Source organism: Triticum aestivum, chromosome 4D (genome assembly GCF_018294505.1).
Source record: "Triticum aestivum cultivar Chinese Spring chromosome 4D, IWGSC CS RefSeq v2.1, whole genome shotgun sequence".
Classification (NCBI taxonomy): Eukaryota; Viridiplantae; Streptophyta; class Magnoliopsida; order Poales; family Poaceae; genus Triticum; species Triticum aestivum.
The window spans coordinates 85,695,149-85,767,237 of record NC_057805.1 but is presented as its reverse complement, the minus strand read 5'-3'; the positions used below and the strand labels follow the sequence as shown (position 1 = coordinate 85,767,237).

General features: G+C 44.5%; 1 protein-coding gene across 1 annotated transcript; it reads right to left on the bottom strand.

Moving 5' to 3' along the window:
• Positions 1-42,805: 42,805 nt before the first annotated feature.
• LOC123096381 (uncharacterized) lies at positions 42,806-49,596 on the bottom strand. Its single transcript, XM_044518117.1, has 7 exons — positions 49,141-49,596; positions 48,600-48,796; positions 48,453-48,512; positions 44,570-46,825; positions 44,219-44,369; positions 43,393-43,817; positions 42,806-43,271 (listed from the first exon to the last, which is right to left on the bottom strand). Exons 1-7 carry the CDS (start codon positions 49,439-49,441, stop codon positions 43,005-43,007), a joined length of 3,657 nt encoding a protein of 1,218 aa, XP_044374052.1. The 5' UTR covers positions 49,442-49,596; the 3' UTR covers positions 42,806-43,004.
• Between the last annotated feature and the right edge of the window lie 22,493 nt (positions 49,597-72,089).

Sequence of the window (72,089 nt, the reverse complement as noted above, 5' to 3'; positions counted from 1 at the left end):
ATTTGGACCAGCTCTCCTTGCCGAGAAAGTTCAATTTTGACATCATCCCCTACCGCAAGATATGATTTAGATTTGAACCTTGACCATCCGTTAGCATCAATCATCATGCGACCATCCTTTATAATTACGGTATATTGAGCAGGTTCATTCACACCAAGGCTGCGCATGATAAGAGAAACTTGGCCACGGTCGCCCGGATTGTTGAATGACTCCCTCGTTGCTCTAGGAATTCTCTGTTTGCAAACAAGAAGACATACACAAACAGTTAGATCAACACAGTGAATCATGTGAAACAACATGGAAAGAAAAAAGAACGAAGCACTTGGGCGGCCAATGCTTACCAAGAAGGTGGACATGTCGGTTTTTGTAAGGACTTTGGTATATGAAGTGCGAACTGCAGCCCGGTCTGTTGCCGGTGCAACTGCTGGTTCCGTTGCCGCTGCATGGGCCGGAGCAGATGCAAGTGCAAGTGTTGGTGCAGGTGCCGAAGCCGTTGCTGGTGCCCGTGCCAGTGCGACTTGTAGTGCCATTGCTCCTGCCGGAGATGGTGCTCCTTGTAGAGCAGGTGTCGTTGCCCGATCCTCCAGTAGATCAGCCTGATCCGCTGACGCGGTCAGTTCCCAATCCTCAGCTGGATCACACTGAGCTGCTGCCGCTATTAGTGCTGGAGCAACTGCCGGTGCTCGATCCGTTGCTGAAGGTGGTACCGATGTGCGAGACAGTGGCGATCGTGTCTGGTCTGCTATGATCAGCTTTATAACTTGACTAGGCTCTGTGACCGTGATCCAGTCTTTTTCTTCATTTATTTTAAACGCGAGAAGGACTAATTGTGGCATGTTTGTTAAACCAAACTGCAGCTCATCATAGGGATCCAGCTTGTACTCAGACAACAGACCGATCCAATTTTTTCCACTAATATAAGTGATGGACAGTGCCTTCGTTACTGACACGACATAAGAAGTGAAACCTGCAAAAATAGCCATCGTAGAGCAAACCAAACGGTTTATTCTGTGATGAATGTCACATGAAAAAACATGCATCGTAAAATTGCAGCAAAAGAAAGAAAACATGACATTAAATCAATAAGATTTAGACAGTAAATCAATAAGATTTACTTGATGTGACACGAGTGAATCCTTACCAGGAAATCACTATGTTGAAGTACTAAACAGAAGATTGATCGTCCAACTACGCGTGGCATGCAGGGCCCCCGCCTACTCCCACAAGCAGGACAGTCCAAAGGTCGTGACAAATCGTATGGACCGAACATCCATGGGACTGGAAATCCTGGTGGGTGCGATAAACCCTGCAATGCATACAGATATTGGAGTGTAACCATAATTGATAAACTGTCCTCACAAAAAAGATGATCTGGATTATTCAAAATATACAGACTAAATTGAGTGGACAAACATTAACATAGACTGTTCTCAAGACTCACCACAAACCAAAAGCGGCAGTACTAAACAATACAGGGTTAACAAACACAAATCAAGTACTGAACAATAGTACTTACTACAGACAAGCAAAGTTGCACTAATTAAACTCCGCAGACTATTTCTTGCCACCAACCTATGGGATGAACCCCGCATAACTGACTAGACCATGGACTTCGTGCGAGATGTCTACCGGCACCATCACCATCTCGTCAACCTTGGAGAACCTAACAGAGTGGTCTTTCCACTCATAAACATGACGATGAAGACAGGCCGCAACAGATTTGTCGGGAAGCTTTACAAGAACCACACCCTTCGTAATCGAAGGCACAACCAGGAAATTGTTGTGGTCAAGTACAGCCTCGAGAACATGCCTAACAACAATGTTGCAGGAAAACACTAGTTCAGGACACGTGGCGACAAGGACACAGTAGCTGGATAGTTTAGTAGTAGAACTCATCCTCAGGTCTTCCAGTTCACACGGCATGACTTTGAGAACTTCATCTCCACCGCGGACCTGGTTCTAATTCAAACAGAACCCAAATATTTTATTACTACCTCCGTTCAGAAATATAAGATGATTTTTGATATTTTACTCCATATATGACTACATATACGCACAGAAATGAGTGAACAAAGACACTAGAACATGTCTTCAAAGGCATGAGAGCAGAGGGGTTACTTGCAATATCCATAACACAAGTTACTGAGGCAGATATACCCTCTTCAAAGGTAGCATTGATGTTCATAAAGTAGTTGAAAGTAATCTATAAGAAATCAGTGTCAACCTCTCGCAAGTTTTGGTCAAAAGAGGAATTTAGAACTGTCATTTGGAACACAAAAACCACATGCAAGATCACCCAGAAAGTTGTACTACTAGTACTAGTACTGTGTTTTCGATGAAAAACACGATCAAGATCGAGAAAAAGATCGTAAAGAAGAGATATTACCTGGACTTGCTTAATGAGGGATCCCTGAGAGGGGGGCTTGGACAGGGCAATGGATTTGAGTTTGTCTGCGGTAGTCTCGGCGAGGTGCTTGTGCTTCTTCGTACCATGAGCCTCGACGGTTTTGGCCAGAGCCATAGACATCACTTCGGCCGGTGCTCCAGTGTCCATCAAGAAACTGTCAAATAGAAATAAAAGAAAAGAAACCATAATCACAAACCCAAAAGAAGAACAGAGAGGGAGTTATAGGATCAGTCTCGGGGTTGCAAGACCGGGCCTTGGCCAGAATCAACACCATTGATGTGCTCGCCTTTCCTTCTTTCGGAGAGAAGAACAATGGCAGAAGCAGGTCGGGGTTTTCTTGAAGAAATGAGGAACAAGGTGAGGGAGAAGCGAGTGGGGGTTTTCTTCAAGAGAGGAAGCTGAGAGAGAAGAGTAAAATGATGGTTGCTTCATCCGTCCAACTTACTGCTGGAAAGGAGGGGATTTTGTGATTTGACGGCTCATTTGGCATTACTGCGGCGCTTCGATCGGGGTAGTCTACCGTGCAGTTCGGCACTCTACTATGGAGTAATTTAGTGCATGGCTGGTGGACCCCGATGCTGGCTGTCCCACACGTTGGAGAAAGTGAGTAGCAAGGTTCCCGATGACCGTCGAGGAGGATCCACACAGTAGAGCGTGTCCACTATTTTTCTGGAAAAAAATGATCACAACAAGCGTTTCCACTCTTACGACGGAGCAGTGCGAAACACGACAACCACTTGAACATACACAGTGCTCCTACTACTAGGCATGTGCCGCACAATAGATGTAGTGGTTCATACGTTGGTACTACATAATCTTGTTGCTAGTGTAGTAAGATATGACGATAACAAATGATGTTGTGCGCATGTCAACTATATGAACAGTAATGTAACATAGTACCACTTTTTCAACTGTCCGGTCGAGAATGAATGGTGAGATCAATGTTAACAGAACCAGGTCTACAGAGCACGGAGAGTACGGTGCTACAGTACTCCACGAAACATGAACCATATGAAGCACGAATCAGTGTTAGGCAGGGTGTATGAAGGGTGCACGGGATGGGAGCAGAAGTTCCCTTCTCGAACCACTTTTGGGTGTTTGGCAGAGTGCATGAAGGGTGCATGAGTCCACACTAGTAGGTTAACACAAATACATGAAGAGGGAACAACTATATTGAGATGAAAATGCAACCAAACACACCCACACGCTTTGTGGTACAGTGACTGATCTGCACCGTCTGAGTTTGATCCAATGGTCATGTTGCGCCGAGACATGGACATGCTGCTACCTCTTGAGCACTGCGTTGGTTTTCCCTTGAAGAGGAAAGGGTGATGCAGCAAAGTAGTGTAAGCATTTCCCTTAGTTTTTTAGAACCAAGGTATCAATCCAGTAGGAGGCCACGCACGAGTCCCTCGCACCTACACAAACAAATAAATCCTCGCAACCAACGCGATAAGGGGTTGTCAATCCCTACACGGTCACTTACGAGAGTGAGATCTGATAGATATGATAAGATAATATTTTTGATATTTTTATGATAAAGATGCAAAGTAAAGAAAGTAAAATAAAAACGGCGTCAGAAATAACTTGTTGTCGGGAAATTAATATGATGGAAAATAGACCCGGGGGCCATAGGTTTCACTAGTGGCTTCTCTCATGAGCATAAATATTACGGTGGGTGAACAAATTACTGTTGAGCAATTGACAGAATTAAGCATAGTTATGAGAATATCTAGGTATGATCATGTATATAGGCATCACGTCCGAGACAAGTAGACCGACTCCTGCCTGCATCTACTACTATTACTCCACACATCGGCCGCTATCCAACATGCATCTAGAGTATTAAGTTCATAAGAACAGAGTAACGCCTTAAGCAAGATGACATGATCTAGAGGGATAAACTCATGCAATATGATATAAACCCCATCTTGTTATCCTCGATGGCAACAATACAATACGTGCCTTGCTGCCCCTACTGTCACTGGGAAAGGACACCGCAAGATTGAACCCAAAGCTAAGCACTTCTCCCATTGCAAGAAAGATCAATCTAGTAGGCCAAACCAAACTGATAATTCGAAGAGACTTGCAAAGATAACCAATCATACATAAAAGAATTCAGAAGATTCAAATATTGTTCATAGATAAACTTGATCATAAACATACAATTCATCAGTCTCAACAAACACACCGCAAAAGAAGATTACATCGAATAGATCTCCATGAGAGAGGGGGAGAACATTGTATTGAGATCCAAAAAGAGAGAATAAGCCATCTAGCTAATAACTATGGACCCGAAGGTCTGAGGTAAACTACTCACACATCATCGGAGAGGCTATGGTGTTGATGTAGAAGCCCTCCGTGATCGATGCCCCCTCCGGCGGAGCTCCGGAACAGGCCCCAAGATGGGATCTCACGGGTACATAAGGTTGCGGCGGTGGAATTAGGTTTTTGGCTCCGTATCTACAAGAAGTTTGGGGGTACGTAGGTATATATAGGAGGAAGGAGTACGTCGGTGGAGCAACAGGGGGCCCACGAGGGTGGAGGGCGCGCCCTGGGGGGGTAGGCGTGCCCCTACCTCGTGCCCTCCTGGTTGATGTCTTGACGTAGGGTCCAAGTCCTCTGGATCACGTTCGTTCCGAAAATCACGTTCCCGAAGGTTTCATTCCGTTTGGACTCCATTTGATATTCTTTTTCTGCGAAACTCTGAAATAGGCAAAAAAACAGCAATTCTGGGCTGGGCCTCCGGTTAATAGGTTAGTCCCAAAAATAATATAAAAGTGTATAATAAATCCCAATAATGTCCAAAACAGAATATAATATAGCATGGAACAATCAAAAATTATAGATACGTTGGAGACGTATCAAGCATCCCCAAGCTTAATTCCTGCTCGTCCTCGAGTAGGTAAATGATAAAAACAGAATTTTTGATGTGGAATGCTACTTGGCATAATTTCAATGTAATTCTTCTTAATTGTGGTATGAATATTCAGATCCGAAAGATTCAAGACAAAAAGTTTAATATTGACATAAAAATAATAATACTTCAAGCATACTAACTAAGCAATTATGTCTTCTCAAAATAACATGGCCAAAGAAAGTTATCCCTACAAAATCATATAGTCTGGCTATGCTCTATCTTCACCACACAAAATATTTAAATCATGCACAACCCCGATGACAAGCCAAGCAATTGTTTCATACTTTTGACGTTCTCAAACTTTTTCAATCTTCACGCAATACATGAGCGTGAGCCATGGACATAGCACTATATGTGGAATAGAATGGTGGTTGTGGAGAAGACAAAAAGGAGAAGATAGTCTCACATCAACTAGGCGTATCAAAGGGCTATGGAGATGCCCATCAATAGATATCAATGTGAGTGAGTAGGGATTGCCATGCAACGGATGCACTAGAGCTATAAATATATGAAAGCTCGATAAAAGAAACAAAGTGGGTGTGCATCCAACTCGCTTGCTCACGAAGACCTAGGGCATTTTGAGGAAGCCCATCATTGGAATATACAAGCCAATTTCTATAATGAAAAATTCCCACTATTATATGAAAGTGATATCATAGGAGACTCTCTATCATGAAGATCATGGTGCTACTTGAAGCACAAGTGTGGTAAAAGGATAGTAACATTGTCCCTTCTCTCTTTTTCTCTCATTTTTTATTTGGGCCTTTTTTTATGGCCTATTTTTTTTAGATTCATCCGGAGTCTCATCCCGACTTGTGGGGGAATCATAGTCTCCATCATCCTTTCCTCACTTGGGACAATGCTCTAAAAATGATGATCCTCACACATTTATTTACTTACAACTCAACAATTACAACTCAATACTTAGAACAAAATATGACTCTATGTGAATGCCTCCGGCGGTGTACCGGGATATGCAATGAATCAAGAGTGACATGTATGAAAGAATTATGAACGGTGGCTTTGCCACAAATACAATGTCAACTACATGATCATGCGAAGCAATATGACAATGATGGAGCGTGTCATAGTAAACGAAACGGTGGTAAGTTGCATGGCAATATATCTCGGAATGGCTATGGAAATGCCATGATAGGTAGGTATGGTGGCTGTTTTGAGGAAGGTATATGGTCGGTATATGATACCGGCGAAAAGTGCGCGGTATTAGAGAGGCTAGCAATGGTGAAAGGAAGAAAAGTGCATATAATCCATGGAATCAACATTAGTCATAAAGAACTCATATACTTATTGCAAAAATCTACAAGTTATCAAAGCAAAGTATTACGCGCATGCTCCTAGGGGGATAGATTGGTAGGAAAAGACCATCGCTCATCCCCGACCGCCACTCATAAGGAAGACAGTCAATAAATAAATCATGCTCCGACTTCATCACATAACAGTTCACCATACGTGCATGCTACGGGAATCACAAACTTTAACACAAGTATTTCTCAAATTCATAACTACTCAACTAGCATGACTCTAATATCACCATCTTCATATCTCAAAACAATTATCAAGCATCAAACTTCTCATAGTATTCAACACACTCATAAGAATTTTTCCTTTTTTCTTTACTAATCTTGAATGCCTATTATTGTTAAAGCAAACTACCATGATGTTTTGTAGGATCTCAAAATAATCTAAGTGAAGCATGAGAGAACAATAGTTTCTATAAAACAAATCCACCACCGTGCTCTAAAAGATATAAGTGAAGCACTAGAGCAAAAACTATATAACTCAAAAGATATAAGTGAAGCACATAGAGTATTCTAACAATTTCCGAATCAAGTGTGTCTCTCTCAAAAGGTGTGTACAGCAAAGATGATTGTGGTAAACTAAAAAGCAAAGACTCAAATCATACAAGACGCTCCAAGCAAAACACATATCATGTGGTGAATAAAAATATAGCTCCAAGTAAAGTTACCGATGGAAGTAGACGAAAGAGGGGATGCCTTCCGGGGCATCCCCAAGCTTTGGCCTCTAGGTGTCCTTAGATTATCTTGGGGTGCCATGGGCATCCCCAAGCTTAGGCTCTTTCCACTCCTTGTTCCATAATCCATCAAATCTTTTACCCAAAACTTGAAAACTTCACAACACAAAACTTAACAGAAAATCTCGTGAGCTCCGTTAGCGAAAGAAGACAAAAGACCACTTCAAGGTACTGTAATGAACTCATTATTTATTTATATTGGTGTTAAACCTACTGTATTCCAACTTCTCTATGGTTTATAAACTCTTTTACTAGCCATAGATTCATCAAAATAAGCAAACAACACACGAAAAACAGAATCTGTCAAAAACAGAACAGTCTGTAGTAATCTGTAACTAACGCAAACTTCTGGGACTCCAAAATTAAGCCAAAATAGGACGACCTAGAAAATTTGTTTATTGATCAGAAGCAATTGGAATCAATATTTTATCACGTTCTGGTGATTTTTAACAATTATTTTCGTGAACAGAAAGTTTCTGGAATATTCAGCAAGATCAAATAACTATCATCCAAGAAGATCCTATAGGTTTAACTTGGCACAAACACTAATTAAAACATAAAAAGACATCTAACCAGAGGCTAGATCAAATATTTATTCCTAAACAGAAGCAAAAAGCAAAAAAACTAAAAATAAAATTGGGTTGCCTCCCAACAAGCGCTATCGTTTAACGCCCCTAGCTAGGCATTGAGATTTCAATGATGCTCACACGAAAGACAAGAATTGAAGCACAAAGAAAGGATCATAAAACACGTGACAAACACATCTAAGTATAACATACTTCCTATGCATAGGCATCTTATAGGCAAACAAATTATCATAGCAAGCAAAACTAGCTTATGCAAGGAAGCGGAAAGAAACAATAGCAATCTCAACATAACGAGAGGTAGTTTATTATCATGAAAATTTCTACAACCATATTTTCCTATCTCATAATAATTATATGTGGGATCATAAGAAAATTCAACAAAATAGCTATCACATAAAATATTTTCAACACGATCCACATGCATGTAAAGTTGACACTCTTCCAAAATAGTGGGATTAATATTAACTAAGGTCATGACCTCTCCAAACCCACTTTTATCAAAAATACCATAAGATTGAACATTCTCCAAATATGTGGGATCTAAAGTTGACACTCCAAACCCACTTTCAATATTATTGCAAACACTATTATCAATCTCATATTCATCATGGGGCTTAAATAAATTTTCAAGATCATAAGAAGAATCACCCCAATCATGATCATTGCAACAAGTAGTAGACATAGAAAAACTAGCATCCCCAAGCTTAGGGTTTTGCATATTATTAGCATAATTGACATCAAGCGAGTTTATAGTAAAATCATTGCAGTCATGCTTTTCATCGAAGGAACTATCAAGTATGGGTGCAATAGCAAGGATCTCATGTTTAACATAAGGAACTATAGCAAATTCATCTTCATAAATATTGGCATCATGGCCACAAGAATAGCAAGCATCATGTTCATCAAGGGATATTTCAATCAAATCATCGGAATCATAATTATCTATAGATTCATGCATATCATTATTTTCTTCCTCCATAGACTCCTGCGAAATATTAGCTTCTTCTTGGACAGCGGAGGAGTCCTCAATATATGGTTTAACATAGGCATTGGAAGCATAATTATCATAACAATATTTAAGTATGGCAAAAAAATTCAGATTTGTAAAGAGTAGCACCATACGTTTCAATCAAAGAAGCAATTTCATAAGCACCCTTAAAAGCAACAAATTCTTCAATTTGTTGGACATCATAGTAATTATAAACACCCCTAGCATAAGAAGATACGATTCCATTATCACTAAACTCACATTGGTAGGGAAGGTGTTTCTTAATGTTTTCACAGCAACAAGTAAAATCATAAATTTCACAAAGATTCCAGGCATAACACATCAATTTGTTTATTTGATTCCATAAGAGTCTCCCTTTTTCAGACAAACGGTGACGCACAAAATGAGCATGCTCATATAAAGATTTCCCATCAACTAGGCTAGTTGGGGTTTCAGCACGAGCGCATAAGGATCAAAGATGATCCAAGTAGAACACTTTAAGTGGATCCATATCAATAGATATTTAGCAAGCAAAGATGCAAGCAAATAAAAGGCACAAGGAAACACAAACAAAGATACATACGGGAAGAAGGCGAACGAAAAAGGGCGAATAAAACGGCAAGGGTGAAGTGGGGGAGAGGAAAACGAGAGGCAAATGGCAAATAGTGTAATGCGGGAGATAAGGGTTTGTGATGGGTACTTGGTATGTTGACTTTTGCGTAGACTCCCCGGCAACACCGCCAGAAATCCTTCTTGCTACCTCTTGAGCACTGCGTTGGTTTTCCCTTGAAGAGGAAAGGGTGATGCAGCAAAGTAGCGTAAGTATTTCCCTCAGTTTTTGAGAACCAAGGTATCAATCCAGTAGGAGGCCACGCACGAGTCCCTCGCACCTACACAAACAAATAAATCCTCGCAACCAACGGGATAAGGGGTTGTCAATCCCTACACGGTCACTTACGAGAGTGAGATTTGATAGATATGATAAGATAATATTTTTGGTATTTTATGATAAAGATGCAAAGTAAAGAAAGTAAAATAAAAATAGCGTCAGAAATAGCTTGTTGTCGGGAAATTAATATGATGGAAAATAGACCCGGGGGCCATAGGTTTCACTAGTGGCTTCTCTCATGAGCATAAATATTACGGTGGGTGAACAAATTACTGTTGAGCAATTGACAGAATTAAGCATAGTTATGAGAATATCTAGGTATGATCATGTATATAGGCATCACGTCCGAGACAAGTAGACCGACTCCTGCCTGCATCTACTACTATTACTCCACACATCGACCGCTATCCAGCATGCATCTAGAGTATTAAGTTCATAAGAACAGAGTAACGCCTTAAGCAAGATGACATGATGTAGAGGGATAAACTCATGCAATATGATATAAACCACATCTTGTTATCCTCGATGGCAACAATACAATACGTGCCTTGCTGCCCCTACTGTCACTGGGAAAGGACACCGCAAGATTGAACCCAAAGCTAAGCACTTCTCCCATTGCAAGAAAGATCAATCTAGTAGGCCAAACCAAACTGATAATTCAAAGAGACTTGCAAAGATAACCAATCATACATAAAAGAATTTAGAAGATTCAAATATTGTTCATAGATAAACTTGATCATAAACCCACAATTCATCGTTCTCAACAAACACACCGCAAAATAAGATTACATCGAATAGATCTCCACGAGAGAGGGGGAGAACATTGTATTGAGATCCAAAAAGAGAGAAGAAGCCATCTAGCTAATAACTATGGACCCGAAGGTCTGAGGTAAACTACTCACACATCATCGGAGAGGCTATGGTGTTGATGTAGAAGCCCTCCGTGATCGATGCCCCCTCCGGCGGAGCTCCGGAACAGGCCCCAAGATGGGATCTCACGGGTACAGAAGGTTGCGGCGGTGGAATTAGGTTTTTGGCTCCGTATCTGGTAGTTTGGGGGTACGTAGGTATATATAGGAGGAAGGAGTACGTCGGTGGAGCAACAGGGGGCCCACGAGGGTGGAGGGCGCGCCCTGGGGGGTAGGCGCGCCCCCTACCTCGTGCCCTCCTGGTTGATGCCTTGATGTAGGGTCCAAGTCCTCTGGATCACGTTCGTTCCGAAAATCACTCTCCCGAAGGTTTCGTTCCGTTTGGACTCCGTTTGATATTCTTTTTCTGCGAAACTCTGAAATAGGCAAAAAAACAGCAATTCTGGGCTGGGCCTCCGATTAATAGGTTAGTCCCAAAAATAATATAAAAGTGTATAATAAAGCCCAATAATGTCCAAAACAGAATATAATATAGCAGGGAACAATCAAATATTATAGATACGTTGGAGACGTATCACATGCCCATGCAGAGGAAGCCTAAACACCACCGAAGTCCCTCTGCTTCTCGAGGCGCACGACATTGGTGATGCAGGGTGCAAGCGCCCACAGAGCCCGCTCCCGGTCGACGGGAGCCAGCTCGTCAAATACGGCATCCAATGGCACGAATGGATACCGGTGACGGAGACCTGAGAGGATTCGCCCGACAACGGCGACGGCAGCTCGTAGCCCCTCCTTGTCCAGCTCCGCCCCCACCATTGCATGGAGACGGCGCAGCTCCTCGAAGATATAGGTGAAGAAGGAGACCAGGTCAGGAAGCCGCAGCTCGTTGAAGCCGACAGGGTGGTCAAACGGGTTTAGCCCAATGGCCGGCATGGTCGCGCTAGCACGATAGTAGGCATCGCGCAATTGCAACACGTGTGGCAACTTGGTCCACCAAGTGGCTGAGGCGATCCTAGACCTCGTCACGATCGGCCCGCTCGCGCTCCAGCCGGCTCCCCAGACGGCCTATCGTATCTCCCACTTTCTGCAGCAACTCCGCCGACGCCTCGAGCATCTTTGTGGTTGATGCCAGCCGCTTTTGAGGCTCCGTGAACTCCCACACATAACGGAGGAGCATGGCACTCCTCTCCTCCTTGAGCTCACGGAGCTCCACGTCCTTGGCCCTGAGCTCCGCATCCTTGGCTTGGAGCTCCTGTGTCAGGCGCCTCACCTCAAACTCCATGATCTGCTGCGCCACCATGGCACCAGGTAGAAGCAATGGGGAGAGGAAGCAAAGGGGGCGAAACGGCTGAAAGGCAATGCAATCTACGGGAAGGCAGAGGGAGCCAGCCGAGGAGCAGGGAATCTTTTGGTTTTCACCATGGGAAAACACCAGTCGACGACTTCTTACATCAGGGAGCAGTGGGTTTTACAGGCGGAGTCATCGTGACTAATTGCTGCCGCGCCTGCTCCCGTCAATCAAAAAATAAAAAATCCTGCCGCGCCTGCTCCCGTCAATCAAAAAATTAAAAATCCTGCTGCACCCAAATACCAGAGCAATGTAGCGGTGGATATTTAAATTTACCTACCGGCAAGGAGATAAAAAAAACAGGTGAAAAAATAAATGTGGCGGCGGCCTAGCTAATTGGTCGCACTAGCCCAACTAGCTAGCCACCGTGCTTCACTGATGTACTCGGCGGGAAAGGTGGTCTTTCGTGATTTGACAACTCATTTACTTGCTTCGGCGCTACGACCGAGGAGGACCCAGAAAATGCATAGTAGGGCGTCTCACGTCTCGACAAGGAAGAATATATGCATGCACCACCCTGGAGGACCCCGAAACCGCGCGATAGGGTGTGCCATGTCTCGGCACGGAGGAAAAATGTGCATGTAAAAATATACTGTATCAGACATAGTACCTATGGTTCGACCTCGGGACCCAGCCAGTTGGTCGAAAACACCCCACTAGCCACACAGCTTCATCATGCTAACGTGGCACGAAGGATAGGTGTGGTTAGCTCCGTCTCGACCAGCCACAACATCTCTTGTTCTAGGCGATTCTTCTATTCTCTAAGCTTTTTTTAGTTATAATAACACCACGGCAAGCTAGTGCTGCTCTTCATGTGTGCCCGTGCGTCTAAAGGTTAGAAGATGGAGAGGAGAGAGAGATCGCAGACCTGGGACCCACCAGTAAGTGAGTCAACGGTCATGCACGTGTTAACGAGGCACTCCCTCTACTCTACTCAACATAATACTGTATAAAATCAAGTTATGGGACAAAGCCAACAACCGTTGTTGTTTCAGACTATCGACTTATGCTTTGTAGTCCAAGTTGCCAGTTCGAATCTCGTCTTTCAGATTTGTTAGTTTTAGGTCCAAATTTGATCAATGACAAGTGGGACCCCCGTGTGTTGTTCCGATATTTCAGTGTAGGATGGTTTTTTTTGAACAAACAGTTTGCGCGGTTAGACAAGTAACGACATGAGTTACACGTATTTTGCAAGTTTAGGAACAAAAATGACAGCGGCATAGAATATCACATCCACCCCACAGCTTAGATGCTATGGTGATACGAGTTTTTACATCGTTGGAACTGAGATCCAATGGCTTGGGAGTACTCTTTGTAATTATGCGTAATTTCCAAACTCTCCAAGGTTTTTTTTGCAAATAAAACATTCAGGCCTCATGTGTGCCGCTGCATCTTCGATCCAACGGCTCCCTGTTGCTCATATTAGGTGCTCCCCGTAGCTTAATTAGCCGCTATGATGATACGAGCATCTAGGTCGTATGATCTGTGATCAGATGCCACATGCATAGTACTTGTACTTCCTGCGCAATTCCCAAACTCTCTCAGGCGTATATTGCAAAAACATTCAAACCTCCTACTGTGAGCCGTTTGATCTCCGTGAACTCGTATCACCATAGAATCTATGGTGCGGGAGCACCTCATATTCTCCCGTGCGAGAAAACACCAAGTGCTCTCGCAGCTTGGATGGTACGGTGATACGAGCTTCGAGGTCGTTTGATCTGAGATCCAATGGCATCTGAGCAGTCTTTGTGCTTGTAAGCAGTGGACGAACTCTTTGGGGGCTTTTCTGCAAAAAAAACATTCGAACCACCGAGGAGTTGTTGGGTCACAAATCCAACGGCTCCGAAGAGCTTGTATCACCAAAGCATCTAAGGTGTGGTAGCACATGATATTCTTACATACAGGAGAATATGATGTCCTCCTTCATCTTAGATGCTATGGTGATACGAGCTTCGAGGTCGTTGGATATGGGATCCAAGGGCATCTGAGTAGTTTTTGTACAAATTGTGTGCAATTCTCAAACTCGTTAAGGTTTCCTGTAAAAATATTAAGACATCCTGTGAGCTGCTATATCTCAGATCTACAAGCTCCAAGCAACTCGTATCAGCATATAGCATCTAAGGTGTGGGGGCACATGATATTCTCCCGGGGAGGAGGGGGGTGCACAACCAATCGGTGTTTGGGAGGGTGGGGACAAATATAATCTAAACAATCCTAAACAGAGCTTCACAATTTTATCTAGGGTCGAGGGGTTAACCCCGACAATCTACATAGCTCCGCCTAAACACAACATTTGCATGTATTGTCATACTAGACTTAATATTCATGTTTTAGTTTCCTGTTCATTTTAAATATTGAATTGAGGACCATGCATGTCTTACATTTTACTCCCATTGTTCCTAAATATTAGTATTTTTACAGATTTCAAATGAACTGCCACATACGGATGTATATAGACATATTTTAGAGTGTAGATTCACTCATTTTGCTCCGTATGTAGTCACTTGTTGAAATCTCTAAAAGACTAATATTTAGGAACAAAAGGAGTATTTTTTAATTCGTGTCATACATGCATGGTTTGGAAAAATAGATGCACTATACTTATTGGATTGTTGTTGTGTTCGTGTGTGTGTGTGTGTGTGTGTGTGTGGTCATATGCTTGATACATACAAAGTTTTCTCACCACCATACCGTTCATCTTTTAAATTTGAATTTGCAATGAAAAACTTACTAGGGATACCATGAAATGTGAAATCCACGTTAAGATCACTATATCACAATCTCACTCTAATTCAAGAACTCGTCATAAATCAATTACCACGTTGAGATTACTATTTGCAAGGAAAATACGGGCATTGTAATACACATAGATTCGTTCCGTAATTTAAAAGATTCCTTTCATATTCTCGAATGGTAGGAGCCAACGGCGTACCAGCCAGACCTTGGCTCGTGCTGATCCTAAAAAAAAACAGGCTCATGCCCTTCTGGTGGCGTGCGTGGTACGCACATTAGCCAACCCCAACCAGTCGAGCCTCCGCGTGTCGAGTCGAAATATCTGGCGGCCAGAATTCCAGCCCTAGGAAATTCCCCTCATGTCCCCGATCCATAATGACTACCGATGAACAATAGAGGGATGCTTTAGTAACTAGACAATGTTACCTACCGTGCCGAGCACGGTTCAATCCCTCGGTCGCCCCTACCCAAGCTCACCCGTCAACTGCATTGCCTAGTACTACTACTACACCACGATGAGCACGGAATTGAGCCCGTTTGTTCGTGCCTAGTACTTGAGTTAATATATCAGGAAATGCACTGGTACGGAGGGATTATCCTTTTACTCTGCATATATAACTTGTCTGAAGTCTAACTAAGCAAAATGTTTGACCAAATCCTTTCTTAAGAAATACAACAGGAAAGATGTATCGCTTGAAAATTTATTGCATGATGTAGGTTATGATATTGTTTCGAATCCTGGATTTTAAATTTTAGAAAATCCAAAAGTGACCAGAAATTCATGAAACTGAGCATGGTCACTTGATATGGCACAAATATTTCTACGTAATTTGAGACAAGCTGCTTATGAGAAGTTGCACAAATGAAGAGGCAAGGTATTTTGGAACAAAGACCTGTCATGTTGAGGTGAACGCTTTCTCTATTGAAACCGTGGGCGTTTACGTGCCGTCACGAGTCCCGCTTCTCATCAGCAGGTGCCGTCCGAGCAAGCATGTGAGTCGACGGGAGGCGTGTGAGCAGACCGCTGCACTGGCTGACAGGGAGGCGTGCGAGCAGACCGCTGCGCAGGCTCACCGGGAGGCGAGCCCTTTGGCCAGGCTCCGCCGCCCACCTTCGTCCCAACTACTCGAACTTTTAATGTCGTCGGCGCCGCAGTTTAAAATCAACCCCGCACTACCCGGTATCGCCACAATCTTCTCTCTTCCCCTCTGATTCTCCTGTCGTCTACCTCCAACCAACCTGACCTAGTCGTACGCCATGCCGCATCACGATGGTCTCTGCCCTTAGTCTTCCAGTTTCCTGAGGAAGACACCTAGCCGGAGTCTCAAGAACATAAGGCCCTTTGGGATGAGCTTGAACCGGCCTTGCGGGAAGACGCGGCGCCTGTCCCCGCTACCATTCTGGCTCCCGTCGCCTTGACTGCGCTAGCGCCCATCCCCGTGGCATTGATGGGCCGGGAGCCACACATTGTCGCCGAGCTTGATGCCACGGGGTTCCACGAGATCCCCGCCAACTTTCACGCGCCCGTGCACCTGCCAGCGCATGCGCCTGCGCGTGCACTGACGCGCACGCCCGTGCCGGTGCCCGTGCACCTACCAGCGCATGCGCCTGCGCGTGCACTGACGTGTGCACCCGTGCCAGTGCCCACGCACACGAATGTCTCTGCGCGCCGTTGCCAGCGCCTGTCCCCGCGCGGGTGCCAGTGCCCCCCTCAGCGGCATGGATGGCCGCCGTCAACCACTTCCTTGCACCAACACTAGTCGCCTCCTCCCACTAGTTGACTCGCTCCTGGAGACCAAAGTCCAGAACATTGTGGCCTTCCTTGAAGCTAGGGCCAACGTCCAGGAGTATGCCAACAATGGCGCAAGACGCCGCCGTCGGTCAGTGGGCCGACGACACACAGAGCACGGCAGAGGAGCCGCTTCCCACCGCAAGATGCCCCCACCGCCGCCGCGTAATCTAAATTTGCCATGAAAAACATTCGGATTGCCATGCTTAAAATCCGAACGTTTATCATTTCCGTTTATTTTAGATCGATCGTCGTATGAATGTAAAGTTGGAGTCAGACTGAATGAAGTCTATGGTTTGATCGATTGAATGTTCTGCTAGAGCCATATCAAATTAAATATAAAATGTCATCAAGCCACATGTATTCCTTCTCATCCAACGACCTAGACTGCTTCAATGTCTAGCGTTCAACACGTTTAGCGTGCAGTTAATTTCATGCCAAAATAGTGCTAATCACATAATAACACGCAAATAATATCCTACTTAATATCTGCATGCACTTAATATACTTCCAAATTAACGTGCATTGCGCGCACACATTGACTAGTACTACTAGTACGTGAAACTGGTGTTGTAACTTGTGAACGCGTCCAGGTATGGTCAAGGACAACATCGTCCGCGAGTTCTTCGTGTTTGCCCGTGCGTCTAAACGCAGAAGGGGAGGAGAGAGAGAGCACACATGGAACCCACCAGTAAGTGAAGGCGAATAGTACGTGCTAACGAGCCGGTCCCAGTAATGTACTAAAAATAATATTACATGTTATCCATTAAATAGGTTGTGGTAATATAAAGACATTATATGAACAAAGGGGGGTACAACAAACATTGTTGTTCTATGTATGTTGCCTGTTGACGTGCGGCTTGAAGGCCCTGGTCGCATGTTCGATCCTCGTCCTTTATTTTTTAATTTGTATATGGGTCCAAATTTGTTTCATGATAGGTGGCCCCCTCGGTGTGTAGTTTGTAGCACTTTAATTTGTGGGTCAAAATTTGTTCCATTCCAGGTGGACTATCGGTGTGTAGTTTTGTAGCTTATTTGTAATAATTAAAGAGAACAACAGAGTTTTTTGCAATAATACCATGGTGCGACGTTGAAGGCGAGAAAGGACGTGCGAGAGAGCGATGACCGAGCCAGAGGGAAATCAATTGGGGGAGGTGCGGGGGTTGCAACGGTGTTTGGAGTAGTTGTGGGCCGAATGCTATGAAAATATAATCTAGACCCACCGGAATAAATGCCTACACAAATTAATCCAAGGTTGGAGTCCCCCTCACAATGTAAATAGCTCCAGCTTTGCGAGGGATGGAGAGGTAGCTTCAATGTGTGGGAGATACGACGTGAGAAAGCGAGGTCAATCGAGAGACATAGATAGAGAGACAAAGTGAGTGTGGTCTGACATTCATTGAAAAGATATATATGCACTGGAGAGATATTGTCCGATTGAGCTTTTGGGAAGGGTGAGGGCTGTAAGATAGAGCTTGAGAGATGATCCAGTCACAGACATGTAGCTATATTTTGTGCGTGGGAGGAAGCAAGGTCAATCGTTTACATATATAAAGGGATAGAGATTGAGCGAGTGTGGGTCGTCGTGCGATCGAAAGAGTGGGATGGGTTGGAGAGAGTGACCTAGATAGACAATGTGCGTGAGAGAGTATACAATATGAATATGAAAAATTGGGCTCAAACATCGAGATATACCGTTTGTGTCCGAGAAAGAGCAAGCTCAATCGAGACATACAGAGAGAGAGAGAGAGAGAGAGAGGGAGAGAGAGATTGAGCGAGCGTGGCCCGCCATGAGGTCGAAAGAGTGGGGGCGGCTTGGATGGACTGACCTAGATAGACAATCTGCGTGAGAGAGTATAGAGTGTGTCAATCGAGGCCCGAACAGGGAGATATATCATTTGTGTGTGAAAGAAAACGAGGTTAATCGAGACTCAGATAAAGAGAGCGAGATTGAGCGAGTGTGGCCCGCTGTGCGGAAGAAAGAGTGAGACAGTCTCGAGGGAGTGACCTAGATAGACAACGTGCGTGCGTGTGCACGAGAGATTGGGGGGCTAGATAGGCAATACATGTATCTAGCGAGAGAGGGTGGGAGGGAGGGAGAGAGAGAGAGCTCGGCATGGGGTGCAATGGCGGGTGTGTGAGGTAAATACATTTGGTAACAGAGTGGGAAAAGGGGGGTGTGTAGTAGAGAGAGTTAGAGATCGAAACATGGAGAGAAAGAATGAACGTGTGTCAGAAACCGATAGCTTCCTAAGGTGGTTAGGAGAGGAAGATTGACTGATACAGGAAGTATGTAGCGTGTGTGCCGAGGGAGGGGTGGTGCTAAAAACAACATTTGAATGTAGATAGTACGAGACTTAATATCGATGTTCCAATTCGATGTACATTGTAAGATTTGAACTGAGGACCATGCATATGGGTAATTATTTCGAATTCGTGCCATACTAGGTTTGGAAAAGTTGACATTGACTTAATTGTTGTGCTATTTTGTAGGTCATATGTTTGAATCCATCCAAAGTTTTCTCACTACCATGGTGTTCATCATATATATATGAATTTTATTAAAAAAGTAGCGTGGATACCGTGAAATGCGAAATCCACGTTAGAATTGGCGATCGCTATGTGACGCACACTCTAATTCAAATAACTAATTATGTGACACACACTCTAATCCACGTTAGCGTGGATACCGTTTTGATTTATTTTTTCAAATAACTCCTGATTAATTAATTTATAGTATCTCGATTCAAATGACTAATTATTTGCAAGGAAAACACGGGCATGGTAATACATACAAATTCGTTTGCAAATGAAAGAAGATTCATTTGCATTCTCAAATGTAGGCGCACCAGGCAGACCGGGGTCATGTCATGGTGGTCGCGTGTGTCGTACGGACGCTTAGCACCCAGCCACCCACCCCCTCCCTCCCCCTCCCCTCCCCCCCAAAAAAGCGACGACAAAAAAAGTTTGCGCTTCCATGTTTCGTATTGAAATATCTGGCGGCCCCAATTCCAGCCCTGCAAAATCTCCCTTCTCCAGCGTCCCCTTCCGCGCCCAGATTGCTCAAATCCCTAATTCGCCGTCAACCCAAGCAAAGTTCGAATCACACCTCGTCTCGTCTCTTTCCCCACCTCTGTGCTGGACAACGACGACGAAGACGACGGTCGCGCTTCACCACCGCACCGGAGCTACCTCATCTATGCCCTCGTCCACCGCACCTGGTGGTCCATCGACAACGTCGGCCGCCGCAACCGATGTGCATCACAGACACCGACTTCCACTGCATCAGGTGCGCTTCACCGATGCCGTCTCCCACCTCACCGGGGCTACTTCACCGAGCACATCGTCGCACCTCCGCCCCCCGAGGCCGTTGGGGCTTCACCAACGGTCTTGTCCACCGCATCGTAGCACTCCGCTGCCACTCAAGATCTGCATCCGTGCGCGGCCAGCCAGTGCCAGCACATCACCCTCAACGGCTCTGAAGTGACCCGCACTCTAGCTAGGAGAGCATGCCCAAACGCCGGCCCGAACTAGGTATCCACACATCACTCCCGTGTGCACTGTTCCGATGATGTTTGGATATCCTTTCACTGCTCTCTTAGCTTACACGCCTATGCAACTCTGACTTTAACTCTTATTTCTTCTGGAGATATCATCTGAAACAAGCAAAACATTTTTTAGTGAAGCATGACGGCGCTACGGGATCTGGTACACATCATGCACACCCGTATAACCTTGTCAGTATATGTCCTCTGGTACAACAGCAAGGTAGATTCCTCTTATTTGATCAACCATTCGCCGTGTCAAAAGTGCAGAGGGGGGTGCAAGGAGCACAAGGCCTGCACATCCAAGCAAGTGGTAACATGGACTTGTAGATGGAACATCCCAAGCGCAAGCAGAGCTGCAGTGAGCCTGTACAACGAGCTAGCGTAAGTCCCTGCATTTCATTTAATTCGTACTGGCATGTGTGTATGATTTGTGTGCAGTGGCGGATCCACGAATTCAAGTTACCAGGGGCGAACATTTAACTTAAAAAATACTAAGGCACTTGCACTCCGGAAATCAACATAACTTGAGAAATGTGAAGCTACATGCACTTTGAAAACCAGCTAATGATCCAAAGTAGTTCAGATTATAAAACACTAAATGATGTAAGCACCAAAAAACACAAAATGCAACATGGTGTACAGGGACTACTAACATGGCATGTACCTGCTTGAATTATTCGTTCTCTGGCTGAAAATATCGAAGTGTAATTGCACCTATAACCAGTGCGCAAACTGCATATCAATATATCTATCCTGCACAAGTATGCCAATAGTTTCAAACAACAGATTAGAAAAGTATTTATGCTACGTTGTCATGATACGGGGACTTTCTGGTAGATGGCCTCGACGTTTCCTCAAGCCATGAAAATGTACTATAATTTGCTTGTCATCAATGCCTGCAAATCTCTATGTCTCTCTCAGCATAGTAGATCATCATTAGACACTAAATCCTTCAATGGGAGCTTGCAAAATGCTTGCATTAGATCCCTCATTAGACACTATATGTTCATCACCAGGAGCATGTAAAATGTTTGCATCAAATCCTTCATTAGCAGTCTGTTCATTAGACACTTCAGGCTCAAGAACAACATAAGCTTGTATGTTTGCACCGGAAACTTGATTAGATACATCAGATTCAGTCAGTTCAGTATTGATTGGGGGAGTTATAAAATAAGCAGAAATTGGTTTCATTTTCTCATAGATTCCCTACATACAAGCAGTTTTACAACACCGTCAGGTTTAACTATGTGCCAGAAATTGAACAGTTGAATTAGATATAATCAGGGATGTGATGTACCTGCTCGTTGCGCATGCTGCTCTTGCAAGCTGCGACTGTCCGTTTGCGCAAGCTCGATGCCATGCCCGTGCTGCCGCCGCTGCCTCCCACGCAGGCTACACCCAGGGTTGGATCTTCATATTCTTGTCCTTCCATTCGCTTGAAGCCCGGCGATCGCCCTCCAGCGAGGGCGCGAGGAAGTGTTGTGTCGGCCTGTCCAGCGGCGGCTAGGTTAGGAGCGAACCAGACTGGAGGCTGGAGTGAACGAATTGGGATTTTTCCTGCTGTCAATCGATATGGGAGGCACTCGTTTGGGCCGCGAGCCTGCTATAGGGCCTGCCTTGCACTTACGTTATTGGCCCATCCAAATTGAATGTTTTTCTTCATTTTTTACATTGCCTGCTCGTGCGTTGGGACGAACAAAACTAGCCTGGGCCAACCTGGACGACTCAAACTAGGTGCACACTTTCCAGCCACCCGAGGCGGCCACCCATACCAGCCCCTATGGTGGCGTCGCCCCTTTTTGCGTGCATGATTGGGGTAGTGAAAAATATTCCAGTGGCGCTTTTGATTTACCCACAGAATGGTTGAATTGCTTGTTTCTATGAACTGAGTTCGCCAATAGTGTGAAGGATGCCAGTCTTTTCATCCTATTGTGGATTGCTTAGATCTCGATATGCCAAATGTAATCGCATGAAATATACAGTAAAAGCTAGTGTGATGTGTGTGGCTACAACTAGTCTGACTACACGTCCTCATATAACATATCAAGCACGCACCATCTTACCAGATTAACCATTCGACTTACCAATGTAGTGTGGGAAGAAAGAAGTATTGGGACTGCGTATCCAAGCAATTGATGCCATGGACTCCTTCGTAGAACCTTGTAAGCAAAAAAGAAGTTGCAGTGTGCCTGTACAAAGAGCTAGCGTAAGTTCAGTTACCTGCTTCTCGGAATTTTAGTTAGCCACTTATTGCAAAATTATTCAACTATGTTGCTTGGCTTAATTTAGTTTGCTACTGATTACAGAATGCCATAGCCTATTAATCCTATTATAGACTGCGCCTATCTATCTGTTTGATACTTACTGTTAAGAATTACCTATTTGCCTAAACTTAAATAGCTACTTAAGCACGTAGATAGCTGGTCATGTGTACTTCTAGGGTGCAACAGAATTCACGTGTAATTTACGTTCTAATACCCTGTTTGTTTAAATGGTTTGCTATTATCACTTGTTGCACTAGTAATGTTTGCATGTTCATAGATAGACAACTGTCAGGTTTATATGAGGGACACCGTCTTTTTAACTTATATATGTGTTGGAATCATTTTGCTTACATCAAAGAAATTTATAGATGTCTGTGTTGCTGGTAAACGGTGCTGACTTGTTACTTTAATACGTTGCCAAGAACTTGTTAGTTTTACTAGTTCATGTGTAATTAAATGCGTTGCCAAAACTGGTTAGTTTTACTAGTTTGATGTTAGTTTCTTATGGCTCTTGCAAAACTTTATTTATTGATTGCTAACATTCAAGTTTGCAGGATCCAACTGAAACTCTGTTGGCACAACAGGTATGTTTTCAAAAACTTCCTTGTTTACCCGGTAAGCTGAGACTGACCACATTGTTAAGGTCCTGAAGGAAAGAAAGGAAATTAAATTCCCACTTGGTAAATCATAGGAATGTTTTTTCCATCGTTGAATAACCTTTGTGTTGTTTGTTCATGTAATCGATCAAACCATTTGTTTTAGAGATCATGTAATAATTGTTTTTTGTTTTTTGGTTTGTAATTTTATTTGAGCACAAGTCTGTATTAATTGATAGGACTCGGAGACATTTCATTTTGATTGTTGTGCCAGACCTACAAATATGCCAATCGGGCTGAATGTGCATTCAACAATAATAGTAGTATAGATGGACCATAAGTGGCACGCATCGGAAAGGGCCAAGATGTTGTACTAGCTTTGCTAAAAAAAGGATGCTCTTCTAGCAAAAAAAGTACAGCGGCCTGGATTATGTATGTTAGTTGATATTATTGATCCATATCTATAAGTGTTTATATGTCCGTTAGTTTTGCATATTCTTGGTTGATTGACTCGGTATTTGAATCTTGATATATCGCTTGTGTACATATCTAAATGGGAGTACACATTATGCTGCGTGTGACGTTTGAGTTGGACATAAAGTGTTCCAAATATTCGAATTCACCTTAAACTGGATTCTAGCTTCTGAATTCGAGTATCGGCATTTGTAAATCATATTCATATATGACAGTGGAATACATCTTTGTCGTGCTTTTGAAGATATATAAAAACACATAGAATGATTTATAAAGGTTCGTATAGGAATACAATATGGATTCAAATTTAGTTGCCAGGGTAAATGTGGATGCTTATTGTCCCAAAATTCGAAAGAAGCGGCAAAATGTCCACTCCCACGTCGACTGTCCGAAGCCAAGTGTTTGGGAGATGGAAATTACTGTCTACCCCTTACACGGATAATCCATCGGCCCGGTTTCCACTACTCTCAATGGGGGTAGGTTAGTAACTTCAATTAGACGTGACACGACCGCCTCTGAGCCCATTCCGACACGGTGGGCGCCAAACATGGGCGGCAAAACACATTTGATTCAAGCTCGTCCGAAAGACCTCTGTTTCTCCCTCCATTTCCCCATTCGTACACGGTGGGCGGCAAAACAAACTCAACTCGGCCGAAATCGATGTAGGCAAATATTTTCAATAGGGGCATGTTTGTAACTTCACTTAGACGTGACACAACCGCCCTACCTGTCAGCCCCGTTCATACACCATGGGCGCCAACCATGGGCGCCAAAACACCCTCTCCTCGCCTGAAATCGCTCTGGGCAAATATTGGCGAGATGCGAGATTACCGTCCTATCCCCAACCGATGAGACATCCAAATTTTAAACGGAGGCTAAGTTCATAACTTTCCCATATTTCAGACAGGCGCGTCCCAAAAACACGGTTCCCCGTACCTCTCCCTCCATTTTCCCATTCTTACACCATCCGTGCTAGAACACCATCCCCACACCAGCCTCCTCCGTCCGCCACCCCATCCATCGTCGCCGTCCTCCACCCCATCCATCGCCACCGTCCTCCACCATGCCAGAGCGCCTACCAAGACTATGTCGTCCGCTGCTAGAGATGGACGTTTCTCATCTACGGCAACAGACCAAGAGCCTTGCATCGCGTCCTCTCGCTTCATCGGCGCCGTCGTCCTCTTTGCTGGGGCCGCTCACACGACCTTCTCTTCCACCGCAACGGAACTTATCCCCCGATGCACCCGTCTACCGTCGCAGATCTGCTTCAACGCCACCGACAGCCATCGCACCCCCGATGCCTACACGGCGCCACAAGAGAGGTGGTACTTCATATCTCCTCAACTTTTTGATCTCAACTAAAAAATAGATCGTAACTTGGTTACTGTACTTTCTTTTCAGCTCTTAGAATTTAGTTCTTAGTTCGAAGCAAACAATGGATGCTAAATAGCATTTCTCCGGTTTGCAGCTTTAAATCTGCCATGGCACAGTCATAATAGGGTTTAATTGATCATGCTTAGGGTTTAATTGATCATGTTGGTTCCGTGGTGGTTTCTTTAATAGAAATCAGAGGGGAAACCCTCTTTTGCTCAAAAAATGCTTAGGGTTTCCCCCTTTTATGATCACTATACGATCAGCATACGTGCTTCGTGTCATAATAGCACTGCTCCACCCATCAAGCTAAACAAGCTTAGTTGTTCAAATACGAATATGATATTATTAAAACAGAGTCGTTTAATTGGTCAGCTAAATGTTCCTAATTTAGTTTTGAAAATGCATGTTCACCGCTCAGGTGTGTATCTCTACAGGGTGCCCACGGTGGGCCGCGGCCCACCCTGGGATTTTGGGTCGGCCCAGGCCCCGATTCCCCTCTGTTCTGCTGCGCGCTTCCGATCTCTACTCGCCCCCAGCCGCCTGCCTCGCTGGCGACTTGCCGTCCCCGGACGGCATGACTCTAGGAGGAGACGCCGGCCTAACAGGAGGTCAGGAGCCGCTCGCCCAACAGCGTCACTGCTGCTCGGGCGCGCCGCCGTGCCTACCTTCCCAGTCCGTTCAGGGCTCAGGCATGCAGCACCCACTAAGCCAACCCGATTTATCCTGAGATACGTCCTCAACACTCAGCAGCCACTCCTCATCACCCATTTTCTAATTGATTCATTACTCATTAGGCAGGACTGTCATTAGGGTTTGTTGTGTGCTGAGTGCTACCTACACTTAATGGTTCAGATGTATTTCAGTAATCTTTAGTACCTATAAAGTTCACAGGGTTTCAAAATTCCGGCCCTAGGAACAGTCACTAGTCACTTTGGATTGTTGGTCGTAGTGACATTGACCCAGATTACTACTGCAGGCCAGGTTTGTTGACAATTTTACTTGTCTTTCTCACTCATTCGATATGATATCCAATTATTCACGTCAATTAGTTGCAAACAATAAGTGCTAGACAAACTTCTTGATTCAGATTTTGGACGGTCTCTTACTACAGTTACAATTCTGCATACTTGTCCTAGTAAGCTCACAAGTAAATGATTGATTCACTACATCTATGCTTGCCTTGCCATATTTGTTGTCAATATTCTTTTAGGGTGGACCACCCTATTTCAAAATACTGGAACTGTCGTGGTTTTGTCACGGCAGATGTCCTAAGGAAAGGACTTAGTCGTGGAGCCATCTCTACGGGTTAGCTTAAAGGGGTTAAAGCGGCCAAGGGACGCAGAGAGTTTATACTGGTTCGGCCCCTTGCGGTGAAGGTAAAATCCTAATCCAGTTGTTGTGGAATTGCTAGGGTTTCGATGACCAGGGAGCGAATACGCTTTGCCTGAGTCTCGAGTTGTTGTCTGTTGTCCTAAACCGCCGCCGGGTTGTCCCCTTATATACATGGGTTGACGCCCGTCGGTTTACAGAATCCCGAGGCCGGCTCATAAACGTGTCTGGCTCGGTCTCTGCTCTTTCTATCTTACAACACAAGTTTACATATAAATGCCGGTTTATGTCTACAGGCCTTAAACCAGCTTTGGGCCCTGGGCCTTCATAAATCGTCACCGTCTTTGTCTTCATGGGCTTTAGATATAGTGAACCATTATGGGGTTAACCCGGCCTCTCCTGGCCGGTTTACGCCCAGTAGTAATATCCCCAACATTAGGCCCCAGATTGATTTGAACTAGTTCATGTCAATCCTCAACGCATCATTATCTTCACAGAAATCTTGTAAACCGCCATGACGTCACTTTCCAGGACCATGATAAATCGCCATGACGTCATCTGTTATTAAGAACTGCGCATAACCCACCTTTATTAATGGGCCTCCGACAATCGAGGCAATAGAGCTGTCACATATCCCATTTTTCGGGCCCTCGATTCTCGCGCCTGCCACTTATCCATTCACCTTATAAATACAGTCGAGGGGTCCTTTTCACTTTCCCCCCGTGCCTCTTCGCATCTTCTTCTTCCTCGTGCCAACCAACCCTTGAGCTCTGCCGCCGCCGTCGACCTTCGCCTTTGCCTCAACGACGGCCGCTGCATCAACCTGACCGAACCAGAGAAACGCGGCGATCTTCCGCTGCTTCCTCAGCACCAGTAAGTTCCTCTTCTCCTCACTCTAGATCCACCATTAGGGTTCAGTGTTCTTCGTAGTTCTTCGAAGCTCTTGGAACTGTTCTTCCTTGTTCCTCTTTAGTAATACCAATGACTAGTTAGATCTGATATTTTCCAGTGCCCTTGTAGTTTAAACTCCTTTTTAGGGCATCTGCCTTATATAAAACTCATCTGAACTTGCTGAACTCTTCGAGCACTTGAAATTAGGTCACAATATATTTTGATTTTCCAACGCACGGCAGATCTGAAATTACCATGCCAAGCTGTAAAACTTGTTTTACCTTCACTTACGCATCTTTAGACTTGTATCTTCACTACCAAATTAGGCGGTTTAATCCCGTAGAAAAATGATGACCCAGTAGATACCATTAGTCCCCTGTTGAACCGCCAATGCATTCGTCATTGTACTGTCTCCATTGTCAAACTCCGGTTTACCAATAACAAACCCCGGTTTAACAATATGCACACATCCTCGCATCGCTTCATACTTGTCAATTGTGAATCTTAAACCGGCAATAATTATGTTTCAGCTTGTCATTGAAATGGCCAAACAAGAGTGCAACTGGGCTCCTTCCCGAGTCACTGAAGAACAGTTGAGCAGATGTGTCGCAACTGGTGCCTTAGCCAAGAAAGAGGTCATCCACTGGAGGGCCCCTGGTCCAGAAAATCCTCCTGAACCCAAGGACGGAGAAGTAGTGGTTTTTGTTGACCATCTGGGTCGAGGTTTTAGCCCTCCCGGTTATAAATTCTTCCGAGACGTACTTGCCGGTTTCCAGCTTCACCCACAGGACATCGGTCCAAACTCTGTATCCAACATCTGCCATTTCCAAGTGTTTTGTGAGGCTTACCTTCAAGAAGAGCCCACAGTTGAGTTGTTTAGAGATTTCTTCCACTTAAACCATCGCACAGAGTTCACAGATGGACCCAATACTGAACTTGGCGGAATGGCGGTTCAAAAAAGGAAGGAAGTCAGCTTCCATCATGCCAAGCTTCACAGTCACCCCAAGGAGTGGAACCAAACTTGGTTTTACTGCAAAGACACATCTCCAACTGACGAAAACCCCTTGCCGGGTTACCGGCCTCACAGGAACCGTAGACATGAGTGAATAGTATTTCTCTATGTGATCTCTTCCATCATGTGTGGGCAACGAACACTGCATTGTATAGAAAGAAAGTGTCATTTCCAGCTTTTACATAGACTACAATCTTTTACATGGAATACAATCTGCCTACTTGCTTTGTGTCGCACTACCAGCACTCCACCCTTGAAGCTAAACATTATGCCACTCATAATTCCTTAGTTTATTTGTTCAAATACGAATTTGATATGATTCTAATGTTCCTACTTCAGTTTTGAAATGTGTGTCTGCCTGTTATAGAGACATAAGAGGTTTGTATTTCTGTGTGTGGTCTGGTCAGCACGGTTGGGGGGGTGAACTTTGCATATGCAGGGGTTTATAGGGAGACACTCTTCGAGTTGAATCCGCAATGCATTCCATAGATAATCTGACTACTTTTTATGTTTTCATGAATCTCAAATTCTGAACAGCATCATAATGATTATGAGCTTGCGCGCATGAAAAGAATAAAGCGGAACAATGCCATGGCTGTCAAACTTGGCATTAAGGGACTGAAATCAAGTCTGGATGCAATGCAATGCAAACGCTCTCCACCTACAGATTCATGCTCAGAATATGATCCTAACAGTGATTCTGAGCTAGAGGGAGACCTAAGTCAATGTAGCTCCCTAGTGGAGGAGTCAGAGGCAGATGCCCTATCGTATTCACCCATCAAGGTGCTTGCTCTAACTTTCCAAGGTTATATTGGTCGCACATATCTTGCAACTGATGCTTTGCATTGCTTCTACTTTGTTGCACTACCATTAGCTTAGTTTACACATCGTGTCTGTGAGTACGTCCTGCCTATCCATTTTTAGTACATATTCCATCTGTCATCATACCATATTTATCCATTCAAATGTTGTTCTTGTGTATCAGACGTTCAAAAGGAAGAGGGCGATTGTTGGTCGCGCAGGAGCACGAGCAAAGTATTTGGAAAAGGTAGTGACACCTGATAAATCAAATAGCCCATTAGGTGTAGTTGCAATATCACCTGACCCACAAAACACCCCAACTCTAGCAGACTCTAGCCCTGCTACACTGGTCATTTCTGATGCCCCAACTCAGCAGACCCCAACTGCAGCAAACAGTATGATGATGACAGTTGACATAGCACCAGCTCTACGACACAAAACCCCCATTCCAGCAAAGACTACACCAAATCCAGTTGCCAAATCCCTTTTCGAACCAGAGAGAGCCCCAATTACAGCAAATAGGACCCCTGTTCCATTTCTTCCCAGTTTAGAAGACGAAGCTTATATTGTTGTCCGGAACTTTGTGCGCATCTTTCCTTCATGGAAAGATTATACCGCAGACACAGAACAATTTCCAGTCTTCCTCTGCAACTTACGCATAAAAAATGTACTAATGTTATTCATGGTAATTACTGTATATGTTTCTGCTGACAGAAGACACAAGATTTCATTCTTTTAAATAGGCGAGGACCAAACTGGATTGTCAAGACGAGCAAGGGTTGGTTGCGCTTTTCAAGCACTCGTTGATGAAGTATCGTTCCTACCAGAGGCAAGCGCACTTCGATGGAAAGCCTCTAAACGAAATTTCTGTAAAGTCTTCGGTGCTACATTTATCAGACAGTGACTGGAATAATCTTGTTACACATTGGTATCATCTACAACGTAAGGTACTGTCTATGATATCACATCACAATTTGAACTACATTTCTGCATTTTCCTTAACGTCTCACTTGTACGAAAACTGTTAGCAGAAGAACATTCATTCTCAAGGGACCACAAAATCTCGCAACTATACTGCGGACTGCATTGCTCTTGTGAGTACCTCTTGCCCTGTATGACCGTACTTACTTTCATAGCTATTTGATTATGTAGCATCACTGCACATGTTAGCCTCGTTATCGTCCATTTGGTGGACATTATAAGATCCGTATGGACTCTTACATAAATTTAGAATCAACCCAATGCTTTTGAAGAGGTTTAGCTCCGCAGTCCTCTTGTAAGGACTGAACGTCGTCTATCACTGTACTTACATTAACAACTACTCCCTCCGTCCCATAATATAAGAACGTTTTGTACAGTACACCAGTGTTCAAAACACTCTTGTATCATGGGAAGAGGGATTGGTTCATTGTGTAGCATTCTGCATATTATCTCCCTCGCCCACCATTTACTAAAAATATCAGATATATATTTAATCTTACCAAAAAGTTGAATACACAGACAACGCCAGTGCAGAAGTGTAGCCCATTGCTCTTGTCAGTACATTTTGTCCTGTAACGCTTGTACTTCCAGGGATTGGTAGTTGATTATGTAGCATCAATCTGCATCTTATCTTCATTATCCTCTATCCCTTCTAGTATTATCATATCTATAATTACTCTCTACAAAATGTAGAGTACAGGCAATGCTTATGAAGAAGATTATGTACTGAAATTCTTGAGTTATCCTTCCCTTGACATGGAGAAGGGCATTATAAAGCCGGTGTTAATTGTTAATGTAAGTCAGTCCTTCTAAAGCCTTTATCCCCAACTGCTGTTTAATTTGCTCATACTCCCTATCGTTTACTGCTGTTTAGTTTGCTATTTCTATCAAAATGCATGTTCGCAAGAACCGTAAGTTCCAAGTTTTACTTGTAAAACCAAATTCCTTATTCATACCATGCACATTACTCAATACTCCCTATATGTATGCTTGTTTTTGTGGATCTATAATCCGGTGTGTGGTGAAGCAGCCCACATTTGCACCTTGTCATCTCCTGTTTTATCTTACTAATGTGGCTGATGATATGAACAACATGCCATGCACATTAACCAAAATAGATACAATGATTGTCTTTGCCCTTCATCTATGCTTGTTATGTTGACATGGTAATCCAGTAGTGTGGTGAAGCTCCCCGCATTATGAACAATGCCAAATTATGATATTGATATTTTGAACTTACTCTTTATTTTCTAATTTGAAATTGGATGGGATTGACAGCACAGTTATCATCTTTGTTTATACACGTGCAAAACATGTCATCTCTCTGCTTGTTTCAGGCTGATATGCCTAATGGCATGCACAAGTCTGCTGAAGGCTGTGAGACAAACCCAACATATATTGCAGCAAAGAAGGCAAAACATCTTGAAGATAGCGAGACAACCCCAAAGTCATGTCTTGATGCAGTGTTCAAGTTACTTGAGACTAGCAGTCAGACAAGCTCAGAGAATTCGCTGTCTGAATCAGTTCGACTTCTTCAGTCCCAAGTTCTAGCAGAAAGGCATTCTGCAACTCAACTTCGACTTGAAGTCCTATCTCTAAGAAAGATTGCGGAGAACACCAATGAGAACCTCATTGCTAAGCAGTTACACCTGGAAGCTATGACCGACATGCTAGGCCGGTCTCACAGCCTTGCTCAGCAGCTTGCGCAGCAGTTCCCGCGCAAGGCTAACCTTTCTTGAACTGTCTTGGAAGTGGTCTCGGTTTAGTATTATTTTGTTACGCTGCAATGGTGCCCAGTTTTTGTAATCTGCTTCTTCGTTGCGCTTTATGATCACTGGTGGCGAACTTCAATGCCCAGTGGATGTAATATACCATAAATCCTTTATTGTATAGTGTAGGTTTATTCTAAGTTACTATGCCGTAAATCTTTATTGTATAGAGTAGGTTTGTTCTTAATTCCTACTAGTTACTCCCATCATTCGCTATCTGAAAAAAAAATCTGATGTAGTCAACCGGGCCGAAACATTCGCCTCTAACGGGCCTGGTTTTTAACGGGCTACAATTGGGCCGGCCTGCATCTTTCTTGGGCCTAAATGGCCATTGGGCCTTCACACTTTGCGCTAGGCCCACAACTTACTCCGGCCTATATTCGGCCCAAATTTTAGCTGGGCCTTTTGTGGACCCAGCGCTTAGTTTGGCCCATGTAGCGTTGGGCCATTAACAGGCTGAATATTCTGCTGGCCTGTTACGGCCCAGAAGAAACCATGGGCCTTTAGCAGGCCGAAATGCATGTTGGGCCTCAATTTTCACTAGTCGTCGACGGGCCTTTAGCAGGCTGAAATGTAGACCGGGCCTTTTTTGGCCCAGTTATATGACGGGCCGTTACCGGGCCGAAACATATCTCGGGCCTTAGTTGGCCCACTGATATCATGGGCCTTTAACAGGCCGAAAGCTTAGTACAGGCATCAACGGGCTGAATTATACGACAGACCTTTAACAGGCCCAAAGTCACGTTGGGTTGAACTATTGCCACCTTTATCATGGGCCGTTAGTGGGCCGGATGTCGCGTCGGACCATATGTGGCCCATGGGCAGCACTGGCCATTCCCAGGCGGAAAGACACATTGGGCTGAAATGGGCCCATGTCTACATCGGGCCTCTAACAGGCCGAAAGTCACTGGGCCGTAATTGGGCCCAAATATTCAACGAACAATTAACGGGCCAGATCTGGCTTCGGGCCGTAAATGGGCCTTTATTAAACATGCCGTTATTGGGCTGGCCCACTAGTACCTGAGTAAGTACTGCGGGCCTTTGACTGGGCCAGCCTTTTTAACCTATATGGGCCTCTGTTGGGCCCTGCCATGTGTCGACGTATCATAGGCGCCTCATGTCCAATGAATGGATGATATCTGTCTCAACGGTGAGCCAACACGTGTTTCCTCCGGCCAATGAGAATTTTACACGTGGAAAATCCTCATTGGTCCGGGCTGTTAGCGGGTTATCGGATCCAAAACCGAACCCGACAGCTTAACGGCGACCCGTTACGGTGGATGCCACGTGTCGGTCACCCTTGACGAAAGCACTTCCATGACGCGGCATTTATCATCATGGAAGTGGACACTTCTGTGATGATAATTTTGGTAATGTCATGGAACACTTCTACGACAGCACAGGTATGACTATCTTGATTCTGTCATAAAATCGTCATGGATGTACATGCATGACAGAAAACGTGACCTACTGTGACAAACACGTATCATCACGGAAGTGTATTTTTTGGTAGTGTAGGGTTTAAGCTTCTGTCACTCTAGCAACCCATCATCTACTTATTACTTTCCAATGCCTTCCCCTAGGCCCAAATCATGGTGAATTGTCATGTAGTCAACGTTCACATAACACCACTAGAGGAGAGACAACATACATCTCATCAAAATATCGAACGAATACCAAATTCACGTGATTACTTATAACAAGACTTCTCCCATGTCCTCAGGAACAAACGTAACTACTCACAAAGCATATTCATATTCATAATCAGAGGAGTAATAATTATCATTAAGGATCTGAACATATGATCTTCCACCGAATAAACCAACTAGCATCAACTACAAGGAGTAATCAACACTACTAGCAACCCACAGGTACCAATATGAGGTTTTGAGACAAAGATCGGATACAAGAGATGAACTAGGGTTTGAGAGGAGATGGTGCTGGTGAAGATGTTGATGGAGAATGACCCCCTCTCGATGAGAGGATCGTTGGTGATGACGATCATGATTATTTCCCCCTCCGGGAGGGAAGTTTCCCCGGCAGAACAGCTCCGTCGGAGCCCTAGATTGCTTCTGCCCAGGTTCTGCCTCGAGACGGCGGCACTTCGTCCCCAAAGCTTCCTCTTTTTTTCCAGGTCAAAACCCTTCATATAGCAGAAGATGGGCACCGGAGGCCTGCCAGGTGGCCAACAAGGCAGGAGGGTGCGCCCAGGGGGGTAGGGCGCGCCCCCCACCCTTGTGGCTACCTGGTGGGTCCCCTTTGGTACTTTCTTCGCCCAATATTTTTTATATATTCCAAAATAATTCTCCATAAATTTTCAGGACTTTTGGAGTTGTGCAGAATAGGTCTCTCAGATTTGCTCCTTTTCCAGTCTAGAATTCCAGCTGTCGGCATTCTCCTTCTTCATGTAAACCTTGTGAAACAAGAGAGAAAAGGAATAAGTATTGTACCAAAAGGTGTAATAATATCCCATAATGCAATAAATATCAATATAAAAGCATGATGCAAAATGGACGCATCACAGCCCGAGGCAAATCTCTCGCAGCGAAGAAGATCACAGTCTCTTGTTGGCAAGCATTTGTTCAGAGCACAAAGAGATTTCTCTCACAACTTTCATAGGTTTGGGTTTAGCATCAGGGAATCAAAGCTTAGAAACACTATACCCCTCTTAATAGTACGGTGGTCCTATGATCCAATGAAAGAAGAAGAACAACAAAATAAAAGCTACGTCTTCACTTCGTCTTCATTCTTCCTCGAACGCAGTCATTTGCTTCGAACAGACACCAAACCAATTGCTTAATTTTCAGCATTTTTTAGGGGTCACTCTCGTTAGCTTTATCTTCGGTGATAACCTTCGCTGCCTCGCAGGGAGATTATCTTCGTCATTTTCATCAAACCCCTCGATTACTCCAGGGACCTGTTACTCCGTGTGCACTAGCAAACACATAAGTCCCAATCTGTTTATGTCAACAAACTCCAAAACATAAGGGGCCTATCATTGCACCAAGAAATATTCTATTGCAAGAGCAAATCATCGCCCTCCAGAGCATTATTCGTAGATTGGAGTATCTCTTGAGCTTGAAGTGTGAAGCCACTACTTCATCACCACCACCTCCATCACCTTCTTCACCACCACAAGAGACTTGAGTACATGCTATGCGCACTCCCCTTGGCTTGTGCCAAGCTTGGGGGAGGTGCCCCGGTATCGTATCACACCACCTTTTTTGCCTTTTATTTATCTTAGTTCAATCTTTAGTTATATTTTGAGTTAGTTGAATAAAAGTTTAGTTCAATCTATCTTCGAGTGTTTGCTTAGTGATCCATCTATCTACGTAATCATGTGAGATATATAATAAAGAGTAGTTCGAGTTTTGCTTTCTTTACTTTTATGTTTAAATCAAAATAAAAGAAAATAAGAAAAAAGATCATATGCTGATCTTATGGTAAGTAATGACATCACATAAATAAAAGTACAAGTGGTAAAATTTGTTGAAAGTTGACAAACATAGCATTGGTCAATGATGCAGTTCATGAAAGAATTAATAAGGGAAGAGAAGATTCACATGCAAATACACTATCTCTTGGACATCTTTTATGATTGTGAGCCCCCATCAAAATATTATATGCCAAAATTGTTGACGTTGGACAAGGAAGACAACGTAATGATTTGTGTTTGTTCATATCCACATAGAAGTTATATCGTCATAGATCCTTTAACATGTGGTGCTTGCCCCATATCTTTGCTAGCCAAACATTCCGCACTAAGTAGAGATACTACATGTGCATCCAAAAACCCATAAACCCAAAATCTTATTTTGAGAGTCCACCATACCTACCTATGGATTGAGTGAGATCCTTCAAGTAAGTTGTCATCGGTGCAATAAGGCAATAAAAATTGCTTCTAAATGTGTTGGATCATTTAGTGTAAGAGAAAATTGAGTGTTGTACGAACTTGTGATGGCAAAGTAATAAAGGCGACAGACCGCATAATAAAGGTTGCTATCATAAGGGGCAATATAATGTGACGTTCTTTTACGCTAAGAGATTGAGCATACAAACCAAAAGGCGCATGACAACCTCTGCTTCCCTATGCGAAGGGCCTATCTTTTACTTTTATGTATTTAATTTTATGCAAGAGTCAAAGTATTCTTCCCTATTCCTTTTTTTATTTTTCTCTTTTTGCAAGCATCATGTGGTGAGGAAAGATCTAGGCATATATATCCAGTTGGATATGAGTGAGCATGAATTATTATTGTTGACATCACCCTTCAGGTGAATGTGTTGGGAGGCGAAACTATAAGCCCCTATCTTTCTATGTGTCCGGTTGAAACTTTTTGCTCATGTGTATGAGATGAATGTTAGCAATCATAGAAGATTATATGATTGTTGAGTATGTGGACTTGCCAAAAGGTTCCAATACGAGACCCTTCCTGAAAAGATGATGAATTGTAGTTGCAAAGTTGACTGAGAACATAGTTTGTTGGTTTTCAATAGAGTTTATGCTTTTACTTTGATGTTGTGATGAATTGTTACTTGTTCATGAGAAGTTATATGATAAAGTTATGTGATAAAGTTCTATGATAAAGTTTGTTGCTGCTATAATAATAAGCATGATGCTTCTATGTCCGAATTTTGTTTTTATCGACACCTCTCTCTGTAAGCATGTGGGCATGTTTTTCGATATCGGTTTTTCGCTTGAGGACAAGCGAGGTCCAAGCTTAGGGGAGTTGATACGTCCATTTTGCATCATGTTTTCCTACTGTTATGTACAATGTTTTTATGCATAATACTGCTTTATGGAGTAATTCTAATGCCTTTTCTCTCAAAATATGCAAGATTTACACAAACAGGGAGAATGTCAGCAGCTGGAATTCTGGACCTAAAAAAGCCATGTCAGCGTTACATATTTTGCACATCTCCAAATGAGCTGAAAATTTACGGAGAATTGTTTTGGAATATATAAAAAAAATACTAGAGTAAATAACTAGTGGAGGGGGCCCATCTGGTGAGCACAAGACAGCAGGGCGCGCTAGGGCCCTCAAGCGCGCCCTGGTGGGTTGTGCTCAGGCCAGCCCACCTCCGGTGCCCATCTTCTGGTAGGTCATTTTGACCTAGAAAAAATAAAGTGAGGACCTTCGGGACGGAGCGCCGCCGTCTTGAGGTGGAACTTGGGCAGGAGCACTTTTGCCCTCGAGCGGATCGATTCCACCGGGGGAACTTCCCTCCCGGAGGGGGAAATCGAAGCCATCGTCATCACCAACAACCCTCTCATCTTTGGGAGGCCAATCTCCATCAACATCTTCAACAACACCATCTCATCTCAAACCCTAGTTCATCTCTTGTGTTCAATCTTTGTACAGGAACCTCAGATTGGTATCTGTGGGTGACTAGTAGTGTTGATTACATCTTGTAGTTGATTACTATATGGTTTATTTGGTGGAAGATTATATGTTCAGATCCATTATGCTATTTAATACCCCTCTGATCTTGAGCATGATTATCATTTCTGAGTAGTTACTTTTGTTCTTGAGGTCATGGGAGAAATTTTGTTGCAAGTGATCATGTGAACTTGGTATGTGTTCGATATTTTGATGATATGTATGTTGTGATTCCCTTAGTGGTGTCATGTGAACATCGACTACATGGCACTTCACCATATTTGGGCCTAAGGGAATGCATTGTGGAGTAGTTATTATATGATCGGTTGCTAGAGTGACAGAAGCTTAAACCCTAGTTTATGCGCTACTTCGTAAGGGGCCGGCTTGGATTTAAAAGTTTAATGCTATGGTTAGATTTTATCTTAATACTTTTCTTGTAGTCGCGGATGCTTGCGAGGGGTTAATCATAAGTGGGAGGTTTGTTCAAGTAAGAACAACACCCAAGCACCGGTCCACCCACATATCAAATTATCAAAGTAGCGAACACGAATCAAACCAACATGATGAAAGTGACTACATGAAATTCCCGTGTACCCTCAAAAACGCTTTGCTTATTATAAGAGATCAATTTGGCATGTCCTTTGCCACAGAAGGATTGGGCTACCTTGCTGCACTTTATTTACCGTTACCGTTACTTGCTCGTTACAAATTACCTTGCTATCAAACTACTCGTTATCGACAATTTCAGTGCTTGCAGAGATTACCTTGCTGAAAAACACTTGTCATGTCCTTCTGCTCCTCGTTGGGTTCGACACTCTTACTTATCGAAAGGACTACGATTGACCCCCGATACTTGTGGGTCATCATGGAGCAGAAGGAGGGCGTGGGAATAAAGATTCGTCGGCCCCTGCTTTTTATAAGTCAGTAAAAGAGGAAGCGTCCCCTCCACCGCGTCATAAAAATCGCCACGTTTTGGCTGTTTGTGTCATTATGGCCACATTGGGTGAAACGATTGATTGATGATAACCCCTAAAATGTGGGGCACAATCTCTGTTTTGATACGACGTGCCAATAAGAGGGTTACCTCGAACCGCGGTTCAAATAAGTAATAACTGATGCATATGATGTCATGGGTGGTGGCGCTTTGGTAAAGTTGTCAGTAATTGACTGCCGAACACACCTAAGCTTTTAGTCCTCGAGACTAAGCAAGCCACGCACTTCGGATGGGTGAAGTTGCGTTTTGTTAGCACATGGTCAGTTGGCCTTATCCCTTGTCAGAAGGGTAATATCAACCGATCGGGGATCTACAAGCTTTGTGCAGATGCTTAGCCTGGGAAGTTGAACTTGCCTGCTAAGCCAAAGACTATCAAGCTGAAGACACTATCCGAAGAAGATTATCGACCTCGGCTTCGAAGACAAGTGCGAGGGCTACTAACGGTGTCCTGAACTAGGGGGTCCCGGCCTAGCTGGCCTAGTCCATGGGCCGAGCTAACAACAAGTTAATAAGGAAGGACTCCGGAGGCCTCCAATCTATGGCGTAAGCATATTGGGCTTTACCGAGGACTTGGCGTGTACTCCAAGTATGACTATTAGATTCAGCATGTAACTGCCAGATGACAACCGACCATGTGCAACCCTAGATACCCCTGGTGCCTATATAAGCCAGAGGGTTTAGTCCATAGGGGCAACAATTCATCATCATCTCCATTACCCCTAGGGTTTAGTTCACAACTTACAATCTCGAGGTAGATCAACTATGTACCTTGATACACCCATAATATAAGCAAGAGCAGGATGTAGGGTTTTACCTCCTTAAAGAGGGCCCGAACTTGGGTAAAAGCATCGTGTCCCTTGTCTCTTATTACCCATCGGTCCGATCTCACAGCTTGGGCCCCCCCTACCCGAGGTGGTGAGGTCTGCCAGTTTTGACACCGACACAAGTCGGTGTGGAAGGGATGACGGGAGGACCGAAGGCGATAGAAAAGGGGTGAGAGATCCATCTGATGACGACAATGCAGTGGCTCGCGCGGAGTCGCTCGGGTAGGAAAGAGGTCGTTGCTTCCCGTCACAGCTCGGAGGATATTGGGAAGATTCAACTCCCCCCTTATAGAAATAGTTTGGGTGTTTTTTTTGGTGATCACCAATAATTTGTTGGCAAAGGGGAGGACGATTTTTTATCCACCCACCCAATATAAAAAATAATATTAAGAAACAAAATTACTAAATCTCAGACGACTGAGACTTAAAGAAGTCTCAGTCAATGCTATATTCATGAGATCTTACACGAAGATCCGTGTAAAAAATCAATTCTTTTTCTTTCTATATTTTTATATGTTATGCCACTTGACCGGTACTTCAATCTAGCCACCCCCATTAAGAAAAGGGAAGTTGTTGAAGATGCTCTAATGCATGGAGTCATGTGTCCACATGACTAGCATCTACCAAAAGGTGGTTCTCATGAAATTTGCGCAGACAGCAATGCTATACACATGACAAAAATCAGACTGACTCATAGACTATGCTTAAAATCCGGCCGGACACGCGTGTATACATCAGGCACCGGCCACTGGATTTCGATGTCGTGCATTCATCGGGCGTCGGGATTTAAGCAGTTTCGTTGTGCAAAAATACTGGGGAGTGCAATGAATGCATCCCAGTCAAATTGTCTTCGCGATAGATTTTCAAAGAGAATCTTGTTTTTTGGGGTGAATATTTAGTTGAGACAAATTGAGAGATCATAGGGTTCACGGGAGGGGAACTTGATTGTGCACACGGCCAGGACGACAGGGACATCAGTGTGAATCAATTGACCATGAAATCCAAAGGTTTACATCGGATTCATCAAGCCAGTAGTACCTTGTTCTGTTTTTATAGATTGGTAGTGCCTCATCGCCTTTGTTTAGTCCTGCCATTCCCCTGCATCTTGACCTTTTCCTTTTAGACAAGGAGAGGTGCATCTTCCCTACCATTTTCTCTTTCTTATATACGTTCCATTTTTGCACACATTCTTTTATTATTAACCAGTGGGTGTGTATCAATCTTGTGATCACCGAGATTAGTATACTGAAACATGTGTGCGCACTAATTTTGACGTGGTTTTATTTTTTCGTTTGTGAAGCAGCCCTTTGAGATAGATAGATATTATCGTAGATGGTCCATGCCTCTATGGATACCTTGGCCAACTTGTAGCCGTTGTGTTTGATTTCTTCTAAGCGCTGGTCCCTCTAAACAATTCCCAGTTGGTACTATAGACTATATAGCACTATTAATCAACGCAGAATTAAGCACAAACATTGGTGGGACAACAAGGACCCACTAGGCGTGAAGATAGCACTATCCAAGACCAAGTACACAACCCAAAAGCCTATCCTTCAAGCAAAAAAACCTCTCGCAGCGCGCACATGATTGGATCATGGCGCGCACAACACAAATTGGGGCGCTAATTAACGTTGTGCCATTGGCTGGATGGAGGCTGTGTTGGAGAGAAAGTGGATGAGGACAGTTTTTAGTAGTAGCATCATGGTGGGGGCATCGTGCTGGACCCTATCTCCATCACCATCACCTCTGTGATGACCGCATCCACCAAACATTTCAAGGATAAGAATTAGTACTACATATGCACTTGTGTAGCTAGTGTTGTTTATTTATGGCCTTTTCAAGAAGCTTTTTCTTCTCCACAAGAATAGGTGGTGCTATCTGTTCGCAGGACCTTGAGAAGTTGCAAGATCTGGACCATGGGTACATGTAGCCAGCTGTAGATTTTGATTCCTGTGGAAGAATGACAGGAACGGATTCTGAGAAGTTGTAGTTTCTATATTTGCTAGTAGTAGTAAAGGTGCTGTGAATTTTAGGCTCTATCACTGACTGATGCATGCAAGGGGCCTTTTGGGCAATTCTTTTAGAATTTGGCCCCCTCCCCAGCTTCTCCCATAATTGTTACATCATTTTTTTTACAACTCCTAGCTAATTAGACCTTAACTAGCTAGGAATTATAAAAAAAGATTAATGGCAATTCTGGAAGAAGCTGGGGAGGGGGTCAATTCTGGGAGAATTACCCAAAAGAACTGGCCCCTAGTATCTCATCTCATGCATGATGATCCTGAACTTGTGTGAAAACAGCCATCTCATGTGGTAAAAAAACTAAACAATTCAGATGCCGCCAATCTGACTACCGATAGTTTCGAACACATGCTCTTGTTAGCACGCGGCAAACGTGATAAGCTATCTGAAAAGAAAGGGAAATAGACTCGACCCTTGAAATTGACTATATGATGGGCATTTCATGATCCTTTCACCGTCACACTCGACGAAAGAGAGTCGTGAGTGTGAACTTTGGAGAGAAAACTTTGAAGTCAAGTTGACTACAAAGTTCAAAGACCTACTTATTCCGCTATGGAACTTATTTTCAGTTGAGTCTTTCAGTCGCTGGTCACAGTCAAACCGTGTTCTGTACGAGCCAAGATATTTTTCCAGTAATGAAGAAACTCGATGCTCTCTAATTCGGGCAAACCAATTCCCACTTATACTCTTCCTAGAAAAAACTCCAACGTATACTCCACTACATGGCGCAAAAAGGAAAAAGAAACTTTAACCTATGTACTTACTAGTGAAGTGCCACGTCGAGATTTACCAATGGCAGATAACGTGCCAAACGGAAGCTGAACTCCAGAGACTTCTCTCTATTCAAACTCGGTGTATATGTTACACACACGGACACGACAAAATTGCTAGGGTATGAGATAGATGGTGCGTCCAAGCACAAGTTGCGTAGGATGGCAAAGATCAGGCAGCCCATTCATTTAGATGCGACTTGGACCAAACAGGTCTCTGAACACAACCGCCAGCAAATTCCGTTTGATCCTTCCTTGGCTCAAGGTTGGCGGCAGACCCATCCCGTCCCGATGAGTTACGGTCGAGAAGACCCATCAATCAATGCTTATTCCTTTTGGTGCACATGGCACATCAGTCTGTTGCGCAGACAAGTATCTAACTCTACACGTCATGGTCCATAGGGTTTTATACAGTTAAGCAAAAGTCTAGTGGCAATTGGCAAATGGGGAATGAATGGGTAGCAGCTTTTGTGGTCAAGATGGCGACCAAGCGCGCGCTTGTACACACGGACGGACGGACGGACGGAGCAGAAGGGAGTGGAGGAGAGGCGATCAAGGGGGGTTTGTCGGTCACGTTCGTCTACAGCTAAGCTGAAGCAGAACCGAGTCGCGCTGCACCGCGCGACGGGCCGGGCCGGGTTGAACGGCGCACCTCCTCCTCATGACCCGTTCAACACCGACATCCCCCACATGCCCCCTATCAACCCCGTCACCTCACCTCACCTCCCTCTTTCTTTACGCGCTGCTGCTGCTGGGAACCTCGCAATTTTCCACCCAAGGGTGGTGGTGCTCGACCATTTAGTTTAGTTGCTACTGAAAACATTCAGTCTGGGTGCTGGGAAGTCCAGGTGCGATGCAGCGGCCATGTGCTAATGGCTGTTGATCTAAAATTGTTTAGTACTGGCAGTAAACATTCCTGAGCAGTAAGATCTATCTCATCGCAAAATATCCTATGCCGCACAGCAATGCCATCTGTTAGGAATCTACGGGGTACCGCTAACATTAAAATCCAAGGTTCGTGATGAGGTGAGCCCCAGCCTCACCAACGAGGGAACCAACAAGTACTCGTGTGCCCACGTGACGCTGTTGCGCCGGTACAAGTTACCGTATCAGCTGATGGGACAGATGATGATGATTGATGAACATGCAAATGCCTAACTTGGACCAGATCATATGATTGTGCCAAACCAAGCAAGAAACGTACCAAGACTTGTCATGTTCACATTCTCGTCTTCCAACTTCCATCACAGTTCACATTTCTCATCAGTCACCAGGCATATCAGAAAGGATCAAACAACTCATTTACCAGTTACTATGTCTGCCATTTTCTTTCACATGCTACTTGAAAGAACCGTGCCAACTGCTCACCAGGAGGGCAACGCAGTGGCGTCTTCTCAGCGACGGAGATGGTCGCCGGAACGCGCGCAGAGGGAGGAGCTGTTGTGCAGCAGGATCAGCTTGAGCCCCCTGGCAGCCTCAACGGGCCTCGGGACATTCCTCCTGGATTCACGGTGGCTGTTGTAGTAGTTCTCCGCCAGTGCGGCCTCGTCCAGGCGTGACCACGCCGCCCCCCTCGGCACGCTCGCCGCCCACATGAACCTCTCAGAGCAAGGGTTCATCAGCGTCTCCCGGAACTCCTTGGCTCCCTCGCACAGCAAGCCCTGAAATATCGTACAGAAACAGCAAATCAGTCCAGTTACAGTTTTACACACGAATAATAAATGTCTTTAGCAGGAGGGCTGCAGAGATTCAGAGAAGAAAGCAAATGCCATGGTACGGTACCTCGGACATGGCTTTGATCTTGAGGTTGACGCTGTTGGACAGGATGACCATGTTCTGGCCACTGCCTCTCAGCTTGTTGAAGAGGAGGGCGCAGTCGAGGATACGGTCTTCGGTCTTCGGGGAATCGATGTCAGTGAGGCTTCTTGGGGAGAAGATGCCAGTGAAGCTCCTTGGTGATAAGAGGGCCAGCATTGAGTTGAAGGCGCCGGCAGCGGTGGCTTCACTCTTTTCACTGTTGCGTTGCGTTTCTGTAGGAGTTGCAGGTGGGGTTGGTGCTACTGGCAACATCTCGGAAGAACTCTGCACGTGGATCCACCAGCTCTCGTTCTCCATGCAATCCTCGATCCATTGCATTATGGAGGTGGCCTTTGATGACCTCTTGAACATGCCCTCCCGCTGTTTCATGCCTTCGAGCTCCCTCATCACTGGCAAGACGATAAACACAGGGTTTCAGGGGATGAGAATAGCACATCAAGCACTCGCAGTCAAGTCAGTTCAGTTAATAATAACAACAAGCTGGGAAAGCATATTGAATACAAGACACAATAAGATGTCAAAACCTGAAAGTTACAGAAGCTCAATTCTTTAGTTAATATACCATCATAGCATGAGATGATTGTTGCAAATGAGTTACAAAGTCAAAAGTGGTAGTGAGTAGCAGCTCAACCGAATGAGACATGATCATTTAATAACAAGTCAAGGTCACAATAAGGAAATAGGTATATGCAACAATAGAAACATGGAACTGTATACAAAGTATGTACATTTCCCTTTTGTTCAAAATGCTATGACAGATGAAACAATTACTATACTGTTCTTAACTTACCAATCCTTGGTATGATCAGATGAGTTCCTTTTATGCCTTTTAGTAGCATTATAGACTTCCTTGATTCGTCATCAAGAAGACAATCGGTATCAGCCAACATGGTCCAGACTTTCATCCCTTCTCCAACCCTATTTGATTCGTGGTTTTTGTGCTGTTCACAATAAAAAATGGTCTCAATTTTAACATCAAAGATATCTTTTCATCATCAGTTCTGTACCTCCTAGGAGGATTGTAACATAAACCCTATCTTTTCAATACAAAGAAACGCAAAAATCTCTTTGCGTTTTCTCGAAAAAAAAGGCAAAGATATACAAAATGGAAATTCAAAATCAAAGCTTTACGGTTACTTACTGGAAGGCTGTTCAGTTCATCTTCCAACCTGATTGAGAGATTAGCTTCACTAGCATCAGCCTGGGTACAATCAAATGAGCTAGTTGGTCTCAAGGGAGAATTTGACAGAAGAGTCTGGAAAGGGAGCCTATCTACCACCCTTTTCTTTGTGATTGCACTTTCAATTCGTGCACGGTTTTCAGACACATCCCTTGTTTTCTGAGCTACACAAGATACTGGTGTAGAATTCTCCTTGTCGGAGCAGAATGCCTCCTGATCTTGGTCTGCATCCACTGGGAACAGGTTCTTCGGAAGACAACTTCTCGCTTTCATACCTCCTGTAGATATAGGTGTAGAATTCTCCTTGTCGGAGCAGAATGCCTCCTGATCTTGGTCTGCATCCACTGGGAACAGGTTCTTCGGAAGACAACTTCTCGCTTTCATACCTCCTGTAGATATAGGTGTAGAGTTCTCCTTGTCGGAGCAGAATGCCTTCTGATCTTGGTCTGCATCCACTGGGAACAGGTTCTTTGGAAGACAACTTCTCGCTTTCATACCTCCTGTAGATATAGGTGTCAAATTCTCCTTATCTGAATAGAAAGCTTCAGCATCTACTGTGTGGAAACGTTTGGACTTTGATGATAGATCATTGCATTCCCGTTTACTGATGCTCCTGTTTGGCGTGTATTCGGCCGACACTGAATTATCCATCCTTGAGCCAAGAACCTTCCTACCAATGGACTTGAGAACTCTGGAGGGAGGTGTCACATTTTCCTTGTCTGGAAAGATGTTTTGTTGCCTCACAGGGGAGGTAGCATCATATTCTGATGAAAGTTCACTGCATTCCCTTTGATGGATGCTCCTGTTTGAAGTGAACTCTGCTGACACCAGAACCTTCCCAGCAATGGGCTTGAGATCCATGGAGGCAGGTGCCACATTCTCATCAAGAAAAAGGTTTCCTTGTTCCGCAGGGGAGATAGCAGCATTGTACTTTCCAGGTGGTACTGAGTTTTCCTTGTCTAGAATGATGTCATTTTTGAAATCTTCATCCGGCATGAGCATAAATTCTCTTTTAACTGACATTAACGGAATAAGATTTTCAGATGTAAGTTCATTTGACTTCATCTTCTTTACAATGTTCAACACGGAGTTTTCACCCTCTGAAAAGTCATCATGTTCCAAATTCAGAGGGGAAATGGAATCCATCAACTCTTGGGAACTGGTAGGCTTCAACATTATCTGACTCCTCTCAAATGTTATGTTGCTCGAGGCATAAGGGGTGGTATTCTCCTTGTCCAGTAGACTGATCTCTTCTTTTTCTTCAGTTGCTTCTATATCCAAGTTGTCAAATATACTCCCAAAATTTATGCCTTCAAGCTGACAGTCCTCCACAACAATCTTATTTTGGGCCATTTTCTCCTTGTTTGACAGAACTCCATCCAATTTATGATGGGACAAACCATCATGCTTCATCTCTTGGTGGCTATTCGTATTTCCATCAATCATGTCATGCGTGAAAGGATTTTCTGGCATGGCCTCATAGGATTCCATATGTATAGTAGAATCCAGCTGTGAGATTTGATTTGCAAAGGTTCCGTATTTGGAAACCGAAGGGGAAACAGCACATGGCGACTCTGGTCCCATCTGTGGTTTTGCATCAAATGAATCTTGTGGGATAGAATTTTCAGAGAAAATGTCATGCTGCTCTGTCTCCTTAGCAAAATTCAGTATGGACTTCTCTTCATCCGAACGCTCCAAATTCAGAGGGTTTGGCACTTCTTGATTCCTCTCCATGGTACTGCTGTCCATGACATGGGGGTTGATGTGGACCTTTTCTGGTGCAATCATCCTTTCCTTCTCTCCAGCTTTGACATCAAAATTATCAAACAAAACCATGCAGGCTGCACATTCTCCCTTGCAGTTTTGAGAACATACACGATTCTCATTTTGGGCTTCTTCGTTCTTGTAGCTGTAGCTCAAAGTCCTGCTTCTCCTTCCTGTGTCAATGTGAAGAGACTTCACTGACTTCAACTTGGCCCTTCGGGACATGGTGCCTGATGCTTTCTGTTTGTCTGATTGGACTGGTTTTCCAGCTGCCTGTATTATTGAAGAGCCAACAGATTCTGTAATTGAATTCTCACTAACAATCGTCCCCCCTATCACTCCCACTCTGTTGTCATGAAAATGTGAGAGTGAAGACTCAGGCAATGGTGGTGCCGAGGGGATCACTTTAGCCCAGCATTCAGTTTGTTCTGATACCACTTGATGTTTTGTCTCCTGTGCATTATATTAGACAGTTAGCATTGCAGATAAGTACCAAAAGTTAAAAGATGTGAAGATCAGTAAAAGTTAAGGGGGAAAAAATCAAGCAGTAGCACTCATGCAAACATGTAGCATCCTCAAAGAAAAACACACACAGAAATATTGGAGAATATATAATCTAGATATAAGTCTAAACAATGCTGTAAGCAAATCGGTATATCGAAAGTGGTTGCAAAATCTGAAGTGGGTAGATATTATCATCATGCAGTTCATATCAAAACAAATTTATGATAAATATCAGGGAAACAACAAGTATTGCTGACCAAGAAAATTAAAGCATGTATTCGTGTTATTCTAGATGAATATTAGTTTGATGTACATAGTTGATAAATTATTAGTTGTGTTCAGTTCTATCAAACGCGTGGCATATAAATCCAGACTGGCAGACAAAGCAGTTCAATCTTGCACAAAATTTCTTAGTGTTAGCTGAGTACCATATATCCCATGAGTACACCAGCCACAAGAAAATCATTTAGCAAACTAAGCAATCAAAAAGAATGAAATCGGCAGACAAACAAGTTCAATCTTGCACAAAATTTCTAGTGTAAGCTGAGTACCATATATCCCATGAGTACATTAGCCACAAGAAAATCATTTAGCATACTAAGCAATAAAAAGAATGAAATCGGCGGGGAAATCCAACTAGGATTAACTAATTTGCGCAGGTGTTCAATGCATTCAGGTTGGTTCAGTATCAACTTTCGTTAGGACTTGACGATACTAAAACTTCGTACTAGGTAGAACTCCAGGAAGACGACACACAAAAAGTTCCTTAGCAGTCATAATTTTTAAGCATCTTTACATTACCACTGGAAGAAGTGGAACCTTAATAAACCTACGCACTAGGCAGAATTCCAGAAAGACGAGGCACATCAAAACATGATAATCAGGAGTCACCGGTGAAGATATTCAACTATGTACATGGGATTAACTAATCTGCGCAGGTGTCCAAAGCATTCAGGATGGTTCAGTGTCAGCTTTTATTAGAACTTACTACACAATGATTAATGAAAGATAAAAAATTCCTTAATAGTCATAATTTTTAAAGCATCTTTACATTACCACTGGAAGCATTGGAAGCTTATAATAAACCTAGGCACTAGGCAGAATTACAGAAAGACAGGGCATATCAAAACTTGATAACTGTAAGCAACTTCATGCTTCAAGTAACAAGGAACATAACATTATTCAATTGCTGAAGTATTCAGTTACAAAGCTGGATCCTGATTTCAAATGTAATTCATTTCTGAAAGTGATTACACATAAATGGATTATAAAATAAATAAATAAACTCTAAAAACATACACTAAAACGGGTGAACTAGAAAATAACGGAATATCGATCATTGTAGATGTTGCCTAAATTAACCAATCTACTAAACATCTTAAATAATGCATTATAAGATTTGGCACAACAGCGGCAATTTCAGTATTAGCTTGTTGGGATGCAATCTCATTGTTTGATATGCAAATAAGCTGAGCTAAAGGGACACCATCCATTGGTACCCATACCAAAACCAAGGGCATGAAATGCATCTCAAGTTTCATCAAAGGTTTTCAGTATTAGCTTGTTGGGGTCAAACCTGATGAGTTCTTGTCTCCATTGGTTCCCTCTGCCCAGGCACCAACTGATCCTGTGCTTCCTGTTAATTTCATCAAACGCTTAGACTGCAAGCAACACAGCCAAAATACATACAGATTTTGTACCGGTATAAAAGAGAATTATTGACCTGATGAGTATGGATCTCCTCCTTGTCCTCCTCAACAAGTGGTGGAAGCAGATCATCCATCTCAAATGCCTCGCGCAGGGAAAGCCAGTGAAGTCGGTACTCCCTCTTCGAGGCCCCGAGCTGCAGTGTATCACCAGCCACCAGCTCCACCAGCGTGTTTGGTGGGATCCTTTGGCCCGAGATCCAGGTCCCATGCACTGGGTCAATCAAAGCACAACCATGGATCAATTGTATGTAATTTTTGCATTATTTTGATCGAAGTTGCAAGCATATTCGCTATCATCGCAGGCCCTTATGAATATGATAAGGCGGGGCTAATCCTGACAAAATCGAGCCTATCGGGAGCAAATCCAAGTGAACCGATGACATAAATACCCCAGAAAAGTCCCCAAATAGATCGGTCTACACGAATCGATTCACCCTAACAAAACCCTAGAATTCGCGTAAACCCGAGCACGCGCGGAGATCGCGAACGGCACGCGCGCACGCGGAGAGTGGGGAGACGGAGAGGGCTGCGCGGGGGAAAGCGTGGTCTCGGTACCAGAGGAGAGGTCGGTGACGGTGATCCGGCGCTGGCGCCGCTTGCAGCGGACCTCGAGGTGGCGGCGGCTGACGCTGGGGTGGTCGATGAGGACGTGGCAGTCGGGGTGCCGCCCAAACAGCACCGGCGGATCCTCCGCCTCCTCCTCCGCCCGATCCGCATCCGCGCCGCGCCGCGCCGCCTCCGTCGGCGGCCCGTTGAGGAAGATGTGCTTCAGCACGACGCCGCCCTTGGCCACCGCGAACGCCGCGATCGGAGACCCCGCCCCCGCCTCCAGGTCCTCCGCCGCCGACGTCGCCATGCCTGCGCGTGTGGGCTGGTTGGGTGGGCGGGGCGAGGAGGAGTCGAGATGATGACGCTACGCCTCTCTGTGTGTAAAACGCAGCCCAAGAGGGAGGCGGAGGGGATTCGAAATGGGGAGGAGACGTTGGAGCCGGGGCGGATTTGAGAGCTTTGCCAATTGCAACGGCTAGAATTTTATTGTTGGGATATAATTGGAAGGGGCCGACGCGTCACCGCGTGAGTCACGCGCTCGCCCTGGCTAATGACGCCTGTGCGGGCCCATTTTCTATTTTCCTTTTTCTACAACACCATTTTCTAATTTTTTGTTCACAAAAATGTCAAATTCTGCGCCGAAACATAAAGGCGTCAATAGGTAAAGGAAAATGATCAAAATGGACCGACTGCCCCATGTACCGTGTCTGTCACCTTGATCGGCTGCCACGTGTCCCCATTGGCCTGGTGAAGCGTCTTCGTTTGTCCCTTCTCATCTCCCCACCCTTTTCGTTTTCTTTGCACTCTTCGTTTGCAAGTCAACAATGACATTGTTGCAAGCTACTACTTCCATTTGCACACCCCCCTCCCCCCCTCCCGGCGCGGGACAACAACCTATTGTTGTAACAATTGCCTCCTGCTCTCTATCGTAGGCGTCGGGAGGGGGCAGGGTCGCTACTTTAGGACTAACCATCGCTTATTGTCTGGATTGCAAGGGTTCGCCTTTGATGTTGCAGGGCTCGTTCCCTACCTAATGCAAGAAAGGGAACCATGAGTGTTTTAGGGGAGTTATTTGTGTTGCTGTGAAAGACTGATGGCATGCTCATCACAGTGTTGCAAGGGGGTGGCGCTCTATGCTACAAGGGGCGGGCCATGAGATAAGGAAGGGAACCACCAACACCTTAGGGGAGCCGCCGCGGTGATGTGAAGGATGATGGATACATTTTGCATCATATTTTACTTAGTGTCATTGCACCGTAGACCTAGGATTTTTGCATTTAACCATGTCCACTCGTTCATTTTTGTCTGATTTCACCAAGACCTCCAGAATTATGAGATTTGAGGCATTCTTTGGAAAAATCTTACTTTTGTTGGATAACGTGCTGATTTGATGTCATAGGAACCTTCCATGGAGAGGAGCACCAGAGAAGAAACCACACATTGTTTGGAGGATTTAGAAGAGCAGAGATGCACGATATGTGCACGCCGCTCGTACCGCAAGCTGTACCGTGTGCCACCGCCTTGTCATGGTCGACTACTGCCACCCCGTGTAATCATATCTCAGATACGATGAACAGAGAGACCTCCACCATATGAAACAATACCAGAAACCTCACCTCAGAAATACATCCGTAGGGGGAATCAGCAAAAGGGCATCCACCTTTGCAATTGCTTTGATCACTGAGGCATCGACATCAAGATGCATCACTTTCATCGCTGTCCACGCCATCCTCATCGACTCTCTCATCTATCTCGTTGTAATCCTCAAATCTATTGCGGATCTATATGTGTATCACTTTAATTGCTCATCCGCGATACATATAATTATCTCCATGATTTCTTGTGCCCCCATGTTGGTTATGCCATGGGCCAACCAACCCAACCCATGGCTTTAGGATTGAAAGTATGTCTAGAGGGGGGCGATTAGACTACTTGACCAAATAAAAATCTAGCCTTTTCCCAATTTTAAGTTTTGGCAGATTTTAGCAACTTAGCACAAGTCAAGCAATCAGCCTACACATGCAAACCTAAGAGTATAGCAGCGGAATGTAAATCATTGCATATGAAGGTAAAGGGATGAGTTTGGAGGGAGCAAACGCAATGTAGACACGAAGATTTTTTTCCCGTGGTTCCGATGGGTGGTGCTATCGTACATCCACGTTGATGGAGACTTGAACCCACGAAGGGTAACGGCTGCGCGAGTCCACGGAGGGCTCCACCCACGAAGAAGCAACCTTGTCTATCCCACCATGGCCATCGCCCACGAAGGACTTGCCTCACTAAGGTAGATCTTCACGAAGTAGGCGATCTCCTTGCCCGTACAAACTCCTTGGTTCAACTCCACAATCTTGACGGAGGCTCCCAGGTGACACCTAAGCAATCTAGGAGACACCACTCTCCAAAAGGTAATAGATGGTGTGTTGATGATGAACTCCTTGCTCTTGTGCTTCAAATGATAGTCTCCCCAACACTCAACTCTCTCTCACAGATTAGGATTTGGTGGAAAGATGATTTGAGTGGAAAGCAACTTGGGGAAGGCTAGAGATCAAGATTCTTGTGGTTGGATTGGAATATCTTGGTCTCAACACATGAGTAGGTGGTTCTCTCTCAGAAAATGAATGGTAGAAGTGTAGGCACGTTCTGATGGCTCTCTCCACGAATGAAGAGTGCGTGGAGGGGTATATATAGCCTCCACACAAAATCTAACCGTTACACACAATTTACCAAACTCGGTGAGACCGAATCATGAAATTCGGTCAGACCGATTTAGTTCAAAATGTGAACGTTAGGCTTTTCGGTGGGACCGACATGTCAACTCGGTGGGACCGATTTCATTAGGGTTAGGGCATAACGTAATCTCGGTGAGACCGATCACATATACTCGGTAAGACCGATTTCTGTAATAGGCAAACAAAGAGTTGGTCAAGCAAACTCGGTGGGACCGAATTGCTCATTTCGGTGAGACCAAAACGTTACGAAAGGGAAGAGTTTGCATTGCGAACTCGGTGGGACCGATCGCTCATCTCGGTTAGACCGAAACATTACGAAGGGAAACAGAGAGTTTGCAATCCCATCTCGGTGAGACCGAATTGATTAGGGTTTCTGGCTATGGCTATGTCAAATGAACTCGGTGGCGCTGGATAGATCAAATCGGTGGGGCCGAGTTTGACTTTTGGTTTGGGACATATGTGGAAATGAGAAGGTAGTTGAGGGCTTTTGGAGCATATCACTAAGCATTTTGAGCAAGCAAGCCATTAAGCAACACCTCATCCCCTTTTAATAGTATTGGCTTTTTTCTATGGACTCAATGTGATCTTGGATCACTAAAATGAAAATGTAGAGTCTTGAGCTTGAGCCAATATGTGTCCTTAGCATTTTGAGGGGTCCACATTCCTAGTCCATGCCATGCCAATCATTGAACTTTCTGAAATGATCATCTTGAAAAAGCATTAGTTCAATGAGCTATATGTTGTTAGGAATTACAAAAACCGCCCAGGGATAGTTGCACTTTCAATCTCCCCTTTTTTGGTAATTGATGACAACATATAGATCAAAGCTTCGACAAATGATAATAAGATTGAAATACATGGTCGCTTTGAGAAGTATGTGATAAGCAAGAGCTCCCCCTAAATTTGTGCATTATTTAAAAATTACTTTTGAATGCAAATGCACAATCGATTAGGATCACGGCTTACTCTTCCATGTCACATACATCTTGGTGGAGCGCTCAAAATGATAGAAAGAAAAAAAATGCACTCATCACCAAGTCAAAGTGAATGATCATATATGAGAGATAAAAGATAATATCATTCAAGCACCAGCATTAATGTAGGATATGATCAAACACATGATCATACAAGTATCTCACACACATAGACATAGAGTATCTAGCAAGCACACAAAAGTATCAACCAAATAGCAAAGGAGACAAAAAGAAGCAAAGCACTCTCTCTCTCTCTCTCGAAGCCTATGATCTATACACTTTCTCCCCCTTTGGCAACAAGTTATCAAAAAGCTTGAAAATGCATAGTGTTATGCGTCTCTCTAGGCTTGATCTTCGGGAGGTGGCATTGAGAGGACTCCAAGGACGAAAGCATATGTTGAAGTTGTTGGAGCTGGTGGAGTGGCAACTGGAGGTGATACTGATGCTGTGGCTGCATGTGCTGATGTAGTTGCTCTTGTGTCAGTCACTGGCACTGCAGCAGATCTTTGACCTCTTGTCACTCTTTGAAAGGCATCTGTGGTAGCCTGCCCTTTCCTCTTCTCAGCTTCTTCCTGGAGCTGCTCAACTACTGTCTGCATCTCTGTCACCTTTAAATCAAGATCATATAATTTAGTCTCAATTATCCTTTCCAGGCTTTCTTGGTTCTGAGTCAGGGTGGCCTGTCCTTTCTCAATCCTCAAGGTGGCTTGAATCAGATATCCAAGTTGATCTTGCTTTGTCTTTAGAAACACTTGAGATGCCTCTTCAGTACTTGGCATCTTTGCTGCCTTCTCAGCTTTAGCTTTCTCTCTTTTCTCTTGAGCTTCTACAGATGTGTGGGGTCATCTTCATTCATGACAACTGTGTTGTCCTCAAAATATGTCCTGAAGGGAAGATGTTCCTTGTCTAACAGATAAGTGCCTATGCCCATCTTGGAGTTGATGAGCATTTGTATGTGCTTGATAATCCCCAAGTGCAGGGAATCATCGTAGCAATTTCCAAAGGTGGAAGTGATAAGTATGGAGTGTCGAACCCACAAGGAGCTAAAGGTAAGATCAATATTCTCTCAAGCCCTATCTGCCACTGATATGACTCTACGTACACCGAACGTTTGCTTCCAACTAGAAACGAGAAATAAAACTACGTTGTGGGTATGAAGAGGATAACTTTGTATGATATCGGAGAGCTAAAATATAAAAGTAGGTGCTGTTATCATAAAGTTAGAATATATTACTAAATAATATAAATAGCGACTGTGGAATAATGATGGATCGTTGTGCGGAATTGTCCTAGGCAATTGTTAACAAGACCGATAGTCGTCATTGCAATTTCATATGAGGGAGAGGCATAAGCTAACATACTTTCTCTACTTGGATCATATGCACTTATGATTGGAACTCTAGCAAGCATCCGCAACTACTAAAGATCATTAAGGTAAAACCCAACCATAGAATTAAAGCATCAAGTCCCCTTTATTCCCATACGCAACAACCCCCTTACTCGGGTTTGTGTTTCAGTCACTCACCAACCCACTATAAGCGAATCATGAACGTATTGCAACACCCTACAGCGGGAATCCTCACGCTTACGCGACACAAAGGGCACCATAGGACAGCACCAAAGTAAAACATACAACTCGTACCAATCTAGATCATCAATCAACCCAAGGACAAAAGATATCTACTCAAAAACATCATAGGATGGCAACACATCATTAGATCATAATATGTGGCATAAAGCACCATGTTCAAGTAGGGATTACAGCGGGGTGCGGGAGAGTGGACCGCGTAAAAGAGATGAGGATGGTGATGATGGTGGTGATGTTGATGAAGACGATCACCGCGGCGATGATTCCCCTCTCAATGGCACTCCGGTGCCACCAAGAGAGAGAAGGAGAGGTTCTCCCCCTTGTGCTTCCTCCTCCATGGCCTCCCCCCTAGATGGGGAAAGGTTCTCCCTCTGATCCTTGGCCTTCATGGCGATGATGGCCTCTCCGGGATACTCCTCCATGGCCACCAATGATGATGGCCTCCTCCGGCAGGGTGCCGGAGAGGGCCTAGATTGATTTCTCGTGGCTACAGAGGCTTGCGGCGGCGGAACTCCCGATCTAGGTTTCTTTCTGGAAGTTTGGGTATATATGAGAGGTGTTGGCGTTGATTTCACGTCAGGGGGGTTTCCGGGCTGTCCACGAGGCAGGGGGCGCGCCCCAGGGGGGTGGGCGCGCCCCCACCCTCGTGTGCAGCCCGGGACTCTTCTGGCCTACTTCCGATACTCCGTGGGCTTCTTCTGGTCCAAAAATGATCTCCGTCAAGTTGCACGTCAATTGGACTCCGTTTGGTTTTCCTTTTATGTGATACTCTAAAACAAGGAGAAAACAGAAACTGGCACTGGGCTCTAGGTTAATAGGTTAGTCCCAAAAATCATATAAAAGTGTATAATAAAGCCCATTAAACATCCAAGATAGGTAATATAACAGCATGAATACTTCATAAATTATAGATACGTTGGAGACGTATCATGTAGCATACCCACATGACCTCTTCTGATCTGCAGCTGTCCTCTTGATTGTCTCAACAATCAGACTCATGACTTTGAACTTTTGGGGCACATCAAACAACTGCAGCAAGTTAATGGAATGACCTCTGATCATTCTATGATCTCCTGACTTGGGCAACAATGTATGCCTCAATATAGTGTTGATTGTGGTCAATCCAGACAACAAATAGTAGACAGAGCCCATCTTGTGAGTTTCCAAGGCTTTGTCAGGAATCTCCTTATACATATTTGCCATGGAGTTGTGATCCTTCTTCTTCTTGGCATATACATCTATGTCATCCTCTTGCTCTTCAGGGGCATTGATCAATTTTTCCCATTCATCAACTGTAGACTGGTACCTAGTACCTTCAGACATCCAAACAATTCTGCCATCAAGATAGAAATGTGTTGTGGAGTAGAATTGCATGATGAGTTCATCATTCCACTTGGTCAACTTCTGACCCACAAATTTGTCCACTCCACATAGCCTGAAGCTCTCATGCACTCCTGGAAAATGGTCTTCATTGTCATCAATATATTTCCAATCTGCCCACTTCATATCACAAACAATGGGCTTCTTATCAAGCAAGATAGTCTCATAGAAATCCTGCTGCTCCTTGGTGTGGAACCTGTAATCCACAGCAGTCCTTCTCCTCACAGCATATGGATCAAATTGTCTCCATAGTCTGAGACCTGCGTCCTTTCCGATCTTCATGTTTTCTGCCACTGGATGATTGTCATCATGGTCTGGGATTTTCGGCTTGAGTTTCCTAAGCACTTGGGCTTCAGCATCTCTTCTTCAATCTCGGGCACTGGGGCCTTGTTCTTCTCAGCAGCTGGTATATTTCTTGTGCTCCTCTTTGGTGCAGTCTTGGGACCTGGAGCAGAAGCTTTGGGGCTGTCTTGGGCTTAGAAGGTGCAGCCCCAGACTTGATGGCATCCCCCATCAGCTTTTGAGACTTGGATGCTGGTGCAGCATCCTCTTCCTCTTCTTCATCCTCATCAGAATCTCTCATCATAGAGGATCTCCCAATGACTCTGTCTATGGTCTTCTTGACCCTTTCTTTTCTCTTCTTGCCTTCACCAACCTCTTTTGGTTCAAGAGTGAACTCAATTGTATCCTGAGTTGAGGCTTTGGCCTTAGACATAGGCACTCTCTTGGCAGGTGCCTTCTTGTTCAGTCCTGGCTTAGTTGCAGTTGCAGCAGCATATTCCTTTTTTAGCACCTTCTTCTTGGAGCTGACCTCTTCCTCAACAACAACATAATCCTCATCTCTTCTGAGTTAGAATTTTTCTTCCTCCTTGTCCTTGTAGCTGCTTTGGGCAAATTGCTTGGGGTGCTCCTGCTACCCTCATCATAGCTGCTAGAGGGACTAGTGCCCTCACTCAGGTTCACCTGCTCTTCTGACTTATTTTGGCTATCACTCTGATCTGACATGTCTGACACTGCAAACTGACAGCTGACCCTGTGAATAGTTATAGATGAGATAGAGTAGATGAGCATCACAAAGTGTAGAGATTTTGCAAAACAAATGAGTCAAAAACTTAGTTTTAGTTTTCCATAGAAAGCATTTCGGAGCTACAGATTTGTTAAACTCGGTGACAGCGAAGCAACTTTTGGAGTCTAAACTAGTGAAATCGGTCAGACCGAGACACGGTTCGGTGACTCCGAGATTGCTAGGGTTTCACTGAGAGTTGAACTCGGTCACACCGATTTTCAAGTTTTGGCCAGACCAAAAAGTGCAAGTGGAATGGCCTAAGCCAAATCGGTGAGACCGATTTCCACAACTCGGTCGGTCCGAGATGAGTTCGGCGGAAACCTAACCCTAAATTTTTGAATCGAATCTAATCTAAAGGATGTTTTTGCTAAACAGGATGATCTCATACGTGGTAAGGAACATGGCATTTGCTTTGTGCTAAGAATCGGAGTAAAGAACAGCACAAAGATTCGAACTCATACCCTAGTTCGGTGATGAGCTCGCTACGGCGGCAACAGCGGGGTTGAATTCCTTGACGGTGACGGAGACCAGGGGCGGGAGGTCGCTGGCGACGAGAGGACGATCCGGAGACCCGAGGCGGCAGAGCAGGACACGCGCGGGCTGAGAGGTTTTGGAGGAATTTCCAAAATTTGACCCGTCGGTATATATATCCTGACCCTGTCGGTGTGACCGAGTGGAACAACTCGGTGGCACCGAGATGCAGAATCGCAAGCGGTTACTGCAACTCGGTGTGACCGAAAAGCTCTAATCGGTTGCACCGAGATTGAAAATCTAGATCAACTCAGTGAACTCGGTCAGACCGAAAAGGATGAATCAGTTAGACCAAAATGCACAGAGAGGTTTTGGAAGTTTAAGTCTATGACGAATCGGTGACTTCGAATGCTCCTCACACAGAGTGTTCGAATCTGACTTGATCAAACTTTGTGATGTAGTATGAATAGAGTTTGAGACGAGAAAAGCATAGATAGCTAGAGGAAGTTCTTAGGCATTCTTGTCCATCCATTTGGCAAAATAAGAAGAGCCAAACAATCAAAGCAACAAATGGATGTCCTCGAATGAGTAAAATATGCGACCAACATGCTCACACAATAAAATAGCAAATGAAATATGTGACGAAGCATGCACAAACACTCTAGCATCTATCAAGCAATTGGCGATGACTAGGTCATCTATATATGAGTATATTGACTTAGGAGTCAAATGAGAACATTTGATCATAGGTCATACTCATCGTTTAAGCACAAGTGGTACCACTTTTACATAAAGCATTGTTGTGTTCACACCATTAGAGTTGCCTTAGCTCAATATTGGGTTTTGTCAATATCCCCCCTAAGAGGGATGAACTAACCTTGGGTTTTGTCGATGATGACTTCATGTAGATGTTGAAGATGTGGATGCTCAATGTTGATGTAGATCATTTGGAGCAATCCATTGGAGTGAGTTGCACTTTCAATACCTACACGGGTTAGTCCCGAACAAACAAGGATATCCATGGACATAGAGTGAAGTTTATTCAAGATGATGTCCATGAAAGCATTAGGTTACCTTGTCCCTTGTCTTACCAACAAGAGGGTTTGTGACTCCTTGAACTAGTGCAAGATGTGGAAGTTGTTTGTACTTGTCCTCGCCAAAATGATATGAGTGAAATATGTTGGCGGAGTCACCCTCAAGAACTCCCTACACTACTGCAGGATGCCGCTAATGCGACACTACGATCAGAGACCCTTCGACGAAACTGTGTGCGATGCAATAATCGCAAACGGTGGTGTAAAAAACCGTCAAAAAAGGTGCAAAATGTTTGTGATGGAGGATGCATCAAACACGGTTCAGATTTTAGTTGCGTGTGTGATGCAGGGCATACGGTTCAGTTCAATTAACTGTTTGTGGTGAGGAGGAACAAAAGAAATGGGCAGCCAGATGGATGTGTGTGCGATATATAGCATACGGTTCACTCGGATCAACTGTTTGTGATTAGGCAACACAAAAGAAACGGGCAGCCAGATGAAGGTGTGTGCGATATACAGCATACGGTTCACTCGGATGAACTGTTTGTGATTAGGCAACACAAAAGAAACGGTCAGCCAGATCAAGGTGTGTGCGATATACGCATGTGGTTCACTCGGCCCTTGTCGTCATTGTGTGACCTCTGTGGCAACCGTTCGCTCCCTAGGTGCCTCTTCGTGTACTGTGGCAACCTTCCACCGCCTCTTCGCCTTTCCCTCTCGATTTGAAACTGCTGTCGCACGCTCTTCCTCCCTCCATTTTTCTTCACCCTTCCTTCTGCCATTGTTCGATCATCTTCTCCATGGAGGGAACAGGCCGGAAACGACCCCGTTATTCTTGCCCCGATCTGAAAGATGACGTGGTGGAGGAACTCATTGATCGGTGCGACGTCATCACCTCGGCTAGCATGGCAGGTTCATTCAAGACCATTCTTGACTCAACTAATAACATCATTACAAGGAACCCAAGGGTCCAGGAGCGGTTTGATCTCCCCTATCTTCTTCGCCGTGACCCTGCTGACTAGCGCGGGGACGAGGGAAGCCTCGCCTTGTGCAAGTTGATACCGCTTGATAATGATATGTATGATGTTAAGATGCCATCGCTTGAGGGCAAGGCTTGGGCAGGCGAAAATGGAGATTGGGTTGTTTATATTGGGTACAACTGCGAGTGGGAACTTGTGAATGTGTACACTCGTCACCGGGTTCCACTTCCAAAAATCTCAGACGACTGCCCAGAGGTTGAGTACACCGGTATTCTACGTGAGTTCAAATACGATCATGGTGACTGTCGTCTATGGAAGATAGCAATTTGTCGAGTTCCCAACCGCTCTTGGGTTTACACGAACTATGAAGTTGTTGCTATCTTCGACAAGCTTGTTGCCGTCCTTACTTCCATGCCTCGATGGATGTTGCTCAAAAATCAATTTCTGTACATGGATGAGTACTGTGATGCAATTCAATACGAGGGTCTTGTGTTTGCTGCCACCACTCGTGGCACTGTTTTTGCATGGAATCCTAATGCTTTCAGTACGTTTGTCTTCCACCGTAATTATAATTGTTTCATCCACATGCATGCGGGTTAGCTAGTTTCCCTTCACTAATTAACCTTCTTGTGTTTCCAAGGTCCTGCGAACATTCCACCACCTATACTTGAAATTTTTTATAACCAAGGGCGAGATGACGATGCTGATGATCACGAGCACGAGGACGAGCAGGACCCATATACTCAGTGGCGCCTGGCAACTTATTCTGATGGATCACCTCTTCTTGTCTGTATACAGGGCATTACTGATGTTACTAAGGAAGCAGGTGTTGTCTCGCATGGTCGCACTCTCCGGACCTATTCCAACATCCGTTGCAGGGTATTCGGGATGGATACTAGTGTACTAGCGCCAACACCTTCTCCCTGGTTCGTTACTGAAAGTCTTGGAGGAAACTCACTCTTCCTTGGACAAAACTATCCAATGATGGTGGAAGGCGATCCAGCTGCTGTTGACACAACGTTACTACCATTCATGAGAAGCAATTGTATTTATACCTCGGACATTGCTATGCTTCCCTACCATCCCAATATGGGTCCTGACATAGGCCGCTTCAACCTGGATGATCAGTCCTGCGTTGGTCTCGAGATTGACAGTAGCTGGCCCTTCCTAGAGAATCACTTCTGGTTCAAAGCAAGTGTTTCCAACACTGACGAGTGGTTGAGCTGAAGTTCATTTCATCGCTTTGTTATTTGTTGTGTGAGAAAAACTTTACTAGAATGTTTTGTTGGAAATGATCTATAATCCAACATGTATCCTCGTTGTCATTGTGGGCTGATGACTTGTTGTATGTAATCAATGGTACATTTGCATATGCGTCCATCAACTCACGCCTACTAGTGGTGTCCATATGAACAGTGCTAGTGATTTTAGTTGCAAACATTAGATAGTTCTAGTGATTTTTAGCTGCATATTTTGACAAATCGCAGTGTTACAAGGTTGACAAATGGCAATGTTACTAGATAAACAAATGTCAATCTTTCTAGTCTGACAAATGGCAACATAACCACAATGATAGATATGCAAATCTTACCCAATTGTTTGTACGTGGTTGCACACGGGTCATGCAAAACAACCGTTTGCGTTGAAGGGATGCCGAAATCCTGCTCGACACATTTTCCCTTGGCTTCCTGGGGAAGCTGTCGATTTGCATCCGGGTGTTCTAACTAAAACGTTTGCGATGAGTGTTTTATATTTAAAAACCATTGGCGTTTTTTTAAAAGAAAATCGTTTGATAAGTCTGTACATTAAGAGAGAAAAACGCAAGTTCGTTCAAACCATATCTTTCATTGAGTCACACTACGAATTTATATTCCTATGATTGAGAATTCGAGATACAGTATTAAACCCCAAAAAAACTATTTCCGGCGACGGCGGAGGCGGCGTGCCGCACCGTCATTGTCGTCGTCCGAGATACAGTATTAAACCCCAAAAAAACTATTTCCTCCGAGACGCCGTTGTTGAAGTCTTCAAGGCAGCACACAATGTTCTTCACTTGTAAATCAAACATCATGTCGTCGCGCGATCGACGGGCGGGGCGCGGGAGGACGGCACCTGGTGCCGCTGAGAGGTAGCGGTCGATGGCAGCATCCCATGCCGCTGAGGGGGGCACGTGCACGGGCTCGGGCACGTGCGCGGGCGCGGCGGGTGCAGCCAAACGCACGGGGGCCGGCGCCACGGTGGGTGGAGGGGCGCGCACGGGCATGGGCTTGGGCGCTGGCGCTGGCATGTACACGAGCTCGCGCAGGTCCGCGGAGACCTCGCTGACGCCCGTGGCTTCCAGCTCTACGATAGTGCTCGGCGACCAGCCCGTCAATGCTACGGGGATGGTCGCTGGCGCGGGCGCGGGGATGGGAGCTGGGACGGGAGCAGGGGCAGCAACCGCCGTGGCCAGCTCGTTCTGGGCCATGTTCATGAGGCCCCATTCCTCCTTATTTTCTATCTCCTCCGGCTCGGAGTCGACTTCACCAAACTTGAAGACTAGTGGCAGATGATCGTTCTGCGCCATGGCGTTGGTGGAGGTCCGCGGGAGGGAGGGGAATGGGAGGAGAACAGTAAGGCTGCCCATATTAAACAGCGGCTCGGGCACCATTAATGGAGAGGAAGGCAGGCGGCCATGGAAGTAAAAGGCCTCGCTTCCCAGTACAGCTCGCACGCTTCCTGGTGAGCCTGCACATTAGAGGACAGCTTGCACACCTCTCGGTCAGCATGCGCACCGGACTGCGCTCGCACGCCTCCCGTTCAGTCAAGGTCAAGCAGCTGTCTGCACGACACCTCCTACATCCATTAAAACCAAGACACGTGGCGTCACGTGAATGGTTAACAGAATGCACATGGTTTGAATTCTACAAACGTTTGAGATATTAAAGTGGCAGCTATTTTTTCAAAATGCCTTTGTTCGCTGTCATTATTCGAGTGCACCTTCTCTCAAAATGGACAGAAAAATGCCACAACATGTCGGGTGCCATTCCATGATAGCATGACAAGTTTCATGAATTTCACACGAGTTTTGGATTTACTAGAATTTAAAAACCAGGCATCTCAATGTTTTGCCGGCAATCAACGGTGCCCTGGTGTTTGAAATTCATTCTCATTTCTTGCATGGGACCTAAGCATGCACCCAAGGACACAAATTTGATTTTTCAACCAATTTAGATGCACCGGAGCATGTGCATGTAGTTCAAATTTGAATTATGCACATAAATGCATTGAAAACTCAGTTAATGCATAAAAATGTCCAAACGAACCCCGAGAAATCCCAAAAATTGGCACACCACTCCTGTTGTTCTATCTTGACATGAGAAATTTTTTGAAAGCAATAGGAGGCAATGGATATCGTTTCGTCGTTCCCTACTGAAACCATTATGCTTGTTGTGATAAGCTCTGGTTTGTGAGAAGCATATCCCCGAACCTGCCCCGAATGGATTAATTTTTTTACCACGGCATGTTGATGCCGCTCCATGATAGCATGCCAAGTTTCATGAATTTCATACGAGTTTTGGATTACTAGAATTTAAAAACCAGGCATCTCAACGTTTTGTCGGCAATCAACAGTGCCCTGGTGTTTGAATTTCATTCTCATCTCTTGCATGGGACCTAGAAATTCACCCAAGCACACAAATTAGATTTTTCAACCAACTTTAGTGCATTGGAGCATGTGCTTGTAGTTCAAATTTGAATTATGCACATAAAATGCCTAGAAAACCCAGTTAATGCATAAAAATGTCCAAACGAACCCCGAAAAATCCCAAAAATTGACACAACACTCATGTTGTTCTATGTTGACACTAATTTTTTTTGAAAGAAATAAGAGGCAATGGATATCGTTTCGTCCCCAAAGGTGGGACGTTCCCTATCGAAACCATCATGCTTGTTGTGAGAAGCTCTGGTTTGTGAGAAGCTTATACCCGAACCTGCCCCAAATGGGACAAACTTTTTACCACGGCATGTTGATGCCGCTCCATGATAGCATGCCAAGTTTCATGAATTTCAGACGAGTTTTGGATTTACTAGAATTTAAAAACCACGCATCTCAACGTTTTGCTGGCAATCAACAGTGCCCTGGTGTTTGAATTTCATTCCCATCTCTTGCATGGGACCTAGAAATTCACCCAAGGACACACATGTGATTTTTCAACCAACTTTGGTGCATTGGAGCATGTGCTTGTAGTTCAAATTTGAATTATGCACATAAAATGCCAAGAAAACCCAGTTAATGTATAAAAAAGGCCAAACGAACCCCGGAAAATTCCAAGATTAAACACAACACTCCTGTTGTTCTATGTTGACACTAGAACTTTTTTGAAAGCAATAAGAGGCAACGGATATTGTCCCGTCCCCAAAGGTGGTACGTTCCCTATCGAAACCATCATGCTTGTTGTGAGAAGCTCTGATTTGTGAGAAGCTTATACCCAAACCTGCCCCAAATGGGAAAAAAATTCACCACGGCATGATGATGCCGCTCCATGATAACATGCCAAGTTTCATGAATTTCAGACGAGTTTTGGATTTACTAGAATTTAAAAACCAGGTATCTCAACGTTTTGCCGGCAATCAACAGTGCCCTGGTGTTTGAAATTCATTCTCATCTTTTCCATGGGACCTAGAAATTCACCCAAGGACACACATGTGATTTTTCAACCAACTTTGGTGCATTGGAGCATGTGCATGTAGTTTAATTTTGAATTGTGCACGTGAAATGGCTAGAAAACCAGTTTAATGTATAAAATGTCCAAACGAACCCTGAATAATTCCAATTCTTTTACGACACACATATAGTTGCATGTTCACTCAGATAAGAGGTCTAGCAATTCAAACAGCATCCATTGCCGCTGTGACCCCATTTTGTAATTCAAATCAAGTAGATCCCACACAGTTTATTATCACCCACCGTGTGAGACGCAGCACAATATATCTTGGAGCACCGTCGGTGTATAGTATGCTTATGGATTACGCGAGAAGGTGCGTCGGCTATAGTCCACAGCCGGCGTGTCAAGCACACTAGCTCACTCCCCAAAAACTCCCCGCCTCTGCATCCCTCGCAATCTCGAAAATATCTACCGCCTGAAAGGTTTTAATGTTTGATAGCACACGATTAGTATGTGCGGACCGTGTGCGATGTCTGTTACTCCCGCTCTGCTTCAGTCCCTTGATTCAAATTTTCATTAGCCCCAGCATTTTACTCCCGCTCTGCATCCCTCGCAATCTCAAAAACATCTGCTCGCCCTTGATCCAAATTTTCAGTAGCCCCGCCTTGTTACTCCCGCCTAGTAAAATTTTCAGTTGCTGCAGTATTTCCTCAAACACAACCTTGCCCCCCTCCACACACACCCCAAAACCTCCGCTCACACAGATACACACAACTCTCGAAACCATTGGTAGGTCGCCGCCATCGCCGGCGCCTCCATCGTCAACCTCTGCTTGTGTGCCGGGGAGCTCGCGGAGCCAATGGCCAAAAAGAGGTTTATCGCGGCCTTTTCGCCCGACGCCGGCGAGGTGGCCGCTGAGGTGTCCTCGTCGTCCTCCGCGGGCCCGATCCGTCCTCGTCGGTCCCCCAATCCGCCCGCCGCCGCGCCCCTACGCCAGTTCGAGGACTTCCCCATCCTCCCTCGGACCCAGCAGCCGACGAAGTCCTACCTCGGGGTCCGGCAGCGGTGGTGGGGGACGTGGGTCGCCGAGATTACAGATCAAGAGACCCACACCCGTTAGTGGCTCGGTAGCTTCCACACGGCCGAGCTCACGGCCATGGAGTATGACCGCTGGCAGGTCCGCTACCACGGCGCGGCGGCTAGGCTCAATTTCCCCTTTGGCACACGTCCGGTCCACCTCGTTTCGCCGGAGCCAGGGGTGGTGAGCTCGGCTATGGCGCGAGAGGACCGCGAGGCGTGGGAGCGCCTCGAGGCCGAGGCCGTCGATGAGGCCTACATGCAAGAGCTCCGCTGCAGCACCCGGAGCTCGTGGAGGCGGAGCGGGCGATCTTTGCCGGCGCGGACGGCGGCAAGGTTATCGCGCTCTCCTCCGATGACGAGGTCGAAGGCGGCGAGGACGGTGGTGCAGAGGGCGGCGAGGTTATCGCGCTCTCCTCTGATGACGAGGCCGACGGCGGCGGCGACGGCGGCGCGGAGGGCGTCGAGGTGGGCCCCGAGGACGAGGAGATCGATGTCGATGAGTGGAGGAGTGCCTTCCCCAACGACCCCGACGACGGTACTAGCCCGGACCCGGCTCGCGACACACCGTACTTGACGAGGAAGGATTGGCTCGACCTCTACTTCGACCGAAAGTAGTTTAGCTTAGTTTAAATTTATGTTTTATGTTCGGTTATGCAAAACTATCTATGTTTATGTTTGAATGCATGCTACTTTCGGTTGAACCTGCTTTGAACTTGATCAAATTGAAGTTTACAACCTTAAGTTTAGGGGATCGACTAGAAAAGGCCAAAAATTGCTGGAGTATATATATATCCACTAAGGGTTTTAGTCCTTTAACTTTCTAAGGATTGCCTAGAGATGTCCTTATGACTTGTTTATTTCAGTTCTTCACATTGTGATGCTTTATATATACGTGCAACTATTTGCCGCGTAGTTCAATTTCATCAATACTAGTTTGAACAATACCACTATGAATTACGATATTTGGTTGTTGTTAAGGATATTGCAGTTAACATGCCTTTTCGTTTTTCAATTGTTGTTTAGCAACATGCATTGTACTGAATGACTAAATATGCAATCCCGGGCTACATAGCAACAAGGAAGAGTGTTACCTTAATGTTCTAATGATGTCTAGATATACATGTAATAAAATCTTATATAATGGGATGGATGGAGTGTTGTACTACATCATTTTTCAATTGTTGTTTAGCTTGTAATATTAACTTGGTGCTTTTAGGTACATATATCATTGCCAAAGATCCACACTTCGACCCTTTCTGCGTATGGGGCAATGAGATATTCATGAACCAGCATCAAGTGAGGAAAATGATAAAGATTGTTATTAAAATGGGTCAAAAGATGTCAATCGAACTATTTGTTTACACTTTATGCAAGACAACAGTGAACTGCAGGATGGTAAGTAAGAACCCTGTAGCCTTCTTTTTACTGCCCGTAATGAGTTGTGTTAGATGAAAATATCTGAATCTTTTTTCTTTTGCAGTGGATCCTGAAGCAGTTTACTCAAGATTACCTCTCAAACTACATGATTGGCGGCCGGCCATCACAAGGGGTTGGACTAGAGTCATGCATGCCTTCTGCATCCAGGAGAGCACAATAGGGTCATTCCGCTTCACCTTGTTCAGCAACTGGAATGTCTGTCGCCTCTTTCTTTACCATCTGTAATAGTACAAGTATAGAACCCTGGTACATCATTCTTTATTTGGTGCTTATGTAATTATTAAACATATGTACCTGTGAATCGAATAATGCATTGGTTGTTTGAACCTGATGGATATGAATAAAGCTATAGCCTACTTTCAAGTTTAAATTAGGTACAATTTTAAATAGCAGCAATTAAATTAGGGCGAAATTATGTTGTGCAGGTCATTACGGCACACACGGTTGGTAAAACACAAACGTTTGTGATATACACCATAATCCGAGATGGTTCACAGAGAAGAAACGTGTGCAAGCATGCACACAGTTGCCGTTCGCAAAGCGTGTGTGATGTCAGACACTATCACATACGGTGCGGGAAAACTAAATGTGTGTGATTGTCTACCTATCGTACACGGTTTATAATCATGAACTGTTTGTGATAAGCCAGGCATCGTAAATCTCTCGTGCCTGGAATCTGCCTAGAATCTGCCTGGAAAGCTCCCGTGCCTAGAATCTGCCTGGTTTTAGGTAAAACCACAAAACTCCGGCTGCGATGGCAATGCGAGCACAAATGAGTAGCAAGGATGAAGCATTCGGGATATTCGAGATATCGGAAACGGTTATATAGGGACAACTGTATGCATCAAGGCTCCCTATCCCCGACGGTTTCTGGGTCGTGTGGGAAGGACCCCCCTATAGCCCACACTCACTTGGCGACGGTTCCAAATGCCGTCGCGGAAAGGGGTTAAAAACCGTTTGTTTAGGACCGACACGCACCAGTGCTAGTTCTTCTTCTTCGGGATCCACATCATCTTGATGGGAATCCTTGGGGTTGTAGTCGTACTTGATGAAGTAGAACTTGATGAAGTCTTGGGAACACACTTGACCAAGGCCTTGGGAGCTTCTTCAAATGCATCAATCTCCTCTTGAAGCTTGTCCTTGCCCTTTTGCTTGTGGTCTTGTGGTGAAAGATCATCTTGAGCTTGTGTCCCCTTGAAAGAAGTAGGATCATACTTCTCTTTTTGAGGAACAAACTTTGTCTTGGGGTATTGATCTTCTTCCCACTCAACTCCATTGGCATTGAACTTTCGTTCAAAACCAACACCTTGATTCTTATGGTGCCTTCCTTGCTTGCGTACAATTTCCTCAAATTGTTACTTCCGGCAAGGCTCTTGTAAACACCTTTCTCTTAGGGCCTTTAGCCATGAAACATCTTCCAATTCCTTCATTTGATGAGTCAAATATGTCATAGGAGTTGGTTGACACAAGTGCTAGACCGGCAACACCTTCATCTTGAGTATATTCTGAGTCAGAGTGATAACTTCTCTCGGAGTGATGGTCGGAGTCGGAGCCGGATACCCATTCACCAACGTGAGCTTGATGTCTTTGTTTTGTGTAGCTCCTTGCTACCTCTTGAGCACTGCGTTGGATTTCCTTGAAGAGGAAAGGATGATGCAGCAAAGTAGCGTAAGTTTTTCCCTCAGTTTTTGAGAACCAAGGTATCAATCCAGTAGGAGGCTACGCGCGAGTCCCTCGTACCTACACAAAACAAATAACTCCTCGCAACCAATGCGATAAGGGGTTGTCAATCCCTTCACGGTCACTTACGAGAGTGAGATCTGATAGAGATGATAGATAATATTTTTGGTATTTTTGTGATAAATATGCAAAGTAAAATAAAAAGCAAAGTAAAAAAGCAAAGGTAATAGCAAAGTGTTGGCAGATTAATATGATGAAGATAGACCCGGGGGCCATAGGTTTCACTAGTGGCTTCTCTCAAGAGCATAAGTCTTTTGCGGTGGGTGAACGAATTACTGTTGAGCAATTGACAGAATTGAGCATAGTTATGAGAATATCTAGGTATGATCATGTATATAGGCATCACGTCCGAGACAAGTAGACCGACTCCTGCCTGCATCTACTACTATTACTCCACTCATCGACCGCTATCCAGCATGCATCTAGAGTATTAAGTTCATGAAAACAGAGTAACGCTTTAAGCAAGATGACATGATGTAGAAGGATAAATTCATGCAATATGATAAAAACCCCATCTTGTTATCCTCGATGGCAACAATACAATACGTGCCTTGCTGCCCCTACTATCACTGGGAAAGGACACCGCAAGATTGAACCCAAAGCTAAGCACTTCTCCCATTGCAAGAAAGATCAATCTAGTAGGCCAAACCAAACTGATAATTCGAAGAGACTTGCAAAGATAACCAATCATACATAAAATAATTCAGAGAAGATTCAAATATTGTTCATAGATAATATTTTTGGTATTTTTGTGATAAAGATGCAAAGTAAAATAAAAAGCAAAGTAAAAAGCAAAGGTAATAGCAAAGTGTTGGAAGATTAATATGATGAAGATAGACCCGGGGGCCATAGGTTTCACTAGTGGCTTCTCTCAAGAGCATAAGTATTTTATGGTGGGTGAACGAATTACTGTTGAGCAATTGACAGAATTGAGCATAGTTATGAGAATATCTAGGTATGATCATGTATATAGGCATCACGTCCGAGACAAGTAGACCGACTCCTGCCTGCATCTACTACTATTACTCCACTCATCGACCGCTATCCAGCATGCATCTAGAGTATTAAGTTCATAAAAACAGAGTAACGCCTTAAGCAAGATGACATGATGTAGAGGGATAAATTCACGCAATATGATAAAAACCCCATCTTGTTATCCTCGATGGCAACAATACAATACGTGCCTTGTTGCCCCTACTGTCACTGGGAAAGGACACCGCAAGATTGAACCCAAAGCTAAGCACTTCTCCCATAGCAAGTAAAACCAATCTAGTAGGCCAAACCAAACTGATAATTCGAAGAGACTTGCAAAGATAACCAATCATACATAAAATAATTCAGAGAAGATTCAAATATTGTTCATAGATAATCTTGATCATAAACCCACAATTCATCGGTCTCAACAAACACACCGCAAAAAGAAGATTACATCGAATAGATCTCCACGAGAGAGGGGGAGAACTTTGTATTGAGATCCAAAAAGAGAGAAGAAGTCATCTAGCTACTAACTATGGACCCGAAGGTCTGAGGTAAACTGCTCACACTTCATCGGAGAGGCTATGGTGTTGATGTAGAAGCCCTCCGTGGTGGATGCCCCCTCCGGCGGAGCTCCGGAACAGGCCCCAAGATGGGATCTCGTGGGTACAGAAGGTTGCGGTGGTGGAATTAGGTTTTTGGCTCTTGTTCTGATCGTTTGGGGGTACGTAGGTATATATAGGAGGAAGAAGTACGTCGGTGGAGCAACGTGGGGCCCACGAGGGTGGAGGGCGCGCACTGGGGGGTGGGCGCGCCCCCTACCTCATGGCCTCCTCGAAGCTTCCTTGACTTAGGGTCCAAGTCTCCTGGATCATGTTCGGTGAGAAAATCACTTCCCGAAGGTTTCATTCCGTTTGGACTCCGTTTGATATTCCTTTTCTGCGAAACTCTGAAATAGGCAAAAAACAACAATTCTGGGCTAGGCCTCCGGTTAATAGGTTAGTCCCAAAAATAATATAAAAGTGGATAATAAAGCCCAATATTGTCCAAAACAGTAGATAATATAGCATGGAGCAATAAAAAATTATAGATGCGTTGGAGACGTATCACTCCTTGATGACTTATCCTTTCTCTCCGAATCCTTGCTTCTGCGAGAGGTTCTTCGTTCATAACGATCATCTCTACTCCTTCTCTCTCTTGGAGGTGATTCTTCTCTTTTGCTTCTCCTTTTAGGTGAGTCTTCTCTTCTTTTGTAGGGAGCCGTACACTCATTAGAGTAGTGTCCGGGCTTCCATAATTGTAGCAATTTCGCTCACGACTAGAAGATGTTTTGTCATTGTAGGACCTTGACATGGAACTTCTTTCCTTGCTTCTACTCTTGTAGAACTTGTTGAAGTTCTTCACCATTAGGCTCAATTCCTCATTGAAGGCTTGTTTCTCACTTAATGATGTAGGAGCATCACATGAGGCTTTGTAAGCACCACTTGACTTATTGTGAAGCTCTTCTTTATCCTTGAGTGACATCTCATGAGCAACAATTCTTCCAATGACTTTCATTGGCTTGAGATCTTTGTAGTTGGGCATCATTTGGATCAATGTGCACACGGTATCATATTTTCCATCCAAGTCTCTTAGGATCTTCTTGATGATGAATCTATCGGTCATCTCTTCACTTCCTAACCCGCAATCTCATTTGTGATGAGAGCAAGCCTAGAGTACATTTCAGCGACACCTTCACCATCCTTCATTTTGAACTTGTCAAGCTGACTTTGAAGCACATCCAATTTGGATTCCTTGATGGAGTTGGTACCCTCGTGCATATCAATCAAAGTATCCCAAATTACCTTTGCATTCTCAAGACGGCTGATTTTGTTGAATTCTCCGGGGCACAATCCGTTGAAGAGGATATCGCAAGCTTGAGCATTGTATTGCAACATCTTCAACTCTTCCGCGGTAGCTTTACAGTTTGGTTCTCTCCCATCAAAGAATTCACCTTGCAAGCCAATACACACAATAGCCAAAACGGCGGGGTTATGTCCAAGAATATGCATTTTCATCTTATGCTTCCAACTAGAAAAATTAGTACCTGATACGTCTCCAACGTATCTATAATTTTTGATTGCTCCATGCTATATTATCTACTGTTTTGGACAATATTGGGCTTTATTATCCACTTTTATATTATTTTAGGGACTAACCTATTAACCGGAGGCCCAGCCCAGAATTGCTGTTTTTTGCCTATTTCAGAGTTTCACAGAAAAAGAATATCAAACGGAGTCCAAACGGAATGAAACCTTCGGGAGCATGATTTTTGGAACAAACATGATCTAGGAGACTTGGGCCCTACGTAAGAGAAGCTTCCAGGAGGCCACGAGGTAGGGGGTGCGCCCACCCCCCAGGGCGCGCCCTCCGCCCTCATGGGCCCCACGTTGCTCCACCGACGTACTTCTTCCTCCTATATATACCTACGTACCCCCAAACGATCAGAACAGGAGCCAAAAACCTAATTCCACCGCCGCAACCTTCTGTACCCACGAGATCCCATCTTGGGGCCTGTTCCGGAGCTCCGCCGGAGGGGGCATCCATCACGGAGGGCTTCTACATCAACACCATAGCCCCTCCGATGAAGTGTGAGTAGTTTACCTCAGACCTTCGGGTCCATAGTTATTAGCTAGATGGCTTCTTCTCTCTTTTTGGATCTCAATACAATGTTCTCCCCCTCTCTTGTGGAGATCTATTCGATGTAATCTTCTTTTTGCGATGTGTTTGTTGAGACCGATGAATTGTGGGTTTATGATCAAGATTATCTATGAACAATATTTGAATCTTCTCTGAATTCTTTTATGTATGATTGG

What these genes read in the sequence shown, in the direction of transcription:
- LOC123096381 (XM_044518117.1), bottom strand. Translation starts at nt 49,441, where the DNA reads ATGGCGACGTCGGCGGCGGAGGACCTGGAGGCGGGGGCGGGGTCTCCG. An exon ending in AGGAGATCCATACTCATCAG is followed by an intron (nt 48,513 to 48,599) that starts GTCAATAATTCT and finishes TGAAATTAACAG; the next exon opens with GAAGCACAGGATCAGTTGGT. An exon ending in ATGAACTGAACAGCCTTCCA is followed by an intron (nt 44,370 to 44,569) that starts GTAAGTAACCGT and finishes TATTGTGAACAG; the next exon opens with CACAAAAACCACGAATCAAA.